Source organism: Populus alba, chromosome 11 (genome assembly GCF_005239225.2).
Source record: "Populus alba chromosome 11, ASM523922v2, whole genome shotgun sequence".
Classification (NCBI taxonomy): domain Eukaryota; kingdom Viridiplantae; phylum Streptophyta; class Magnoliopsida; order Malpighiales; family Salicaceae; genus Populus; species Populus alba.
Genome location: NC_133294.1, coordinates 11625203 through 11697129, shown reverse-complemented (window position 1 = coordinate 11697129; position 71927 = coordinate 11625203). Strand labels below are relative to the sequence as shown.

Genomic DNA, 71927 nt, shown 5'->3' with positions numbered 1-71927 from the left:
AACAAGTAAAGGATAAAGGAAAGAAATGACACTTATCGAGACTTTGATAAGTTAAGGATTTGGGACCCTTTTATTGGCTTTATCCCTTCAAAATCTCCACTAGTTCAGTAGCTATACCCAAGGCTATTGGATCTGGCTGGGCCCCCAAACCCAATGCTATTGGGTCTGGCATTGCCTCCAGATCCAAGGCTATTGGGTTTGGCTTCACAGCCAAACCCAAGACACTCAAAATATTTGCTATACTTTTCATATATATTTTTTAAAATTTAAATTTAAAATTGTTATTGACCCGCTGTAGAGCTTGAGCTAATATGCTATTATATTTGATTTGTTGTATACTACCTGCCTTTTCCATAGTAAATACTGCACCTGAGTTGTTGAGGACCACGAGACATAATATTCCAAGGATACTGGTTATTGCTTTTATTGACCATTGTTGAGGCGTGTATTCTCTGCTCTGGAGGTGCCAGTCTTTCCAAAGCTTCCACCATGATTAATCTCTGACTACCTGTATGCTTGAAGCATCTAGTTCAAACATTGTGATTGAATTAAAGTATTTGTTCTTTGGTTTGGTAATTCTCAATGTTAATCTAGCTGAAGTTGCCATTTGGAATTTCATGAACGAATAAATAGGAGAAAAAAAATGCTGCATTTCCTTGTTGGGTTTCACTTTCTTTCAACCTCCGTTACTTTGTTGAAGTTTCAATTAATCATGGGGGATCTCAAATGATAATCTTGCGAACTTTTTTTTATCGCAATTCCTTCATGTTTCATCCCTATGATGGCTCATTCTTGTTTCTTCCAGGGCCTTGTGGTTCCAGTTATCCGTAATGCTGAAAAGATGAACTTTGCTGAGATAGAGAAGGAAATCAACACTCTTGCAAAGAAGGCAAATGATGGAACTATTTCAATTGATGAAATGGCTGGAGGTTCATTTACAATATCCAATGGAGGTGTTTATGGAAGCCTTTTGAGTACACCCATTATCAACCCCCCTCAGGTTTGGCATTCTAGTTTGATAAAAATTTAAATGACCTTCCATATATTTTCACATACACTCGTCTTTACTGATCGAGACACAAGGCACAAATTTACTAGTTGGCTGAACTTGCAAACTCGTCTATTTAAAATTAATGAGGGTGTGCATCACTTTTGGGGTCTGTGGTTCTCCAACTTGATGTTCTAGGTCATGATTATCAGAAACGGACTGGCCTTTTGGATCTGAATACTGTTGAACCAGCCACTAAGCTGGTTTGGTTTTAATCTGGACCATTTAAGCAAAGAAAATCAGAAAGACCTGTTTTAACAGGTGTTTTTAGGGAATCTCTCGGGTTTTCCCTTGTTAAATGTGGGCTGACTGGCTCTCAAAGCATAAGAAATTTAGAAATATATGTGCTCATTGCTAATCCAATCTGGCAATGATTCGAGTTTAGACAAACGAGACCTAGCTCTGCCTGAACGTGACTTGGTGATCTGGCTTACTACTTTGGTCACTGCCTGGTCTGGTCCTGATTGTGCAGATATGGGCAGCAACGCATTTTCTTGGATAAATGACTGCTGTGTTTTTTTTTTTTTTTTTAAATTTTTTTTATCGTTCTCATAACCAATAATTTTTTGGCAGTCGGCTATTTTGGGCATGCACTCGATTGTGAGTCGCCCAATGGTTGTTGGAGGCAACGTTGTTCCGAGGCCAATGATGTACATTGCTCTGACATACGACCATAGGCTAATTGATGGTAGAGAGGCTGTTTTTTTCTTGCGTCGAATCAAAGATGTTGTGGAGGATCCTCGCAGGCTGCTTCTGGATGTATAAAAATGGCATTAAATTTAATGAGTTTTCTGCCACACTGCCATTGAACATACTTTTATTTGACTTGAATAAATACTTTGAGATTGAAATTTTGTTGGGTTTGGATTGTTAATTCACCTTTATGAGTTTCACTTGCGGCTTGCCATCATTTAATCTAAAATGAGGGATAGTCTACATGTTCTTTATATTTCAAAATGTTCATCAAACCCCTCTTTATTTATGTATGTAGAGATTTCAGATTCTGGTAGATGGCATGTATATAGTTTTAAATTTCTTTGGTCCTCGTTAGATTTATGGGCGTGGATTATCTTATTATTGCCACTTGATTTATGTTTTACTAATTAAGTTATTGCCCGCCCTGCCGGTGGGATTAATTTATTTTTATTGTTACAAAAGAAAAAACAAATCTAAGGTCATGGGGAATTATTTTTTAGTTTAACGTGGGTGTCCGGGCCAGCTTGCGCACACCTCGACTAATTCCATGGGCCCTGAAGTTAACGACCATGAAATCCTCCAGTGGTTATTATATGAGCAGTCTAGAGTCATGAGGAATTTTTTAGTATTATTAAATATGGTTTAGTGGCTTAAATTTGAAAACTTTTGACTTGGTTTTTGTTATCCTATAGATTTCAAAGATTTCTCTTAATATGATCTAGTTAATTTGTGAAGAATAAAAACAATTTAAATGATTGGAGATAAAAATATAAAGATAATATTTTTAAAAAATATTAAGATAATGATTTATTGTATCAACTTAAGTTTTGTAATATAATATATTAAATTTGTGACTTGGATTATAGATTTTATAGTGTTTAATAGGTTTTTGTAAACAATCTTTTTATTTAATTATGTGATAATAAAAATACAAATTTGTAAAATTAAACACCAACCAAATGATAAATGTTTTTTTTTTAGACTATAATAAATTATGAAGACAAATTAAATATGAAATGAAAAAAAAAACAAATAAACAAAGGACACAAAAAAACCTAGTTGCACGGGTTCGGGCGACCCAACATGTTCGGATCTTTTCAAAAAACCAAGTGCGTGGACTTGAAGTAGACCCACATGCTTGGGCCTTGTTTATTTTTTTTAAAGGGTGTATAACATGTTGGTTGTCCTTTTTGTTTTTTGAAAAAGAAGAGAAAGCATGCATCATTGCTCCACCTAGAATCCAAACGTCATTATGGTGGTTGAAAAATCTTGGCCTAAAAATCCATTTATCAATCCGTTTTCACCTATAAACAACTAAAAAATCACCATTAAAACCCAAAAAATCCCAATTTAACAACACAAAACCCTCAAAACGATCAAAAAATATAGAATTAAATTGAGCAAATTGTTTCTCTAGACTCTAATTTACTTTTTTAGACAAGATCAAGGTTTTAAACTATCATTTTTGAACCATCGTTGAATGAAACCTGCTAACACCATCAAAAGGTGGCCAAACCAATGATTTTCTCTTCATTTGCAGTTTTAAGTGACATTTTCTCTCAGCTCTCAAAACAAGGGATCAAAACGTAAAAAAAGAAACTTTTGTACCAAAACAAATTGTCAGGAATTTGAGATTAACCTCGTATTTTCACCATGTTTTACATTTCAGTCCTATTTATTTTAATTTTATAGTTGTACTCTAAAACTTTTCAAAGGAAGATAAAATTATTCACATATTGGAATGTAGCTGGCCTGGACTTAGATAGTAGTATCTGGAAACTTCTCTAGCAAACCCTTGGAGAGGGAAGGAATGCCAATTCCATACATATACATGAAGGTGGTGGTTTCAAAATGACCCTAGGTCTATTGGCTGATACGCTTGATTGGGTCGGGCATTTGAATCGTATACTCTTTATTGATGGTGAGCCATATATTTTATGTCCTCATCACATATGCTTTTGGGGAAGTCGTTCTCTAAAGCCCGAGACAACCTCATTCTCTCTTGAGGATTTGTAACAGTAGTAGGAGAAGAATTCCTACGAGGAGAGCTACTTGACCCCTATTAGAGGTGGATGCCAATGTACCACCCCTTTTTGTTATTTAACCTAGTCTGATGGACCCTTATTCCCTACTGCTTCTTTCAGGCTCTGGTTGAAACTTGAACTCCTTTTCAAACAAAGCAACACCTTTTTTTTTCATAGACAAATCTTATTTTTCCAAGATCCATTTTTTTAAAAAAGGAAAGAGAAAAAGGTGATGGTAAAAGGAATGCTTGAAGTGGGGTTTTTCTCCTCTTGGAATGGAGCAAATTTAGTTTAGGGTCTTTTCAATGAAGCAGTTTTTCAAAAACAATAAAAAGTGAAAGTAAAAAGTTAGAAGTAAGAATGACTAGGGTTATAATGAAAAAAATCTTTTCATTCTTATTATCAAATGAAAAACTTTTTATGTCATCACAGATCACAAAAAGTCCACACAATTATTGCATTGAAAGACAATCATCGTTTTGTTTCCCAAACATCTCCTCCTAGTAAAGATCAGTCACTTGGTCTTGGTAATCCCAACAATTCTATGTGGGGTGCATAAAATCTTATTGAGAAGATAAAAAAACTTTCATTCACTATTGATAAAAACTTTCAAAATCTTTGTTTATTGAATATGCAAAGATTTGGGGAGATACTAATGTATCAACATGTTTTGTTTTTACCTGGATCCTCTTTTCTAAAATAATCAATGATAAGATGATAACCCAATGCCAACGAGCTAGAGATATACGTTGGTCTGGTGAGCTGTCAAACCTACAATCTTTAGGCTTTGTCAAGTACTAAGCCCAAAACATACATGAGCTTGGCAAACTGTCAAACTCACCATCCCTAGGCTCAACCAAGCATTGAATCTAGGCTTCTTTTGACCTCGGGGATCTTAGGTTCCATATATAGACCATTAGTCATAAATATTTTATCCTCTGACGAGTCATAGATATTTTTTTTCTTATACTTTAGCCTTTTCTCTTCAAAAAAAGACAAGCCACATGGGCTATAAGAAGGACCATGAAATCTTTCAAAAGGGTTATGTAATTTCTCCATTCTTTAATAAATATATCTATTTTCAATTTTTCTCTAAAATATGATTGTTTTTTTTTTTTTTTTTCTAAAATGATATTTATATTCATCAAATAAGATTTTTTTTCAGGTATGAGGCATTAACTAGCTACTAGCCATTTTGACAAGAAAAAATATATTAGATTGTCAAAATCAAAAAATTAACCGATTATTCAAGATATAAGCTATGTCTTCAAGCTAAATGGGTTTTTTTGACATCGTATTACTCTTGGCAAATTATACATGAGGTCTGGTGAAAGATTCCTCTCTAGTGTTAAACGTGTGCAAGTTGATACCCCGAAGTAAAGATATTCTATTCTATATATGATTTCCAGGGTCATGGAAAGAATTATTCTTTAGCTAAACTGTAAGTCTTGAAAAGAATATACAAGTTCGTACGAAACTGCACAATATACTAAAGTCAGTCTCGCCTTTTATCTCTCTCTCTCTCTCTATATATCCTGAAGCTAGCTAAGTTCTCCTTCATTCCACCATAAAAAGAACCTTTTATAAACATGATCAATCTTTTGTTCACCGTAGTATTCACCGAAATGGCTTTGATCCTGATCCTTTTGTTTAGGACCCCTCTAAGGAAGCTAGTGATCATGGCGATTGACCAGTTGAAGCAGGGGAAGGGTCCGTTGGTGGCGAAAACTGTGGCGACAACCTTGATTGTGGTGTTCACTTCCGTCTTGCACAACGCGCTGCAGATTAGGAAACGTTTGCTAGATGCTGGCGCCGTTAATTCTGCCGACGAGGTTCTTATGGTTGAACGCATCCTCGAAGCATCTCTTCTAGGTAACTTGTGACCTTTCATCTTGATGTGCATTGCTTTAATTTTTGGATTTCTGGAGAATCAAATACTGTCGTGATCTGCAAGCAAATAATTGACCGTTACACTATACAACAACCATTACTTAAAATTCCATAACAACCCCTATATTTTTATCAGATCGACGAATTAGCCCTTCAAAGAACTCTTCAAAATTTACCTCGTGCTTGTAAGAATTAGTCAACCCTATCAAATTGGGCTCAATTGCTTTAAAAGATGGCGAGGGAGGCTGTCGAGGTTTTTATAAGGTTCTATGTATATTTGGCATGCAAAAGAAACAAGATTAATATTATTATAAATGGCAGCTCAGACAGCATTATATATTCCTTGAGTAGATAGAAAGAATCGTAAGAAGTGCATCCATTCTTAATAAGAGGGGGGGGGAATACATATTAAGTTAGGGTTCATCATCACTCTTAGGGTTGCTTTGCAGGATTTTCTCTGTTTCTGGCATTGATGATAGATAGACTACATTGCTATATCAAAGAACTGCTTCTGGTTAGAAATGAATTGAAGAGGTGAAAAGATTAAACTATCTGGATGTTAAAGACAAGAAAAGCAGCAGCAGGAGAAGAAGACGTCAGACTCTTGACTCCAGAACTTGAAATTAAGGCAAACTATAGGAAGCAAAGGCTCCGAAAAGAATCTAACATGATCTGTACATATATACAAGGATGTGATCACCCCCCCCCTCTCTCTCTAACATTAAATCTATCAATAATATATAATAATGCTACACAATTTATACCAGTTATGACTTGCATCTATTGCTTTGATTCATTATAAATTTGTGTTTCCTTTGTAGATAAAATTTCTATTATATAAATCACGCGAGGTAATTTAAATGAATATAACAAAAGAATATATCCGGTATGTATAATGAATCGTGAAAAAAACTATCAAGTAATTATCACTGGATATATAGTGGTATATATAGTTAAGACAAAAGAAGAAGAAAGCAATACTGATCTTTCTTAATAATTTTATATTGAATTTTGATATTATTAATTATATAAGGTTGACCATCATTCTAACATTCTAATTATATAATAAATTTCTTTTTCTTTTTCTTTTTCATGGTGAATGTAATGTTTATAGAGTTTTGAAGTAGGTCCAAGCATGGACAATTACCTATTTTTAAGAGTTTAACAACATTCGATCAACTCTAGACCACTATTAATTCACATAGGAGAGAATTAATTTAAAGACGTTCCCTTTCATGACTTTCCTTTTTGAAGGCATGTTCAGACCTTGGAAGTGTTAGTTTATACTTGTCGTGTCGGTTAATGCTTTTTATTGTTATCCTCTTCCTCGTCCTTAAAATCCACCATGTCATTTGCCTCTCCTTGGAGATGATCCTGTAGGAGTGGTGGCCTTTAAAGCTTGCTCCTCCTCAACATGTCTTGTCATCCTCTGCTTATGGACCAGTAATTAACAAAAACCTAAAAGCATCATGAAAACACTGTAGCACAAGAAACAAAATACCATGCAGTGGAACAATGTTTTAGTGTTGTTGCTTTTCTAAAAGAAAACTAATAACCTTGTTGACAAGACAAAATAATCTTTTTCATATGATCCATTAGTTATTACCAAGTTGATTTGAACAAATTAGTCTTTTCATATTTTTAGCACAATTTAATTACTTAATTACATCTAAAAGTAAAAAAAAGAAAAGAAAAAAGAAAATTAAACTAGCATCCATGGATTTATTTGTCTTTCCTTTATTTAAAAACATTGAAATGACAATCTTGCTCTTAAAATGTGCATGGTTTTTTTTTTTTTTTTGTGTTTTTAATTTGGTTTTCTAGTTATAATCAATTTAAATGAGGGCTAATTCAGTCTTTTAACAAATCAAAATATAATTAAAAAAATTAAAATGGTTAGCGCATGTTGCGTATGTACCAACATAGAGGAGGCGCCTGGGTTCTTTGAGAGACGCATATGACACTTCGCATTGGTCAAACTTTGCTATCCATAAAGGCATTGGAAGTGTCGCACCATCCTCTTCATGGTGATTAGGTGCTTGTACATGACGAAGCAACGGTTGACTCCGCTAGACTTTTTTCTTTCTTTTCTTTTCCTCCTTATTTTCTCTCTTATAGTCTTAGATATAGTTTTGAAGCCCGGCCCAACCCGGCGGTTCGACCTGGGACCCGGCTGACCCGAGGCTGGAACCGGGCTGGGTTGAAGAAAAAACGGGGGAAGGAAAAACCTGGTGTGACTTGATTGACCGGGCAAGACCTAGCTGCAAACCCGTTGACTTTTATTTATTTATTTTTTTTTTTAACTAAAATGACATCATTTGATTTTTTTAAAAAAAATTACCCTGTCCAACTCGGTGACTCAGCCGACCCGGTAAAAACCCGGAACCCAAGTCTTGGGCCAGGTCTTCAAACTACGGTCTCAGACTTCATGGTAGACCTTTTAAAAATCAAATATATTTTGTCACTTTGTATTTGTATCAATTTTGATCTTTATTCTTTTGATTGCTATTTGTTTTGTTTTTAATGCTTTTTAAAGTTGATTTTTTTTTTTAAAAAAAATTCATCTCTCAACAATTTATTTCACTTAAGTTTTGTATTTAATTTAACTCTCATTCTTTTGATTTTTTTTTTTATCATTTTCTTGATTTTGTTTTTCAATTTCATTCATCAACATTTTATTTCATTTAATTTTTATATCTATATTTTTCACTCATTCTTTTGATTGCTATTTATTTTTGTTTTATCCTTTTCTTAATTTATTTTATTTTTTCAATTTAGTCCCTCTTGATTTTCTTCAATCTAGTTTTTATACCAGATTTAATCCTCGTTGTTTTGTTTTTTTTATAAGTGTGGATGATTAGGAATTTTGTTTTGTGAATTTTTTTATTATTATCTTCTATAAGGTAATCCTAACCTCATAACCTATGTTTGTAGGTTTTAAAGATTAGCCAAATTTAACTTTGATCTTTTTAGGACCGTTTAAAAATAAAATTGATTTTTTTAAAATTTCACCATTTGTCATTAGGTTGTCGAGCCTTGAGCTTCGTGATTTTCTTCATTTTTCTTGTTATGGGGTTATCTCGATCAATCTCATATTTAGGTCACAAACTAATCGAGTTAACTTAAGTTGGCTTGAGTTATTTATTTTGATTTTTTTAAAAAAATATTTCCTTTAATTAGTTAGTTTGTTTAAGAGTTGACCTCCATTGTTTTATTCAATTTCTTCTATATGTTGTTATTCTGGTCTTTTGACTAGACTATGAATTTGACATGATGACTCGTGTTGGTACCCAATTTTTGACCCATGTTTTTGATATATTTTCAAAAAATTCAAAAATAGAGAGAAAAACAAAGAAAATCCAAAAAATATGTTTTTTTAATATATTTTCGTCATTTTAGCATTTTCAACGTCGTCTAAAAAAGAATTTAAATTGTTAAAAGATTTTCAAACGCGTTCGACTTTTCACGTGTCATTTTTAAATCATTGATTTTTCGCATTTGAGTCGACATTGATATTGCTCGTTTTCAAAAAATACAAAAAAATAAGAGAAATCAAAATTTACAAAAAAGAAAGAAGTTGAGGGACCAAGTTGAAAAACCTAGCAACATTTTTTCCTATAAATACTGGTCTTTAACTCAAACAAAGTGGGGGGGGGCTAATTTTGGAAACACCCGAAAATACAACAAAAAAAAACCCTAAAAATCCAAACACAGCCGCCCCCCCTTGGTTGGAATTTTTTGGTTTCTTACAGCCGCCAGCCACAAACACAAGCCAAACGGCAGCCCCTCCCCGGTTTGAATGATTCTCCCTCAACCGGCCAAAACAGCAGCCCCAGTTTGAAATTTTTTCTTCCCCCACAACCGCCGTCCGAAACAACCACACCACCACCAAAACTCCCCCCTTTTTTCCTGGTGATTATTTTTGCCGCGGTTGGATTTTTCTCTAAAAACCAGCCGGAGCAGCCACTCCGTCCCCCCAAATCACAGATCTTCACCATTTCCCCCTCACCTTGTTGTTCCCCAGCCGAAACAAAAAGCCAGCCAACAAAGAAGGTTGCTGTCCCCATCTCCTTGTTCCCCGTTTCTCTTCGCCCTCAGCACCAGCGTCTGCTCTCACCGCCGAACACGGCGACACGGCCACCGCCAGATCTGTCCGCTCCTCAGCCATCAACAGCGACGCCCACTGACCCCGATCGGTCCATCCCTCCGCCTGAACATCGACAGCAAGCCCATCTCCGCTGCGGCTTCAGCCGCCGGACGGACGACAGCAGCAACGACCACAGCTGCGATCCCCTTTGCAACCACCAGATCGGCTGCCTGAAGCAGAGGAGAAGAAGAAGATGAAACCCAGCGCCCGCCGCGGCTCAACCCGCTAGTCGCCTCACCGTCTTCACCGTCAGCCGTAGCAGCTCCATCCACGATAGATCTTCCTTCCCCTTTGCAACAGAATCATCGCCGGAGAAGAAGAAAGGAACCATGGACAGAAAACAAAAAAATTAAAAGCAGATCTGTAACGGAAAGAAAAATTAAAACCGACTGCTTGTTGTGTGTTGTTGTTTTTGTTGCAGGCGACGATGACCCTCACCGCCGGTGGAGGAAGACAGGGGAGAAGAAGGCGCTCCCGATCCACTGGTTTTCAGCCTTCATCGGCGGCGCGTGAACCCACGCGCCGCCAGTGGCGAGTGGGAAGACGCGCCGCCACTGTTTTCTGCCCCCAGAAGCCTTCCTCAGCACTGCATGCGGTTCCAAAAAGCTTCCCCGGCACTGTTATTGGATTTTTGTGGAGGGGGGTTTTTATTTTGTAATTTTTGAATTGTTTAATGTATTGTTTTTTATTTATTTTGAATTTTGTTGATTTGTAAGATGTTAATGGTATGTAATTGTGTATATATGTAAAAGAAAAGAAAAGAAAAGAAAAAAAGAAAAAGAAAAGAAAAGAAACAAAAAATAGTGAAAGTGTACCTGTGTGCTTTTTTGTATTTGTTTTATGAATGTTTTATTTATTTTCTTATTTATGATAAAATTGCAGAGATTAAAGAAGAATTTAATATTTTGATCGGATCACGGTTAAGAATTATTAACTTATACGTAAGTGATATTTCTAATTTCCGATGAAAAGATAGTTATTAAAACTTCTTTAACACATCAAATTCACGAAGCAGCTTACCCTAGGTAGGGTGCGTTAGGGGTGCTAATACCTTCCCTAACCACAACCAGTCCCTTACCCGCGATCTCTGACAAGACCAGTACATCAGGTTTCCTAGTAGCCCTCAATGAATTACTAGGTGGCGACTCCGACGTACGAATTCAAAGCAAACACAACAACGAGACTTAAATCGCCAGCCGATGCCGATCTTCTGGATTTTTTTGGGGTGCGACAGAATGGCGACTCCACTGGGGAAGGTACTGTTTCTGACATTATTGGACTAAGCTTTGTATATTTGATGTGTTTAAGTTTTTGCATTTTTATCTTTTTGTTAATATTTATTTCCATGCATTTGATAGAATTGTCTCATGCATCACCTGTATTTATTTTTGAAAGCACACACAAGCTTATAGGTTAGGTGGGGAACTAGCGATCTGCCCTAAGACTATTGGTCAGGGTTCAGATGCGTGAAACACCCAACTCATATCTGAGTGCCTGCTTGGTAATGGTTGGTATACGTGCCTTAACCATTCTTTGCAACGCCCCCATACTGTCTTTACGAAGAACGTCACTGGGCAGATATGAGACCCTTTTGAGACCAGATAGAAAACCTACCCATGTTCACATAATGAATAGAACTTGTCCTTAGGTTGTATGTGCTATCGTTTTTTGCATAAGGGCAAACCCTTCTTGAAGCATCTTGAACTCAAGACTTGTGGGTGACACATTGGTCGTTGCTCCGAAAATTTTCATTGTAGAGTTTGGGCAAAAATCACAATTCTTGTCCATCATACAAGAGTTACGACCATATTGTCACCTCTCGAAGGTTGAGTTGATCATATAGATTACATGTTCATACATTTATCATGCATGTACCGGGTTGAAAGGTAGGTCCCCCGTGCAAGCGGTGATGCACGTGATGGAGGTGAAGAAATGTGTCAGATAGAGGCTCATTATCAGATTAAGGTTGAGAGCGTTAAATGTGAAGTAGCTAGACTCAGATCTGCTCGAACAAGTGTTGAGCATCAAATGGAAAGAGAATGTTTGCATAGTCTTCTGTGGGAACACTGCTGGTTCACATCTAATTGAAGCTGTATCTCTCCTTTTCCGTCATGAACAATAGCAACAATGCCTTCAGTCATCAACTAATGACAACTCTGGTTTTTGCCCAGTTGCACTGTTAAATGTTCATTGCCTCCACATCATCTAATGGAACCAAACGACTACTAGCCTCCTGTTCATGGTGCATCAGTCTGTTTGAAGTTACCCCAATTATGAGCTCAATTCCAGTTCAGCAGCACAAGATGGTCCGAAAAAACCATGATCAGACGCTGAACTTCTACGCGGTAGAGCTCTCTCTGTAGAGATTTATTTGGTGGATCTGCCAATGAGAAATGCAAAAGGGGGATGTATTAATTTCATACGCTTTGAAACTTTTTCCCACCAGTGGCACAAGCAAAACATTGTAGTAGGCAGAGGAGTTAGGCCTAGTCTGAAAATATGAGCAGTCGTCGAACTTCAACATGGCAGAGCTCTTTCTACAAAAATCTGTTTATGATGCTGCAAGTTGAGAGTGCAAGAGGGGATTTACTAATTGCATATACTACAAATATTTCTCTCATCAGTTTCAGTACGAAGAAACTATAGCAGGTTGAAGAGCCAGACTTGGTTTGAAAAAATGAGCAGGCATCAAACTTCAACGTAGCAGAGCTCTCCTGACAGGAATCTGTTTGTGGATCCGCAAGTGGGAAATCCAAGAAGGAATACATTAGTTTCAGATCATTTATGATTTTTCTCCAACAATGTCAGTATTAGAACGCAAAAGTAGAGAGAAGAGACATGCCTAGACTGAAAAACATGAAGAATACTGAAACTTCAACAGAGCAGGATTTCCTCTATAGGTGTTTGTTTGTCGCACTTTCAATGAGCAATCAAAGAGGAAATAAAGGAGCTTCAGATTTATCGAGCTCTCTTCTAGTTTTGACAATGTGTGATTCCACATGCTTTTGTTTTCATGCGCTGCCAAGATTACCAAGCTGTTAGAAAGTTTTCTAACAATCCTCAACCAACCATAGCAACATTGGAAGATTGAAATAATGTTGTGAGGATTGGCCGAAGAATTGAACAAGCTATGAAGAGAAGAAAGATTGGAAGATCTGCCATGGATTCTAGAACAAGGATGAGAAGTGGATCAGGAGATGACTTTGACGGTGTGAACCCTTAATTATGTGGTATAGCCAGGTCTCACGGTAGAATCAATTGCTCAAATGTATTTGCCAAAGATAGACATTTCTTTGCCATGTGGGTTTATTTACTAGCACTGCCAGATTCCATACTCAGTGTCCCAGACTTCGACAAATTGCATGCAACCACCGTGGTATAATTCAAACCAGATGTGAATATCATGGAGGGTTCCCAGGCTATTTCAGTTGAACAGACACAAGAGTTTCAAGAATCAAGCTGAGTTTGCGAAAGATGATGTTGAATCATTTTCAAAATGACAAGTGATCGGAAGTGCTTGGTAAAACACAAATATTGCCAGAAAAGCTGATTCAAGAATGGTGATGAACAGTCAATCATATTGTTTTGGAATTCTGCATTTTATTTTGATATCACATCTCATCCTTGAACGAAACATGTCTTTTTTTTTTTGGCTTCTTGTTGTTTTGAAATCAAGAGATACTTCTTTCAAAGGGTATTTTGACAAAATATTTTGATCAAACTCCAACATGCGATAAAGGTTAATCAATCCGGAAGATTAAAAGTGTTTTGATTACAGAAATGACTTGATGCTTGAAAATGATATGAGGTGACTGAACAATTTTGAACTCATACCTCCTGAAACTGAACCACACATCATATAGCTAAGTTTTAACAGTATGCATAATGACATGTAGTGGATTCAGTAGTTATGGACTTGTGAATCATGATTCTTACAAGTCCCAATCATTACACTGGATGAGGACAAAATTTATCGGTTCTAACCGACCTTGCTTGAAATGAGAAAAGGCCATCTTTGATATCCCTTCACTTTCTAAAGATTATATCCCTTGCAGTCCCATTTTGAGCCTGATAAAATATTTTCTTTCAAAAAAGAAACCCTGACTAGGATCACACCCCACACTGGGGGCAAATGAGAGATATTTTGGAGACACTGATAAAATCAATGGATCAAAGAAAAGCTTAGAACAAAAGTCCAATGTTTGAGAAAGGGCTAGCAGAAGAAAATCCATAGATTGAGGGCCATCCAAGAAAAAACTTTGAGGAAGGCTATGAAAAAAAGAGAACGAAAAAAAAAAAAGAAGTTGAAATTCCCCTCACTTAAATACAAGTCAAAGATAAAGGAAGGAGAACGCCTATCAAGTCTATGAAGAGCAAAAGAAATTTCAATCAAGGAAATGCACAACAAAAGTCAATACCAGAAAAGACTAAGCTATAAACGTGACTTTTGGTGTCCATTATAAAGCTTTTGATGTTATCAGATGATTAAAGTTGGTTATTCATCAAGGAAAGGTGGATTTGCATTATAACTTATGTTAAGAAAAGTCTGAACTTTGAGGTTAACAAGGTTATATGTCGTTTCCTCTACAAAGACAACAATATAAAAGAGTTGATGAATAGTTGATGTTGATCCTAGGTCTTTGAAACCCTCAAACACCTTTTGAGCCTTTGAAATTCCTTTCTTTCATAGCCATGAACCATAGCCTGCATTACGTGCTTTTAAAAGCCCTTTTTAATCAAACAAGCAATTTGAACCGATAAATGGCGCTCTCAAAATTTGAAGAGTTTTTCCATAAGGGTCGTGACTTCATGAATTAAGCTATTGGTTATTATGCATGCTGATAAAACAAGTTATAAGAAGAGAAACAACCTTTCTTGATAAAGCCGGAGTTTTGACTTGAGCATTTTTGTTTTTTTTGAAATTCATGCGAAGGTCACCTCATCATAGACTATCAAATGATATACCCAACATCAAGGATTCAAATTGATACAAAGAACCATGGAAAAAGCCATTTTTAATCCTACATTGGGTCAATTTCTGTTTTCAAAATGCATGACAATCAGAGGACTATATATTTCGAATAAAATGTGTTGGGCCTTTGATCAAAAAGCTTGATTTTCAAAAGATTTTCAAAAAAAGACATCTCTGATTTCATTTCAACAAACTAGACTTTGAATAGACATGATCTTTGAAATATGAGAGTTGATTCCAGAACAAGGAAGATTATCAAACACAGAAGAACATTGATTGAGTATGCAAAATCGTTGATAGAAATGACATTGAAGTCCTCGACATTCTTTGAAAAGTTGAGCAGCTGGGGGCAATACAGTAGACCTTGAAAAGGAAAAACAAACAGTGTCCAGATCAGCTGGGGGCAAAGAAAGAATCACATGATGAGTCATCAAAGTCCATCAAAGTCATTCCTGGCATTCACAAAAGCCATTTGGTTGTAAACAGAAGAATGAGCAGGTTCAGATCAACTAGGGGCAATGTCGTTCAAAGACAATCCATGATTTAGTGAACTTCAGCAACAATTGATGAGCAACGCTGTACTTGAAGGATATTTTCATATCTTCATCTTGGGTCACCCTCTGAAACATGGCTATGGCTCCTGACAGATGTTATCGGGTGAGTGCATTTGAATGAACATCGAACATATGCACACCACCAAGACTGACTGTGGAACAATGCTGCACTTAAAGGACAATCTCATATTGTCATCCTTTGCAACATGGTTGTGGGACAACTTGTTCTGAAGCCAGATGAGCGCTTCACCGCATGAGTATGGGGGATAAAAAAAAAAGCAGCATCATTGATGAGGCTGAGACATTTCTTTTCACAAATCTGATTAGAAGAGTTTGAAGGGAATCTATTGAGAAGAACACTGAGCATACAACCATGAGCCTTTGTACTGCAAGTTATGAGATGCATGTCTGGATGACTGGATGAGTTCCAAGAAGGCTGATGATAACATGTGCTTGAAGAATACTGTTTCAACTAGAGGCAAGTTCATGACTGATTAACAATCTTGATGGGTATTGACATGATGCACACAATCAATCAGAAGATAATTCTCAGAGGAAGCTAGGAGAGAAAATCCTTCAGGATGAATCAAGCAGCACCACACTTGGGGGCAGGGTCAAGCTTGATGAACGATGCGAGCAGTAATTGTCAAAGACAACCCGATATGGGCACTGCATTTACAGCTGAGTGGATGGCTAGCACATGAATAAGTCAATACATCGAAAGAACAAGGAAGGCTGTGGGATACAAACAAGGGCACCCTATGACGATGGAGCATCAAAGAGGGGGGACCTATATTTCAAATCAGGTAAGGATGCATGCATATCATCTAACCTAAAAAAAAAAAACCATTTGCACATATTTTTGAATTATTACAGGAAAATCCTTAATGAGGTCCAGCAAGATGGTGGAAAAAGAAAGAAGCATAGTGGTGATGATAATAAAGAATCGGTTTTGATCATGGAATAAAAGGACGATGGGATGAACCTTGCCATTAGGAAAATCCCAAAGAAATGGAAAGATCAACCTTGCAATCGGGAAGCCTCGAGTTTTCAACCCTTGCAGTCAGGAAACACCGAGTTTTCAAACCCTATGATCGGGAATTATCAGGAAGCACCAAGTTTTCCAGCCCTTCTTCTGTCATCCCCTCACGACTTCGCCAGGTAAGTCCTATTTTTCACACTTCATCATATTTTTTCCATTTGGGTAGGTCACCCATTATAATGAGACCGCACATCACATTCTCTCTATTTGGGTAGGTCGCCCATCACAACGAGACCACCTTTTCATATTCTTTCCACGTGGGTAGGTCACCCATTACAATGAGACCACACTTCTTCACATTTTTTCTATTTTTGGGTCGGTCACCCATACAATGAGACCATCATTTTTCTAGGGTTCGTCACCCGTACAATGAGACCAACATTTTTCTAGGGTTCGTCACCCGTACAATGAGACCAGCACTAGGGTTCGTCACCCGTACAATGAGACCAGCATTTTTCTAGGGTTCGTCACCCGTACAATGAGACCAGCATTTTTCTAGGGTTAGTCACCCGTACAATGAGACCAGAATGAGGTCGCCAGATGGGATCTCATGTAGCTTTGGTTAAAGGGAATCGCCAGATGGGATTTCAGGTTAACCGAGTTACATATATTTTCGTTCCATTGAATGAGGTCGCCAGATGGGATCTCATGTAGCTTTGGTTAAAGGGAATCGTCAGATGGGATTTCAGGTTAACCGAGTTACACACAGTTAGTTCCAATTGAATAAGGTCGCCAGATGGGATCTCATGTAGCTTTGGTTAAAGGGAATCGCCAGATGGGATTTCAGGTTAACCGAGTTACACACAGTTTAGTTCCAGTCGAATGAGGTCGCCATATGGGATCTCATGTAGCTTTGGTTAAAGGGAATCGCCAGATGGGATTTCAGGTTAACCGAGTTACGCATATTTTCGTTCCAGTTGAATGAGGTCGCCGGATGGGATCTCAGGTAAACCCAATGTGTGGGCAGGTCGCCCGTGAAAATAGACTATTGGGAGAGTGTGGGTCGGTCGCCCGTGAAAATAGACTAGGGTGAGTATGTGTGGGCAGGTCGCCCGTGAAAATAGACCAGAGTGAGTATGCGTGGGCAGGTCGCCCGTGAAAACAGATCAGTGTGAGTGTGTGGGCAGGTTGCCCAAGATAATAAAATCATTTTCCTTTTGTTTTCTTTACAAAGCTTACTATGCAAAATTTTGAGGAGTTTTGCTTCGTAAGCATTGTAAAGAGGGGGCATCTGTTGGTACCCAATTTTTGACCCATGTTTTTGATATATTTTCAAAAAATTCAAAAATAGAGAAAAACAAAGAAAATCCAAAAAATATGTTTTTTAATATATTTTCGTCATTTTAGCATTTTCAACGTCGTCTAAAAAAGAATTTAAATTGTTAAAAGATTTTCAAACGCGTTCGACTTTTCACGTGTCATTTTTAAATCATTGATTTTTCGCATTTGAGTCGACATTGATATTGCTCGTTTTCAAAAAATACAAAAAAATAAGAGAAATCAAAATTTACAAAAAAGAAAGAAGTTGAGGGACCAAGTTGAAAAACCTAGCAACATTTTTTCCTATAAATACTGGTCTTTAACTCAAACAAAGTGGGGGGGGCTAATTTTGGAAACACCCGAAAATACAACAAAAAAAAACCCTAAAAATCCAAACACAGCCGCCCCCCCTTGGTTGGAATTTTTTGGTTTCTTACAGCCGCCAGCCACAAACACAAGCCAAACGGCAGCCCCTCCCTGGTTTGAATGATTCTCCCTCAACCGGCCAAAACAGCAGCCCCAGTTTGAAATTGTTTCTTCCCCCACAACCGCCGTCCGAAACAACCACACCACCACCAAAACTCCCCCCTTTTTTCCTGGTGATTATTTTTGCCGCGGTTGGATTTTTCTCTAAAAACCAGCCGGAGCAGCCACTCCGTCCCCCCAAATCACAGATCTTCACCATTTCCCCCTCACCTTGTTGTTCCCCAGCCGAAACAAAAAGCCAGCCAACAAAGAAGGTTGCTGTCCCCATCTCCTTGTTCCCCGTTTCTCTTCGCCCTCAGCACCAACGTCTGCTCTCACCGCCGAACACGGCGACACGGCCACCGCCAGATCTGTCCGCTCCTCAGCCATCAACAGCGACGCCCACTGACCCCGATCGGTCCATCCCTCCGCCTGAACATCGACAGCAAGCCCATCTCCGCTGCGGCTTCAGCCGCCGGACGGACGACAGCAGCAACGACCACAGCTGCGATCCCCTTTGCAACCACCAGATCGGCTGCCTGAAGCAGAGGAGAAGAAGAAGATGAAACCCAGCGCCCGCCGCGGCTCAACCCGCTAGTCGCCTCACCGTCTTCACCGTCAGCCGTAGCAGCTCCATCCACGATAGATCTTCCTTCCCCTTTGCAACAGAATCATCGCCGGAGAAGAAGAAAGGAACCATGGACAGAAAACAAAAAAATTAAAAGCAGATCTGTAACGGAAAGAAAAATTAAAACCGACTGCTTGTTGTGTGTTGTTGTTTTTGTTGCAGGCGACGATGACCCTCACCGCCGGTGGAGGAAGACAGGGGAGAAGAAGGCGCTCCCGATCCACTGGTTTTCGGCCTTCATCGGCGGCGCGTGAACCCACGCGCCGCCAGTGGCGAGTGGGAAGACGCGCCACCACTGTTTTCTGCCCCCAGAAGCCTTCCTCAGCACTGCATGCGGTTCCAAAAAGCTTCCCCGGCACTGTTATTGGATTTTTGTGGAGGGGGGTTTTTATTTTGTAATTTTTGAATTGTTTAATGTATTGTTTTTTATTTATTTTGAATTTTGTTGATTTGTAAGATGTTAATGGTATGTAATTGTGTATATATGTAAAAGAAAAGAAAAGAAAAGAAAAAAAGAAAAAGAAAAGAAAAGAAACAAAAAATAGTGAAAGTGTACCTGTGTGCTTTTTTGTATTTGTTTTATGAATGTTTTATTTATTTTCTTATTTATGATAAAATTGCAGAGATTAAAGAAGAATTTAATATTTTGATCGGATCACGGTTAAGAATTATTAACTTATACGTAAGTGATATTTCTAATTTCTGATGAAAAGATAGTTATTAAAACTTCTTTAACACATCAAATTCACGAAGCAGCTTACCCTAGGTAGGGTGCGTTAGGGGTGCTAATACCTTCCCTAACCACAACCAGTCCCTTACCCGCGATCTCTGACAAGACCAGTACATCAGGTTTCCTAGTAGCCCTCAATGAATTACTAGGTGGCGACTCCGACGTACGAATTCAAAGCAAACACAACAACGAGACTTAAATCGCCAGCCGATGCCGCGCTTCTGGATTTTTTTGGGGTGCGACAACTCGAGTCAGGTTTTTTTTTTTATCATTTTTTAAAATTGATTTTTTAGTTCATCCTTCAACATTTGCTTTGCTAATAATTGAGTTTTGGATTTGTTTTGTTATTCTATGTACAAGGTTATCACATTATTATTCATTTTTTTTTCAAATAAGGTCATTGAGACCTTTTATAAATATTTATAGGATATCTTTTTATAATTTTGACAGGTTTTCATTTGTTTTTATTAATTATTTGCTTTTTTGGAGATTGTTTTTTTCATTATTATTATTGTTGGTGGTTTTTTTTTGTAAGTGTCATAACCCATTTTTGGGTTATTCCCCAATTCACATATTTTATTGCTTCAAAAAAAAAATACAAAAAAAAATATTATAAAAAAAATATAACAATGAAAAGAGGATGCTAGAACACTAAAAAAAAATGGTTAAAAATTGGTTGAGGAGATTTAAAAATACAAAAATTAAAATTTGGCAATATTTTATTGACTGATGATAGCCCTATTGACAAAAAAAATTCAATTTGAGGAAAGAAAAATCCAAAATCAGATGTTTATTGACTCAATTAAATTTTATTGAAGGTTTAATTGAATTTATGGAGGTTTTGATTGCAAGAAAAATTAATTTTAGAGTTAATTTGGGCTTTAATTGGAAGAAATTAAATTCTAGAGTCAAATTATAATTTTTAAAAGTTAATTTGGTCAAATCAAGGGCTTAATTGCATAAATATTGAAGTTTGATGGCCAATTAGGGACTTAATTGAAGAAATCCGAAACCAAGGACCAAATTAAAAAAGGCTTGTAAATAGAGGAGCTGTAATTAAAACCAGATTAGGGGCCAAATTAAAGAAATTAGAAGTTTATTGCTCAATTGAGGGTCAAATTGCACTAATTCAAGACCAAGGACTAAAATGAAAAAGACGGCCAACTTCAGGGCCGCTGTTTGATTTTTGGCAAGGATGCAATTGCATTGTTTTTTAAATCAAAATTGCAATTAAGGACTTGCTTGAACAAATCACAAATTGAGGACCATTGTGAACTCTGACATGTTTTTGTCGTCTTTTCCTTTTAAATGAAATGACATCGTTTCATGCATTGTTCATAAAAAGAAAAAAAAATCCAAAACAGTGTCGTTTTGAAGGCACTGCAAGTCTTCTTTTTTCCCTGGACGTGTGAAGCAGGGAAAGAAGAAGACTTTTCTTCCCTGTTTCTCATCGCCTTCTCTTCCCCCGAGGACTAAAAAAGACAACCACATAACCCACTTGCTTGCCACGTGGTGGAAGAATAGAAGGGACGTACCCCTTGGGCGGTTTGGGGCTGCAGCATAGTGGATGCCCCTACCTCTCTCTCCCCTCTGTTTTTACCTATAAATATTGAGGGGGAGAACATAACACAAAAAAAAGAGAGAGACAAAACGAGAGAGAGAGAACACAACAGAGGGGAGAGGGAAGTGAGAAGAGAAGAGAGAAGAAAAGAAAAGAAAAAACAGAAAGAAAAAAGACAGAGAATAGAACGAAAAAAAAACAGAGAAAGAAGGGGGAGAAAACCGCTGGCCACCGTGCCTCCGCTGCCAACAGCATCGCCTCAACACCACCGCAGGTAACCTCTTATTGCCTCGTCTCTTTCTCCCTTTGCTCAGCTGCTATCTGCATTTTCATGCAGAATGTGAATTAATTCACGTTCTGCAGCAAATGAAGGGCTAGTTACTATGCTTAGACATTGTAACCAACCTATTTGGTTTTAGGCCGGGTCTAGCCCAGCCCACTGATATGAGCCGGGTCTGGTTCATTTCAAAAACATTTAAGATTTTGTTTTATTTTTTGTTCAGAATTTTATAATTTTCCAGCACAGTTTCTTTTATCCATTTTGGTCAATATCGGTCTGTATTTTACGTTGTGAAAATACAAATCCAGTATTAAAATATCCGATTTTCATCAAAAATTTCCAAAAATACAAAAAATTTGAAAAAAAATTGTTTTTGTGCATACGGCCAAGTGTCTCAAAGCTAAAAAATCATATTGTGTTTTTCATACACCAAAAAATATATATTTTAGCATGCATTTGGCTTTAATAGCCAAGAGAACATTGACCAAAATGTCAAAAACAACAAAAAATTTATTTTGTTTCTCTTAGTATCCAGGGTACTATATTACAAGTAATATGTATTTCGGATATTAAATTTTTTTTTTCGAACATTAGAATAGTTAGGTTCTATCCCATTAAGTTAAGAATCTTCTTAGTAAGGAGAGCTTTTCTTGAACCTTAGACAGGCTAACAATCAGAAAACACAACAAGACCTTAGATTTTATCAGACATTAAAACAATGCAGCCTATCTTAGGTAAGACATAGTTGGGGTGCTAATACCTTTCCTTTATGCAACTAGTCTTCGTACCCAATCTCTGAGATTAGTTAGGGTTTTTAGTGACCAGAATACTAGGTGACGACTTCCAATCCATATTTTACTGATAGGAAACAATAATTCCTTGTCTCATCATATTTGTGCCAGATAAACCATATTTTATTTTTCTTTAAGGATGAATAATCGCCACCACGCTACACACATGTGACAATAATTATACTATTAAATTAACTAAGATTATTTAACTCATTCAAATCAATTTACCCAAATTCTAGATTATTTTTTGTTCTTTAAAAAATCATCACCATCTTCGATATTTTTTTAAATTAAAAAAAAAATATTAACCTAACATGCTCCATAATACAAGCCAGGTATCTAGTTAGCTGTATAGCTCATCAATTGGCAGGTTGTCAAGATCTCTAGATCCTTCAATGGAGAGAACACTGCGTAGTCAAATTTAGGAGTCATTGAGCGAAGGATTTTCTCAATCACAGTGACATCACTCATCCTCTCGCCATGAATCGCGTCTAGTTTGCCGTTGTCAATGGTTTTGTAAAGTATTTTCTCTGGTCTTCTATGACTCTCGTTTGTGCATCATTCAAGATCCCATTCTCTAGTGGTTCAAAATACCACTCTTCATCAGACTTGATTACTCTTCATTATCATGCTCCGGTGATCGTAATGACCATTAAAGCGCTTTGATTGGTTTTTTTTTCTCTACTGCTATTATTTTTGTAAGGCTCTTCCGATACCGGAATCCAGCAAGAAACTAAATTGCGTCGGTATGAAGAGATGGCTTAAATAGCCTTTTACAAAAGAACAAACCGAATTAAAAAGCTGCAGCTAGGGAATCTCACTGATAAATTGTCATTAGTTGGGCAGTTTCCCTGTTTTAAGCTTTTTCTGTTACGTTGAATAATTCCTCCTTGTCTTGAGGAACAAGATTGTTTTTCCGTTACAGTAGCACGATTATAGGACTTTAAATCGTGGGCAGTTATCCTTTTCTTCTTCCAGTGTAAGGCTATTTAATGGCCACATCAGTTGCTTAATAAATTAATCAATTCTTCCATCTCTCGCATAATCAAGCCTGTCAAAGCTCTTTGTTTTATTTATTTCACAATTGGTATCAGAGCCTCCTCACGAGGTTTGATCAAATTTTTCTTTTCAGGTATTAAAGTAAAGAGTCAGAGACATGGCATCCGAAAATAGTTTCGTGCAACCTGCCATTCCAAGGTTTGATGGTCACTATGACCATTGGAGTATGCTGATGGAGAATTTTTTGCGTTCCAAAGAATATTGGAACTTGATAGAAACAGGAATCACTGCTGCAGTAGAGGGATCAAGTCTCAGTGAGATACAACAGAAGACGTATGACGATCAAAAGCTGAAAGATCTCAAGGCCAAGAACTATTTGTTCCAAGCCATTGATCGATCGATATTGGAAACAATCTTGAAGAAAGATACAGCTAAAGAAATATGGGATTCATTGAAGCAAAAATATCAAGGGACAACACGTGTCAAGCGCGCTCAATTGCAAGCTCTTCGTAAAGAGTTTGAAGTGTTGCATATGAAGAATGCAGAATCTGTTAATGATTATTTTGGCAGAACACTCACCATTGCAAACAAAATGCGCATCCATGGAGAACAAATGGATGATGTGGTTATCATTGAAAAGATTTTGAGGTCTATGACTTCAAAATATGATTATGTTGTTTGCTCCATTGAGGAATCAAATGATCTGGACACAATGTCTATAGATGAGCTTCAAAGCAGCCTCTTGGTGCATGAACAACGGATCAGCAGACATGTGAACGATGAACAAGCACTTCAGATCACTCATGGATTCCAGCAAGGAGGAAGAGGTGGAGGTAGAGGCACTTATCAAGGACGAGGAAGAGGAAGGGGTAGGTTTGGATTCAATAAATCCATCCTAGAGTGTTATTATTGTCATGCATTGGGGCATTTTCAATGGGAATGTCCTAAACGAGACAAGGAACAGAGGGTGAATTATGCTGAAACAAAGGATGAGATGTTGCTAATGGCGTTTGTAGATTCCAACGAGTCTGACATGGAGCACATTTGGTTTCTTGATTCTGGGTGCAGTAATCACATGTGTGGGAAACATAACATGTTTTTTGATCTTGACAAAAGCTTTCGAGAAACCGTGAAGCTTGGCAATGACTCCAGTCTTACTGTACAAGGAAAAGGAAACATTCGAATGGAAGTAAATGGGTGTGTGCATGTCATCACAGAAGTTTTCTACGTGCCAGACCTAAAGAATAATCTGTTGAGTATTGGCCAATTGCAAGAGAAGGGGCTGACAGTTCTCATTCAACGTGGAATTTGCAAAATATTTCACAAAGAGAAAGGTTTGATCATGGAAACAGAAATGACACACAACAGAATGTTCACTGTGCATGCTCGTTATCCACCTAAGGAATCAAAATGTTTCTCCACACTGATCGCAGATCAAGCAGACCTTTGGCACTGTCGGTATGGACATCTCAGCTGGAATGGGCTCAAAGTACTACAACAAAAGAAAATGGTGAAAGGATTACCTCTGTTTAAAGCCTCCCAAAAGATTTGTGAGGATTGCCTGGTGGGAAGACAACATCGTGATCCATTTCCTAGAGCAAGCATGTGGAGAGCCAACAACATTCTACAGTTGGTACATGCTGACATATGTGGACCAATTAATCCAGTTTCAAATGGCAATAAAAGGTATCTTATTACATTCATCGATGATTACAGCAGGAAAACTTGGGTGTTCTTCTTGATGGCGAAATCAGAAGCCTATTCCACATTTAAATCTTTTAAAGCCAGAGTTGAGAAGGAAATAGGTTCTTACATACGTAGTCTTAGAACAGACCGTGGAGGAGAATTTACATCACAAGATTTCACTGACTTCTGCAATGAGCATGGCATTCAAAGGCAGCTGACGACCGCTTATTCACCTCAGCAGAACGGTGTAGCAGAAAGGAAGAACCGCACCATTATGAATATAGTGCGCAACATGTTGACAGCAAAGCAAATTCCCAAGACATTCTGGCCTGAAGCAGTGAACTGGACGGTGCATATTCTAAATCGATGTCCAACTCTAGCTGTGAAGAACAAAACACCAGCAGAAATGTGGAATGGGCACAAGCCATCAGTTGACTACTTTCGAGTTTTTGGTTGCATTTCTCACGTGCATGTACCTGACAGCAAACGAATAAAGCTTGATGCCAGAAGTGTAAAATGCATTTTACTGGGGGTAAGTGATGAATCTAAGGCTTATAAATTGTTTGATCCAATCTCAAATAAAATCATTATAAGCCGAGATGTAGTATTTGAAGAAGATAAGCAATGGACCTGGGATGATGATCACAAACAGGCCATATACACTGAGCTTGAGTGGGACAACGACACAGAAGGAGCTGTTGAAACAGAAGGAGCAGTTGAAAATGCGGGAGGTGACTCTGAAGAATTTATTTTCAGAGAAGAAACTGGAGACAGTGAACCCGATGGAGGTAATATTGAAACAGATGGAGGAAATATTGAAGCTGATGGAGATAACATTAATATCTCACATGAAGAACAACCATCATCTCCTGCGACACGAACACGAAGACCACCAGTGTGGATAAGCGACTATGAAACCGGACAAGGGCTCTCAGATGAAGAAACTGTCAACCTAACACAGTTAGCTTTGTTCACTGATGGAGATCCTATTACATTTGCTGAAGCTGTGAAGTCTGAGAAATGGAGAAAAGCCATGGATCAAGAGATGCAAGCTATAGAAAAGAATGACACATGGGATTTAACAGTGCTGCCATCGGGAGGAAAAACTATAGGAGTAAAATGGGTGTTCAAAACAAAATTCAATGAACATGGAGAAGTGGACAAGCACAAGGCTCGACTGGTTTCTAAGGGGTACTGTCAACAACATGGAATTGATTGCGCTGAGGTCTTCGCACCAGTAGCTCGCCTGGACACTATACGCATTGTTATATCCATTGCTGCACAGAAATCTTGGGTAATCTACCAGCTTGATGTCAAGTCGGCTTTCCTGCATGGAGAAATTACTGAAGAAGTCTTCGTTGAGCAGCCACCAGGATATGAACAAAAGGGGCATGAAGCTAAGGTTTATCGACTGAAGAAGGCATTATATGGCCTTAAACAGGCTCCTCGCGCCTGGTATAGTCGCATTGAAACATATTTCAGCAATGAAGGCTTCATCAAATGTCCTTATGAGCATACATTATTTATTAAGACTGCAGGTGGAGGTAAAATTCTGATTCTGTGTCTTTACGTTGACAATCTTATCTTTACTGGCAATGATAATGCCATGTTCGAAGAATTTAAACAGTCCATGAAAACTGAGTTTGACATGACTGATCTTGGGCAAATGAAGTACTTCCTTGGCATTGAAGTATTACAAAAGGCAGATGGTATCTTCATTACTCAACGAAAGTATGCTCAAGAGATTTTGGAAAGGTTTAACATGGCTCAATGTAACTCAGTACATAACCCCGTGGTTCCTGGTTTTAAACTCACGAAAGATGAAGAGGGAGTAGCAGTTGATAGCACCGTTTACAAACAAATGGTGGGAAGCCTAATGTATTTGACTGCAACACGTCCTGACTTAATGTTTAGTGTCAGTTTGATCAGCAGGTATATGGAGCGTCCTACTGATTCTCACTTACAGGCAGCTAAAAGGATTTTGAGGTATATAAAGGGCACAATTGTTTTCGGGATATTCTACAAGAAGGGAGGCAGAGCAGAACTTGTAGGATATTCGGATAGTGACTATGCTGGCGATCAAAATAACAGGAAAAGCACGTCAGGATATGCTTTTCTCATGAATTCAGGAGCTGTTTCTTGGTCTTCAAAGAAGCAACCGGTGGTTACTCTCTCTACCACTGAAGCTGAATTTGTTGCTGCAGCATCAAGCGCATGCCAGGTCGTGTGGTTGAGAAGAATTCTGACAGTCCTAAATCAAGAGCAGAGTAATCCAACTGTGGTGTTTTGTGATAATATTTCAACAATTAAACTTTCAAAGAATCCTGTGATGCATGGTCGTAGTAAACACATAGATGTAAGATTCCATTTTCTCCGTGATCTTGTTAAAGATGGGATTCTGGAGCTAATTCACTGTTCTACACAGCAACAAGTTGCAGATATCCTAACCAAACCGTTGAAGCTTGATACCTTTCTGAAAATGCGAAATCTGCTGGGAGTGCATGAATATCCAGGTATAAACTGAATGATAATGGCATTCAGTTTAAGGGAGGATGATAAATTGTCATTAGTTGGGCAGTTTCCCTGTTTTAAGCTTTTTCTGTTACGTTGAATAATTCCTCCTTGTCTTGAGGAACAAGATTGTTTTTCCGTTACAGTAGCACGATTATAGGACTTTAAATCGTGGGCAGTTATCCTTTTCTTCTTCCAGTGTAAGGCTATTTAATGGCCACATCAGTTGCTTAATAAATTAATCAATTCTTCCATCTCTCGCATAATCAAGCCTGTCAAAGCTCTTTGTTTTATTTATTTCACACTCACATCTAACAAATCTTTGAACAATTGGGCACACAAGCAATTAAGCAACCATTTCTCTGGGCACATAAGCAGCCCTCTGTAGCCTCTTCTCTACCTTTTCTCAAAAGACAGTTTGTGAGAGTTGGCGAAGGGTAAGGATCCATTGACTTGGTTTTCATGTAGAGACGATGATCATTTGGAAGAAAACGTTCCTATTGATGGAAACGCAATGTGCAATCTTTCCTCTACTTGTATTCTATAAAACCCTTACCTTCATTGATGGATACAGCCACATTCAAAAGTTGGAATTATTCGAGGGATAGGATTTTATTTATTTATTAATATATCATAATATTGGATTACTTTGTACATATTTCAATTAATTTTAGAAATTTTTAAAATTAATAATTATATAAGTATCTGATAACTCTGAAATTTATAAAACTCAAACTAATAACTTTTAAAAAATAAATTTAAAATCTAATTAGTTTAACTATACTTCTCAAAATTAATCTATAAATTTCTTATATCCATGGATGAGTGTTTTGTATTTTGATTCTAGTCTAATCTTTTGTATTACAATCCATGTTTTAAAAAATTTTGAATTTTTTTTTAATTTTAAATTATTATTTTTTAAATATTTTAAAATCATTTTAATAAGTTATTAAAAAAATAAATTGTTAAAAGTAAAATAAATTATTTTAATTTAAAAAAACATTTTAAAAAATAATTTTTATTTGACCTCAAACAGATAATAATTATATTTTATCTTACAGAGCAAAAGAAAAAAGGTGTCGGCAAACTTCAAAAAGTAATCTAAATTGTGTCCTTAATTTATATCTTCATTTCAATTAGATCTCCATTATATCACTGAATTATCAATCAGATGTTTCTGTTGGTTTTAGTTAACAAAACTAATACTCACTTAATTTCTATATCTTTATTTAAAAATCTTCTCACATCATGTGTAAAACTGATTATATATAAAAACGAAGAACTTTAATTTTTTTTTAATATAATATTAGTCTATCCAATAAAATTTAATACTAGGATCTTAAGTAGTTTTTTTTATATATATAAAAAGATAAAAAAAAAAAAAAAGAGAAATCACGTGTGTGCTATTTAATAATTTTATTAAATGAAAATGAAGGGAAGGATTCGATAAAAAAAAATATTGATAAGTTAGTAATGTAATTGTGAGGGAATATAGATAAAGGATTTGTTATAGAAGATGAGGTTTTTCATTTGTATTTTAAAAATAATTAAAATTTTATTTTATTTTAAATTAATTTTTTAAATATTTTTTATAATGTATTAATAGCAAAAAAAATATTTCAATATATTTTAAATTAAAAAATAACCGCTGCGGTTGCCCGAAAGAAAACCTGCCGCTACCCTAGAACCCCTTCAGTCTCCAGCGCGTTAAGAATCAACTTTTCTTCCCCTCCACGCATTTCTCTTGCTATTTCTCTTCTCCGCTTCTTAATCCTCCCTTTTATACTCTCATTTTTATTTTTATTTGCCTCCTTGTAATAATTTCTCATACCCGTCCCTGTAATCAACCAACCATGTTAATGACCAGGATGTTGTCACGCCTTTCGAGGAGCGTGGGCCAACGCTCTCTGCATCTATGCTCTCCGTCCCAGAATCACCACCTGTTGCTGATTCCCTCTAATCAGTTTCATGAATATCCTAACAAGGTGCTGCGTTCGTTTATCACCCAATGGCTCTTAGATTCTTAGTTTCAAATTCTCGCGCAGGGTTTTACTAGGGTTTGACTCGAGTTTTTTTTTTTTTGTATCTGTTCTTTTCGTGTCTGATTTCGTTGAAGGTTTTGCTAGGGTTTTGAGGATTTTTTCTTTCTTTCTTGAATTGTTATTTTTGTGTCTGGTTTCATAGCAGGGGTTTAAGAATCTTGAAAATTTTATGATCATTTAAGTGCGAGTGTTTGGGGCATCATTTAGTTTTGAAATCATTATATGACTAATTTTCTATGTTAGATTGCATTTATGTGTCCTTTGCTTGAAATATGGCAATTCTAATAGGTTACAGAGAGAGAGCGAGCAATTCAAAAGCAGTGACTTGAATGAATGGATTGCTTTTCTATCATCATTTTGGGGTTTCAAATTAAGAGTAATAATAATGGCTTTCCATTTATGCTGTTTAATTAACCTGTATTCCTTTGAATTAAAACATTTGATCACATGTCCATGGCATGCAAAATAAGCTAGATGTGTTTATTGTATTGGTGCCATTTGAAGGTTTTTGGGTTCAGCTTATGTGGAGGGGAAGTCAAGTTTGTGTTTCCTTTTCTATGTCAAAATTATGGTTCCTTTTTGTTATTGTTGTTTTATGATTTCCAAGTAGCATGCACAAGTATGTTAGCTCCTCTTATCTATTTTAGTGCCCACGCCACCAATATTTATTCCATAGTACAAATCCTTGGATTTGACTTCTATTCATTTCAAATACTTGAATGGGTTTTTAATATTTGATCTCTTCTTGACAAGTTTGGGTTCCCCTTTTGAATTTTTCTTTCAGTGTATTACACGTAAGGTTTGTCTGTTTCATCATTCAGTCCTCAATTCCTCCCTTTTTCAAAATTTTGGGTTCACTTCATCTGCATCTCCTGAGCCTGGCGAAAAGGAGCAGGGGAGTGCTGTAGAAAACAATGGTGCTCCCACTGATGCGAAGTCAGAAGAAACAAATGGAAGTGCAAAGCTTTCTGATCCGACAAAAGTTTCAGTTTCGCGAGAGACTGAAGAGTCAGGTTTTAACTCAGAATCCCATCAAACCATTTTCCAATCTGTTCAAAGAAGGAGGAGAGGTATTAAACGAACTGCATTTTCTGATTCAGATGCTGAGGCTGTGAGCGATCTGTCAATGGATGATCTGGTGAAGCTTGTGATGGAGAAGGAGGAGCTCTTGAAGGAAAAGCACAAGGAGATTGAGACGATGCAAGATAAAGTTCTCCGCACATATGCAGAAATGGAAAATGTCAAGGAAAGAACAAAACGTGAAGCAGAGAACTCTAAAAAGTTTGCTATCCAGGTCAGCTTCGCCAAATGACAGCATGTTTTTCTTTCTTTCTTTCCTTTAGGAAATGTGGATTCGTTAATTACTTGGTTATTCTTTGTTTCTGGAATTTTAACTGAATGCGCTCTCAAAACATGTACCTCAGAATTTTGCAAAGAGCCTACTTGATGTGGCAGACAATTTGGGAAGAGCTTCTTCAGTTGTCAAAGGAAATTTCTCAAAAATCAATGTGTCAAATGATGCTGCTGATGTAGTACCACTCCTTAAAACACTTTTGGAAGGAGTTGAAATGACTGAGAAACAGCTTGGAGAGGTAGCATTTCTTGTTAATTGCCAGCAATCACCTCAGCCTCACACCCTTCTCTTTATTCGTACATTTTGCATCTGGTATTTAAGCTACAGAGTAGAGAAAAAAAAATCATTGCTCAAACAACCTTATGATTTTTTGGATCTCAGGTATTTAAGAAGTATGGAGTAGAAAAATTTGATCCAATAAATGAGCCATTTGATCCGCACAGGCATAATGCAATATTCGAAGTACCAGATGCTCTTAAGCCTCCGGGGATAGTAGCTGCTGTTCTCAAGGTTATAATTTAATAAAATCAAGCTCTTTGCTCTTTATTGAATAACCATTTCGCACACCATCACAAACCGTTAACCTGAAATTACTGTTGACATGGTTTCATTTTTTTCATCAACTGGGAAAACACTATTTAGTTATTGATGTGATTATGATTTCCATTGTTTCTTTTTGTTATTGTTCCATTGTGGCAATTATAATTGTTTCTTGGAGAATGCTAGCAGTACTCGCATTGACAGCTGCTAGCAACTTTTGCCCTTGAGAGAAAACCATGTTGTAAGCAGAGTTAGAAAAGAACATAAGCAACTGGTTACCCTTGTTGCATCAACTTTATTTTTTTTAATTGACAAAAATACTCTCATAACTCTCTCTTTTTCCATCCTTTCACTCATTTTATCAAAACTAGGAAATGTTGAAACCATGTGTGAATTATGTCGAGACAAACATGAAGCATAAATAGCATTGTGAAACAGATCCTTCTCTTTGTATTTTCAGTTTCTTTCTTGCATCTGGCTGATCTGTTATAATATCCCTGCTAATTGCTCTTGACTATAATTTGATTTAAAGTGTCAATTGAAAAAGCTTACTACATACTGAACTGTTACTTCTGTTCTATATTACAGGCAGGATATATGCTACATGAAAGAGTCATTCGGCCAGCTGAAGTTGGCGTTACTCGAGCAGTTGAGAAGGATCTGTAGCAAATAGTGAGTAGGAAGGCACTGATGCTCGGAGATATGTCATGCAGGAGATTCTAAAATTTTGTTTCTTTCAAGAAGACTGAGATGTGATATTCAGTTTCTTCTTTGTTTCTTCGTCTTCTTCATCATCTTCTTCTTCTTCTTCTGCTCCTCCTCTCGTTCTCCATCCTTGATTTCATTTCTTGTAATCCATAAAAATGTTGCAATGAGCGGGCTTTTGCTCTAAATATTCTTTATGCTTTAGATACAGTTTTGAGCTAGATTGAGGATGGCTATTTGTTTAGACTTAGGACATCAATGGAAGGTGGGGTCACCCCTTTCATCTTATTTTGTGATCGTGGCCTGAGAGGACTGCTTTATCACGTGCTATAAAGAGAAAAGCTCATTGGCCCGAGTTACCCTCGTGGTTGGATTAAATCTTTTTTTTGAACACGAAATATATTCAAGTTATAAAAAATTATTTGCTAGAATTATTAAATCTGATTTAATGAGTTAATTATAATATTTTGTATCTTTATTAACCCAGTTTGAACTTAACTTGTTGGAGAATTGTTTTATTATTATTTTTTTAATTCAAGATGGTTTTTAAAAAAAATATATATTGAAATGACAATAGATTTGTTATTTTATTGGATTTATTAATTTTATATATTTAACTACTTTTTATGAAATGTTACAATAATAAAAATAAATTTTTATAAAATTGAGTGAATGTTTATTTTTTATTATGATAATTTTATAGAAAATAAATTAAAATAAATTATAAAGATCAAATTAAAATTAATTATATATTGATTAAACTGGAAAAAAATGACTAAAAACTATTCAATTATAAAAAAAATTTAAAAGATATAATTAAAAAAAAAATTAAAAGATAAAAATTAAAAGGTTATAATTAACATGTCAAAATTAAAATTTCTTAACTTTAACTCCTTGCTTAACCTGAATATAAAATTAACTTGCATAAAAGTTACTTTGATGTGACTCAGCCGACTCATAAACGTAATCCGAATAATCAGTAAAATAGCATGGTTTGACTTAAAAAAAAATTCAAGATGATGTTTTTTTTTTTTTAATATTTAGACAATGATAAATTTAATTGACTTGAGTTTCATTGCTTAGCCTACTAAACATTCAATTCGAATCATGAACTCTACTAGTTTTAACAATTTTTTTTTAATAAAAAAATATTTTTTAATTAATAATATGATAAAAAAAATAAATACTCATAAAATTAAGATATTTATTTGAGATTATATAACTTTATAGAAAATAAACTGAAATAAATTATGAAAATTAATTCAAAATTAACATAATATTAAAAGATGAAAATTTTAAAAAAAATTAATTGAAAAAAAAAAAGATTTTTTTTTTTTTTAAAAAAGGGCCGCTCCTTCACTGTTCACAGTGAAGAAGCTGGGGAGCTAGGAGGTAATGAGGGTATCATGGTAGCAAATGTTTGCATGTGCTTGCTAGCTGTGGGAGGAGATCCAATCAAAATATTCAGATAATTTTGGAATCCGAACATACTTCACCTGCGGAATCTAACGTCCTTCCGATCATAACTTCAAGAGTATTTCTGCATTTCAAAAAAGTCATGATCTAGATGGCTCCCCATGGTTCAACACCTGATCCGCGTACCTGGAGAAGAAGCCTTTCAGATCCAAAATTATAGTTGCACATTGGAGGAAAAACAGATAGGCATGCGTAACGGGCCCTGTGAACCCTAACATGCATGCAATTTGATTTGAAGATCAGATAGTGGCAGGTGCCAGCCCACGCACGATGTTTGGCAGTGTAGTGGTGGGTGGAAGGAGGTGTCTCCTAGGAGGACCAAACCTCAGGCGGCAAAATATGCTTAGGGTTAGGGTAAATCCATGGGGACAAGAGGAGCGTCAAACTTCTAGGGGAGAGCACTGAGAAAATCGCAAATGTTGATGGCCCCTCTCCTAATGGAGGGGTGGAAATTTGATCAGGAGAGCACATGACTTTCTTTCCTTCCCTTGGGCAGGATTGAGCCTTGCAATTCTGATCATGAGATCTTTAATAAGACAACAGACCCATAAGTTCAGGATTGAGCCTTGCAATTCTGATACTGTATGCAACAGAGTCGCAGTAATGACACTGCAAACAAACCCATAAGTTCAGGACTGGGCAGATAGCTATGAGGGTTAAAAATACGTACATATTGCAGAAACTAGTACAAAGAACATTCATCTATGAACTAGAAAAGATGCCTACAATTAATTACAATGTGAAGCAATGTTGCACAATCTAATTCAAAAGAGCTACACAGGTATTGCAATGAGAAAACAATTCAGACTTTCATGCCAGAGCACAGCTTATAGGTTTCTGTTTCTTGGGTCATCCAATTGCCCACAAACCACCTGAGCTTGCTCTCTTCACTTGATCCTCTTTGCTCTGGCCAACAGAATCAAGGTCACTGTTGCGGCCTTTTAAGCACAAACCCAAATCCAAATGGCTCAGGTTTGAATCCTGCAGGAGAAGTGGATTCTTGCTTGACACCAGTATCACAGAGATAACATTCCAACGAATTGAAGCTTAGACACTAAAACAAAATGCCTATCTGTGAGTATGGAAACAACCAAGAACAACACATTTCATGATCATTGGATGGCATGCATTCTTGGGACGTGGTGATGTGCCAACCTAAATGTGAGGCGGCGCTGATCAAGTCTTTGACATCTTTATACCATGAATTCTTTTGCATGTAGCAGCAAATAGAAGTTCAAACTCCATTAATTTTACCCCAGGAAGTCCTGAAAAGTCTGATCTGTTTGCCTAATGGAAATAAGAAGTAAAGATTCGCATATCCAAATATATATGAGCAAATAATTTAAAATAACTCTTGATTCAGTTACAAGTCAAAAAGTTTCATGTGAAATTTTATAGTCATTTGCCGCTAGTTACTAACAAGAGAAACCTACTTAGCATAAAAGAAGAAATGTCACCCTGTGGATGCCAAACCAATTCTTACTGTCCAATATGGAATTCATATATAAAATATATTTGTGCGTTTCACCTGAGCTAAAATCATTTATTTTGCTGCCATGAATCAAACTCTTTTTGAGGCTCTTGGCCAACCCAGGATGATATGACCACGAGACTATCAGGCATCTGAACATTTTTCAGAATAGTTCACCCGGAGAGTGGAACTCTAAACATCATAATAGCAATTTGAACCACCATCTTAAGTCCTAACAAAAGCTAAAAAAATAATAATAATCGTAGAACATGAAAAGACTTGCACTTTTGTAGATCCGCAAGTATGAATTTGCCCTTTTCATTTCCTAAATGATGACAGACTCCTAGTTATTTATTGGACCAAGAAGTTAAGCACAAAGCAAGAATATTATTATCAATTCAGGGTAACAAATGTTAATAAGTGGGTGAGACCTGAGTTTCACTCTTGAAATCATCTTCATCATTTTGTTCATCATTCTTAGCAGTTTGCCACGCTACCAACTGCTTCTCAACTTCTTGTTCAGCCTTCTTTTCTGCCTTGCTGCGTTCCTTTAGTACAGCAATCTACAACATAAAATAAAATAAAATATTATCAAATTTCCAAACCTTATCACTTCACTTCATTCCATCTCTTCTCATACAAAACCCAAAGAGCGACAAGTGGAAAACCAAAGAAAAATTAAACAAAATTTACTGACAAAAGCCCATGCCATGTTGTGTTTTACTCACTGGGGTATATCGGAATTTGCGTTTAGGTGGATCCTCGGTGGTTGTGCTGGTGGAGGCCGCGGGGAAGAGTGGGGTCCACCGACAGAGGAGGAGGCGAGACCCGTTGTTGTTTTGGTCGTTATGGCCGTTGGAATGGTTATTGTTGCGGTAATTGAGGGTGGGAGAAGGGGACACGTGGACCCACTTCCTCTTCCACTTCCTCACCGAGCCATTGAAAACAGTGGCCGTCGCTGATAGGCCGTACCGAGACGAAGTCCGGCCCATCCGAGACCCCACTCCTTCCATTATTTTCTCACCCTGAAATCTCGGCTCCTTTTTCGGGTTCGTTTGGGTGCCAACTAGGTATTTCAGTAGAGTAGAAGACGAGTGACGAGTCGACGCTTCCGAACTTTCCTTAAAACCATGAGCTAGAGATGCCGTTTCTTTCAGAAAATAACCAGAAGAGACTCAAAAGTTCAAAAAAATAAAAACTAACTTTTTAAATATTTTACTTTAAAAGCATGCTTATTGATCAAGTTAAAACGTTAATTCACTGTACTTGGACTGTTCATCATATCACTTTAACATGTTTCACAACTATTCATGGTCTTTTTTTACTTTGAAATCTCTGAAAATTTTCAATTCAGTCATTGAATTTAATTTATTTTTAATTTAATCCTTTTGAGTTTTATTGACATTGTTTTATATGTTATGATTCGTTTCACTTTTCATGCTTTGTGGAATGCTTGTGAATATTTTGATATTAAATTAAAAATTATTATTGTAAAATAGAATTTTAAGATATAATTAAAAAAACTGAATTAATAGGGACCAAAATTAAAAAAAAACCCTTTTCAGTTCCATTATTAAAAAGGCTTGGAAAACTTCAATTTGCTCCTTCAAGTTTCAAATTAGTCATATTTGATCCCTGTTATTTAAAGATTTTATGTTTTAGTTTTAAACTTTATTTTTGTCATAATTTAGTCCTAAAATATGGAGAGATGAAAGAAAAAGTCAACGGATAAATAGGGGAGTAGAGAGAGAGGTTTGGTCTGTTATATTCCAAAAAAAAAAAAAATCTTGGTGTTAATAAGTTTGTCTTAGAAAAGAAGTTCAATGGTCATGATTTTTCATTTCAAATATGCTAGAAAAAGTAAATGGGGATCCTTGATTTTTTTTTTTTCTTAAGTTAGACTTGATTTTTGGTTTTTACATTGGTTACAGGTTGTTTTAGGATTACAAATGTGTTTATTGAAGTTTTAGGATGTTTTAAAGGTATTTTTAGGTGAAAATAAATTAAAAACTAAGTTTTTAAGGTCTCAATACGTAGTTCCTAATTTTTTGATCATATGAGGTGATTGAAACTTTACTAGTGAACGAGATGTCATGTGCCCCAAGTAGGGGTGATAAAAAATCAAGAAACTAAAAGACCAGAGGAAACTAAAAAAAATTAATTCAAAAACTAAACTGAGGAAAAAGACATGAAAATTTGATTAAAATATTCAAATTTTTTTTATTTAGTTCAATTTTGATTATAAAAATCTAAAACCAACTGTATTAAACTATTTTGGTTTTAAACCCTGCTCCTAACTCAATATAAATTGAAATTTTTTAAAACCATCATCTAAATTAGCCACCCTTACTTACCTGCTCTCTCAAGTCTTAATCTCTCCATTCCCACAATGCACTCTCCCTCTCTATCTCTAGTCTCTACTCTCTTAAACTCTTATGTAATATGATGAAAATCAGCAAGCATCACCCAATGATACATTTGAGGTGCCTATTGGGCTTATTACTAAGTCAAGATCAAGAAGGTTAAAAAGGTATTTAATAGACTAATTCAAAATGTCTGGGCAAGTCAAGCATCAAAATGAGTTCAAGATATGATCAGACTTTAATTAATATAATCCACACAATAGAAGGAATTGAGAAAGCCTGGTAGCGTATGGATTGGGCAAGAAATCATGGTTGCTTGCGGATTGGACAAGGAGAGACAATTTTGGGCTTATTTTTTTTAATGTGCAGTTTTATAGTAACAAGTATAACTTTTAATTCGACCATTGGATCAAAATATTTTTTTTTTCAAGAAGATCTTAAAGGCCTTGTTTTCTATAAAGTTAAACTTCTTAGCAATCAAAGTTCATAAAGACCTTGCGATAAAGCCCAAAATCTACTTCCAGAAATTGCATTATTTTTCTAGTTGGTTTAGGATTATTTTTTCTATTTTATCTAGAACTATTTTGTTATTTTTTAGCCTTGTTTAGAATGTTTTACCTAATATAAATATGGTTATTTAGCTTGTTTTTAGGGTTTTATTGGACATTTCTTAATATTCAAAAATAGTATTGTTGGTGTTATGGTTGCTAATACTTTTCGTTTTTCATTGAACTCTTCAAGACTTTTTATAGATTAATTGTTTTAATGGTATTCATCCTTATACTTCTAGATCTAGATTCTTTATAATAAAAGGGTTGGAGTCTTTCATCCAATTACTTTAGTTCCTTGATTTCAGTAATCATTAGTTCAAGTTTTCTATCAATATGATTTTAGTTTATTTGGGTTGTTTTCTATCTTTATCATGGGTTTTAGGATTTTTACCCTTTAAGTTCGTATTAATTAGTATCAAAGTAAAGCTCTAAAATCATATTTAATCTATCTATTTATCTTTTAATTTTTACATACTTTATTTTGAACTTTATTCTTAATTTTTTGGTAGCCCTATAAAAAAAGACAATTTTTTTGTTATGTTATATCCATTACTAGACAGTAAAAACAGAAAAGAAAAGAAGAAATCACATTAGTTTAGTTTCTACTGAAATAATAGAGATTATATAATTTGAATTTGGATTCTTGGGAAATTGCAATTCATATTAGTTTGTTTTTGATCAGTAGGTATTGTTTGCTTGAAAATTGATTTTGGGTTGATAAAACTATAAAATTTTGATTTTGAGTTTGAAAGAACATTACAAATCAGTGTTTCACAAGTAGGGTTTGTTGTTTTAGAATTTTAATTTTAGGATATTGCATATATGTTGTTTTTGGGTTTCATAGAGTCATTCGTGAATTTCATACTCTTTCTATTTTTATTCCTGTAATCATTTGTTTTTTTTCTTGATTGTCTTGTGTCTTAAAAGCTTTGGTTAAATGTTATGAACTGAATTTTTTATTATTATTTTGATTAGTTTCCTAAAGAACTGAAAAGAAGAGCATAAGAGGTAAAATGAGAAAATATAGGACTATTATTATGAAAAGCCAAGATTTAAGTGAAACATGAGTGAAGTGGTATATTATCAAGTGTAAACATATAAGTAAGTATGTGAGGATATGTTTTGTCACCAACATAAAATTTTAACGACAAGTCATCACTTAAAAAGGAGAAGAGCACACTCTTTTTGTCACAGGATACACAACTGTATGAATGTTGTGTTTAGTGAATCAAAAGCTTAAATTGATAGGAAAATACTATTATTATGAGCTTGTGAGAAAAGTCATCTCGATGGGCTCCTAATGACAGAATGCTAAAAAAAACAGTCTACCACACCTGTGAATGAGTTGGTTGATAAGAATGAAGATGAAGAAGTCAATGAATTTGACCATTTATCATTTGGCAGAGGGAAGATTTTGGTAGCAAAGAAATAATTGTGAATAGAGTTTTGATAAGCTAAGAGTTTTGTCCATAAAGGAGTATGAAGAGATATGGGGTTTCATGATGACTTTAATAAAAATCTAGGAAGCATTAAGATGAGTGTTCTAGTCTTTGATGGGAGGAATGATATCAAAGCTTATTTAGAATAGGAAAAGAAGGTGGATTTGATCTTTGATTGTCACAACTACTTGGAAGAGAGAGAGAAAAAAAGCTTATTGTGGTTGGATTTATTGATTATGTTATTATTTGGTGGGATCAATTTGTTTTGAGTAAGAGAAGAAATCATGAGAGACCTATTAATACATGAGATAAGATAAAGATAATCATGAGAATGAGATTTGTCCTAAGTCACTATTATTGGAATTTATATCATAAATTGAAAATTATAACTCAAGGTTCCAAGAGTGTAAAGGACAATCATAAAAAGATGGAAGTACCTATGATTCAGATGAATACAATGGATGAGACAAAATTACTAAGGCTAGGTTTTTGAATGGTTTGAATCATGAGATGGTGAATATGGTTGTGTTGTAGCACTATAGAGTTAAAAGACATGGTGCATATGACTATAAAGTAGAACAACAACTTAATAGTAAGGGTAGCACATGACAAGTCCTTCCTAAGCCAAACCAATTATAGGGGTTAAAACCAAACCACCTAAGGGCAAGAAAGAAGTATTCACTGATACTAGATATAAATTCTATACTTAAACACCTTGTAATCATGATATTAAATGTTTTTGATTGGAAATCGATCACATAACATCTCAATATCCAAATAAGATAGTTGTAATATCACTTGATCATAGAAGAGATTGAATCTAAAAGTGACAACAATGATGAGGAGATGTCACCATTTGAGGATGTTAGTGATGATGATGTGGAGTATCTGGTTAAGGGTAAATTATTGGTGATTAGGTAAGCATTGGATGTTCACGTCAAAAAGGATGATTTTGAGCAACAAAGAAAGAATATTTTTCATATGATATACCACATCAATAATAAAGTATGTAATATAATTATGCATAATGAGAGTTGTACTAATAGAGTACTATACTTATTAGGAAGTTGAATTTGAATACTACAAGGCATCATAAATCTTATAAACTTATGATAACGGAGTGAAGGTTAATATATAGGTTTTGGTTTTGTTTTTGATTAGGAGAATAATGATTAAGCTTTATGTGATATTATTCCTATGATTGCAAATCATTTGTTATTGGGGAGGTTGTGGTAGTTTAACATGATGGTTATTTATGATGGGTTTACGAATAGGTTTCATTTATAAGATCTGAGTAATTTATCATTTTTGTACCATTGTCACCAAAGCAAGTTTATGAGGACCAATTTAAATAAAAAAAAGAAAGTAAGGCCGAAGGGAGTGAAAATGTATATTTGATTGTGAGCCTCGAGAGTAGAGAAAAGTTAGATTTATATGAGAGGTAAGAGAAAAATCAAGGATAAAAAAAATAAATAGAGAGAAAATAGAGTGTTCAGGGGGAACTATAGAAACAAGAGAATGCGTTTAATTCTCTTAAAGAAATGTTATGTTCAACACCTTTGTTAACATTACCTAACTTTTATAAATCTTGTAAGATTAAGTGAGATGCCTTAGGAATAAATATTTGAATTGTTTTAATATAGGAGAAGTGACTAATTGCCTATTTTAATGAAAACCTTAATGAAGTAGTGTTGAATTACCCAACTTATGACAATGAGCCTAATGTATTGGTGAGGACCTTAGAAACCTGGCAACATTACTTATGGCTGAAAAAATTTGTTATCTATTTGGACCATGAGTCACTAAAGCACTTGAAAGGACAAGGTAAGTAGAATAATAGTCATGCTAAATAGGTAGGATTCATTAAAACCTTTCCATAAATGATTAAGTACAAGTAAGGTAAGGATACTATAGTGGTTGATGCATTATGTTAAAGATTTGTATGCCAAAGATAGTGATTTTGCTAATGTGTATAATTTTTATGAGAAATCAACCTATGATAAGTTTTATAGACTTGGATGTTATTTGTTTAAAGAGAATAAATTTTGTGTGTCTAATAGTTTTATGCTTGAATTACTTGTATGTGAAGCTCATGAGGGTAGTTTAGTAGGATACTTTGGTGTTAGGAAAACCTTAGAAGTTTTGTATGAATATTTTTATTAGTCTAAAATAAAACATGATGTACAAAAGGTATTTCATAAATGGATCATATGTAAGCAAGCTAAATCTAAGGTCTTATCTTATGAGTTATAAAATCTTTTACCTGTACCTAAGAGCATTATTTTTGATTGTGATGTTAAATTTCTTTACTATTTTTGAAAGGTTTTATGGGAAAAGTTAGGAACTAAATTATTGTTTTGAGCTATTTGCCATCCATAAATGGATGGTTAAACATAAATAGTAAATAGAACTTTAATTACTCTATTCTACACTGTCATTCAAGAGAATCTAAAACAATTGAGAGGATAGTTTGTTGTTCATTGAATTTGCATATAATAGGAGTGTGCATTCTACTACTGATCATTCACCATTTGAAATTAAGCCCTTTAGATTTGATTAATTTACTTGTTGATAAAATGATTAGTCTTGATAGTAGTGGAAAAACACAGGTGGTGAATGCACTCCATAAAAGTTTTCAATGATCTATAGAAAAAATAAATGAATAATATATATCTAAAGCTAACAAAGATTGTTGGTTTATTTATATTTAAAGCTAACAAAGATCGTTGATGTATTATATTTAAACCAGGTGATTAGATTTGGGTGCATATGAGAAATGACATAAGAGATCTAAATTGAAACATATAGGAGATGGTCCAATCCAAGTTCTTGAATAAGTCAATGACAATGCATATAAAGTTGATCTTCCAAGTGAGTATAACATTAATGCTACTTTTAATATTTCTAATCTTTTACTGTTTGATGCAGGTGACAATTCAAGGTTCAAGAAGAGTAGAAATGATGAGAATCAATAAGCATCACTAAATGATTTATTAGAGGTACCAATTAAGCCTATTATAAGTTCAAGAGCTAAGAAGGTTAGAGAGACATTTAATAGGCCAATTCAAAATATCTAGGCCAAGTCAAATATCAATATGAGTTTAAGAGATGATCAAGCTTGAATTAATACAATACACATAAGAGGAGGAGTTAGGAAAGCCTAATAGCTTGCGAATTGGGTAAGAAATCTTGGTAGCTCGCAAATTGGAGAAGAATAGGTGGTTTTGGATTTATTTTTTCTAATGTATAGTTTTATGCTAACAAACATAACTTTAGATCTGACCATTGGATAAGGTTAAAATTATGCTAGACAATTTTTAAAGTCTTTATATATATATATATATGATTAAATTTTTATAGAAATCAAAGTTTGGTAAAGCCTTGCAATAAAGTCCAAAAACTACTGTATAAGAATTACATTATTTTCTTAGTTAGATTAGGATTATTATTATTTTATTTATAACTCTTTTTTTTTTTTTCAACCTTGTTTAGGATATTTTAACTAGTATAAATAGGTTATTTAGCTTGTATTTAGTGTTTTTTTTTTTTTTTTAGATTTCTTATTATTTAAAAATAAAGGGAAATTTTTTTCATCTATTCTTGAATAATATTGATTGTGAAATCCTTATGAAATGTGGAATAATACTTGAAAATAGTTTTCAAATATTATTTAAACAATCAATTACTACAATATTGAAAATAAATATGATTTTACAAAGCAAACACAATGATGAATTGAAAAAAGAGATTTTTTTACTGGTTTTACCTTCTATTTATATGAAAAGATATATGCTCAAATGTTCAAATTAAAAAATTCTTGATAAAGGGATAATAATTACATAAAAAAATTGATAACTGAAAAGTTAAATCAAATCACATATGCGTTTTTTAATATTTGAAAAACCATGATATGTTGTTAGACGATGCAATTGATCTTTAAATATAAATAAATAAATTGTTGAATTGATAATAAATTAAATTATTTACTTTATTTAATTCTATTTTACTTAGGAATATGATTTATAATTGGCCAACATCTTAAGAATCTAATGAGTTACACACATTAATATCTTGTTTGTTCATGAAAAATAGTTTTATGGAAACTATGTTCCAAACTTTTTTTATATTTGGTGAGGTTTAGAAAAGCTTATTAAAGAAAAGTGGTTTCCAATCAACCTAAGAAAATATACCTTTTTGTTAGAAAAGCATTTTCCTCTTCTTAGCAAAGGAATAAACTTTTCTTTCCCACTCTTCTTCGTTTACTTACGTTAAATAAAAATAACTATCTTTTTCTAACAAAACAACTTTCTCCATAGCCAAATTAAACTATAGGTAATTCTCTTTATATATTTCTTTTATTTAGGGTTTTATTTTTCAATTTTAAATATCACTTATCATAGTCAATTAAGACTTGCCTTTTCCAATTCTCCCTTACTAAGTAGTCAATTAGGCCTTGCTTTTTGCAATTCTCCCCTACTAAATAGTCTATCTAGGTTAGATGTAACCATTAATATTATTGTTTTGAGGAATAGATTATCCATTTTCATACTTTTATAGATTATCCATTTTCATACTTTTATCCCAAAAGTAAACATGACTAGCTTCTAGTCACTTTTGAATCTAGTTTCTAAAGACAACATAATTGTTAGTGTCATGTTTCCATGAGTAATGCAATTTACAATACTTCTTCTTTTTAATTTAATCATATCAGTGGGGATGGTATGATTACCAATGAGTTTAATTATCCCCTCATGTATCAACTAGTTGAATATTCAATCGGTTCTTTTAATGTTAAAGAATATTCCTTGTTTTCTTTAATCAATTTGGTAGCCTTTATCTCTTTATTACTAGGTTTAATAGCATTTTTATACTTTCTTGATATCTCGATCAAATGGTCTCCCTTATTTTATTTTTTCTACTAATATGATTTGTTGTTATACTTCTTCAAACTCCTTATCTAATTCTGAATCACTTAGTGAATGGATTTTCAAGACATTGTCTAAATAGCCAGCTGTTTATATTCCCCAAAATAGCTTCTTTTTTGCTCATTTTGCCAACATCTTTTCATAAGAAGTAGTATCATTTATTAGGGTGAAGGTGTTTAAGATTTGGCTTTTACAAGTCACTTTCTTATATTCCACAATATGTTTTTAAAAATGAGTTTAATGAACTTCTAATCTAATATAGTTATAGTGCGCTTAGTTTTTAATGTACTAAACTATAAGGCATAACTCATAATTGACTCCCCTAGAGGCTAAGTCATCCAATGTCATAAATAATTATGTTATGTAGAAGTGCTCATGGAAACGAGCCTTAATCTATTCCTAATTATTGATGGAGTTAGGAGGCAATGTAAAAAACTATTGGAAGACTATTTTAGTTAGTAATAAACCAAACAACCTATAAGCTTTATGAAGGGGCTTGCTACACTATTTTCATATTGGTTTGTGATCTTGGTGACGTGTTCCCTCGTAAATTGTTTATCTTTTCTAGAGAATTGTTTGAAGTTTACAATCTTTATTTCTTTGGGATTTGGGTGCAACTTATCACTCTATTTAAGATATGAAAAATTATATGGAGGTCTGGTTGTTCGTCTAATTTCTAACCTCATATTCCTTAGGAGTTGGGCTAATTCAATCCTATTTATCCTTCCCTTTACTTGTTGATAGATAACATGAGCTTGTTATACAAAATAAATTAAGGTTCCCTTGTCATAAAACATGTGAGGTGTTAAAATGCATAGTAATAAGTTATTGCACAAGATAATAAGGTTGTAGGTTCATATAATCAGTTAATGGTGGCTTGTGTATTTGTGGGGGCAATTAGTGTATCGGGGTTTATCATATCCAGGTTGAGCTATTGTTGTTGTTATGTCTTCAACGTTGGAATATGTCCCACATATGAGACATTATGTTTTCAAACACCCCTACAAGAGTGCTTATGGCTGTAAAAGTTTCTAAGACTTACCTCGTAGGTGTATAAGCCCATGAAACTCCTTGCCTACTTTGCTATAGTTCATTCTAGATCTAATCTGGTTGATCAAATATGGCTTACATAATTCTATTGAATAGTATAATATTATTGTCATAAGTTGTGTTTATTGTATTTTTTTTGTTAACTGTGGGTGTTTGAGCTAGCTTACGTGTACCTCGACTAATCCCCCGAGGCCTTGAAGTTAACGTCCATGTAATCCTCTAGTGGCCCTGAGGTTTGTGGCACTCGAATTGGTAACCTCTAGAGAGCAAACCCAAGGCGTGACCAGTTGAGTTACACCTCTCAGGGTTGTGTTTTCTCTATATAGATGACCCTATTATTAGCATATGAAAGATTTAAAGGTTGATAGAAAAATGTTCCTTCAAGAGCAGTCATAATTGGTTGGCTCATACTTGTCATAGATGGTTATGAACACCTTACAACACCATTTGATATGATATATGTCTAATTGTATTTAAGACATAAATACACATATATGTTAATTCGTAGCTGTTTGTGATAATATCATTGAAAAAGGAAAAACCATGAGCAAGTATATAGAAACAATAAGGCTATGTCCAAATATAAATTTACATTATAGAGGTGAGTTAGATAATGAAGATCTTCTAATGCCACGTCGCATAATCAAGTTTTAGAGTGCTAAAATCCTGTCCAATAAAAATTTTTGAAAGATGGGCAAAACTAGTTTCAACTTCAATTTTTCATCCCATTGCAAATTTTGCATCCAAAAGAAAGAAAGATATGGCAAAACTGCAAGGCCTGATCTGAATATAAAGTTCACAACAAAATTTTAGGTAGCCCCAACTCCTTTTCCCTTCTTCCTTTATGTCTTCTTCATATAAAACTCTAGCTTTTGGCCTTCCAAGATGTATTTGTAAAGAAAGTTAATTAGTGTTCTTTTGTAATGCCTTCATCTTTAACCATAGAATACATATAGCAACCTAAACAGAGAAGCAAAAGAAAGTAGCATACCCATCAGCACGACCACAATGACCAGGCCATGATGAAATACTTACCATTAAACAACCGCTTCTAAATTTCTCCTCGATGTGTGGGTTGATTAGTACTTAAAAGTGCATTTTATCAAGGTTTTATGTCATCATTTTGCACTTGAAGTATCAATAACTCTTTAACTAAAACATGTTTTATAATAACAAGTTTGATACTATAAGATACCTTAATATATGGTAAATTTTCATCTTAAATGCAGACCTATCACATAAATTAAAGGATTGATTGATGAATTCAACTACTAAAATTGTGAAGATAAAGAGAGGGTGAAGTTTAGAAAAGTGATGCTGGTTTAGTCCGAACTGGAACACTATTCAGTAATTGGGTCATATATAAAGCTGTAGATCTTGGATTTAGGTATGCTTTATATGGATGGAAAGTTAAGACATAGGCCTAAAACTTTCATGTGGAGTCCAAGATTTAAAAATATCGTTTTCAAGTCCAAATTATAGCAACAATGGAGAAGTCCGGATTTGTCCTGCAGCCCAGACACTATTCAGTGTTCAGCCCATATCTCGAGTTCTAGAAGTTCAAATGACCTCAATTTTTTTTCCTGGAAAGCTGAGACAATTTCCTAGAACTTTCATGAGTAAAGGTGGTTCAAATTCTGATGGTAGTAATGATGTTTTGTTTAGATAAGAAGATAAGGATTGTTACCAAGCCAAGATATGGCCACCTACTCAACAATTATTCATCAAATCAATAGTTATAAATTTTGGCCTATAAAAGGAGGCATTTACCATGCATTTAGGCATCTTAGTGTTCAGATCAAGATCATGTTCTTGCTTTTTTTCTTTGTATTTTGTAATGTTTAAGTTTTATTTTATGTTATATTAATCTCTTGTTTGTGCTTTTCATTTCCTTTCCTTTACTTATATAATTATGTTCTTATCTTGTTTATTTATATTTCTTTCTTTCATTATGTTTAGCTAAATCTATTATGTCAAGGTGAAAAGGTTATACTAATGGTGTAAAAATAAGTATATTATAAACTCAACATGGACTTTAATGCTTGATATTAACATGTTTTATATTTATTATCTTGCTCACTTTTAATACCTTGCTTGTTAAATGGTTAATCTAGATTTGTGTTGAACAACCCTTGGTACAACAAATACTTGACACTTTCATAGCCCAATCGTATGATATAACTTATACCTATGCTATAAAAGAAACTTGATTTGTTGTTAATATAAGCTATCACCATGAATACCTGATAATATTTACAAGTATTGGCATTACTCAAATAAGATAATTAATGTAATCATGTTAACAATTTATAATCTGATTGGAACCTTCTTTGTGTGTGGTTTCCAGTTGAGAAATAAGAGTTTACACTATACTTGTTTGAAGTACCATTAGTGGATCCTCTAACCTTGACATTTTTTTTTATCATTATTTAATCCTCACATTAATCTTACATCTCAAGGTCATCTTTATTATTACTACTACTATTATTACTATTATTATTAGTAGTAGTATTAGTATTACTAGTACTATTATTGTTGTTGTTGTTGTTATTGTTATTGTTGTTGTGCTGTTGTTATTTATAATTTATATAGTTAACCTCTTTGTGGTTCGACCCCGATCTTACCGGGTTATTACTTCGACACTCCTGCACTTGGAAAAGGACATCAATCTTTTGGTCGTGTCATGGGTCAAGTTCGCGAGTCTGCTGTCTTTTCTCCAACTTTCTTTGCACATGATTGCTCTTCTTCACCTTCCTATAAATAAATCAATAGAGACATTTATGGACTGATTCCAACATAATTACCATAAGTTTATAGAAAAGAGATAAGCAAGGACTATACCACTAAAAAGGTTTAAACAAATCTTGTTGTGTCCAAGATGTGAGAGGAAAATTCTCACATCAATTAAAATCTATTAATTTAATATCTAAATAATATTTGATACTGTGATATTGATTGTTTTTTAAGTTGACCATGACTCGGCATATGTGAAAACTTAACAAGTAAACAAGAACCTCTCACACGTAACTAACCAAAAGATACAACAACTCAAATTCATACTTTGCCGATGGAACAAAAATTAGTGAGTGACAAAAATTGACATCGCTATAGAAATACTTGATTCTAAGGAGTTTTTTTTATTGCATAATTTTGTTTTTGATTTTTTTTTAATATTTTCATATCAAAAATAAATTTTATAAAATAAAAAGATATTATTTTAATATATTTACAAATGAAAAAAAACATCGGATATCAAATACTGCGAAACTCTACCTAAGTTTTCGATTTTAAACATTGAAGAAAAGCAAATTTAGGATCCATTTAGGAACGCGGTCCAAATCGTGTTTCCTATTAAAATTTTTTTTTTAATGTTTTTAGATTGTTTTGATGTGCACATCTCAAAAATGATTTTTTTTTTTAAAAAAAATCATTTTGATACATTTCTAAGTGAAAAATACTTTGAACCGTAACTACTACCAAAATTCCAAAGACCTTTAATTGTTGCACACATTAGGGTAGAAAATATAACATAAATATTCAAAAACCAGCAAGCAAGTGATCCGCCTAATAGAAGAAAGAATTAAGTAACAATTTTCTACCTCCCCTTCATTTTTTGCAGCAACAATGGTTTTTTTCTTGCGACCAATTTCAACACCATAATGCTGCAGATACCACTACTTGAAAGGTACAACATCAACCTGAACAATGGCACCTTTCACTAAAGTTTGAGAACAAACTAGCTCATCATTAGATGCATTGTACACCACATCAATAATCCTAGTCTTTCTAGTCACTACCTCACTACCCTAAGAATAAATTCCAGTATCAAGTCTCATAGCATGCCACTTCACATTTCCTCCTTGGACCCTAATCCTCCTCACAGTCTTGTTGCTCGACAGTTTAGTGTTAGCAGGCTGCCTTCCGAGCTCATACCTTTAAGAGCGAAAAGACAATGATGTAATTGGGTTTGTAACCAACATCTTAGACACTTTTTTATAGGAAAGATAGGCCAATTTTCACATATAATGAAAGGAAATGGCCTCTTACAACAAGATATATAGACTCACATGAAAAGGAAATTCAGGGTGGATAGGAGGGATCAAGCTTCACTCATCCTGAAGCATATCAATATTGAATCTTAATATTTGTTTAAGGGATGAACACTAACTACAAACAATATTGATTGATCTCAAAGTGTTTTCTTTTTTTATTAATGTTATTAAAAGGCCAGAAAAAAGCACAAATCTTTTCTTATTTTATTAACTAGCCAAACAGAGCAAAACATAAACAAATGAAAGAAGTAGAGAGAAGAATGAGAAGGAGAATCTCTGAAAATATTGGAATGTGTTGTACCATTAGTTTTTACATGTATTCTGTTAAAACATAATGCAATATATATAATAGTCTTTCCATTCTTAACGTTCTAGTGTTTTTTCTCCTAATACACATGACTTCTATTAGCTAATTAATAGTGAAATTGAAATACATTGCATTGGTTGTAATTGCAATGCACAAAATGCACCGTTTTGACCTATTGATTCCCCTAAGTTGAATGCCCCTCCTGAAACCCACTTATTAGTTCCCTCTTTGCAATAATTACCCCTCCTTCAAATGGACCTTGTCCCCAAGGTTTAATTGGAGAAATCGCAGAGCTAATTCATCAACAAATTTCTAAGTGGGTTTTGCAGGTGTTAGGCTCGTCCAATGAATGAGCATTTGGATGGCTACTTGGTTTTTCTTGACCATTCGTTAATCCAATATAGTTTATGGGCAGAGAAGAGGTTCAGTTGGCAAAGCTGGCAATATGGTGTGCACCTCCTTATTCCCCCACCTTTTTCTTTAATAGGGAAACATGGAAGATAAGATGTATGGTTGTAAAGGCGAGCAACTTCAACTTATAGGTCACGATACTAATTCTTTCTAAAACTTCATAAGGACCATAGTATTTTGAGGCTAATTTTTAGGATTGTCTATGGTCTAGTGTTTTCTATCTATATGGTTGCAATTTGATGTAGACTAGATCTCCTATTGCAAATGACCTTTCACTTCTGTGCTTATTTGCTAGTTGAATCATTATGTGTTATGCACCATTTAGATTTTTCTTAATAGTTTGCAACATTAGTTCCCTCTTTGATAAACAATCATCCACGACCTTTACTTGGGAGTCCCTTGGAAAATATAGAATGTGAAGAGGGGTAGGGTAGCCATAAATGATTTAATAGGGAGTGGATTTGTAGCAGTATGGTAATTAGTATTGTACCAACATTTTACAAATGGAAGCCACTTAACCTATTGAGCTGGGAAGGAACCTGCAAAGCAACGTAAGTAATTCTCTAGGCATTTGTTGACCACCTTAGTTTGGTCATCCGATTGTAGATGATAGGCAGTGGAGTAACACAATTTCACTTATTGTTTGGTGAAGAGTTCTTTTTATAAGAGGCTCAGAAAACAACATCCATATCACTCATAATGGTAGCAAATAGGCCATATAGTTTGTAGATGCTATCGAGAAAAAAATCTGGCCACGCAGTTTAAGGTAGTTTAAGGATGGTGAATGGCTATGAAATACGCATATTTATTGAATCTGTTAACGACCACAAATATAACCTCCCTGCCTTCAGACTTAGGCAACCCCTTAATAAAATCCATATTAATATCAATCAATGAGGCTTTAGGTAAGGGAAGTGGTTATAGTAACCTTAGGGTGCATGTGTTTTTTAACTTGTTCTATTAACAAATGGGACATTCCCTGACGTATTGTCTAATATGTTTCTACTACCCCTTCGAATAAAACCTGTTAACCACCCTTTTGGTCATAATAGTAGTCCCTTAGTGGCCCCCTACAGCTTGTCATGATTCAAGGTAATGATCTTAGTCTAAGGAGTCACATTATGGCCAACAATTACCTTACCCTTTTTGTATAGTAATTGATTAACCCATGAGTAGTAGGGATGAGAAGTAGGATTCGTGCTTAATGATTAGTACTTAAAAGTGTATTTTTATCAAGGTTTTATATCATCATTTTGCACTTAAAGTATCAATAACTCCTTAACTAAAGCATGTTTTATAATAACATACCTAATAATATAAGATACCTTTAATGTATGGTAGATGTTCATCTTAAATACAGGCCTATCACATAAGTGAAAAGATTGATTGATGAGTTTAAGTATTGAAATTAAAAGGACAAAAAGAGGGCCAAACTTTGAAAAAAGATGTTGGTGCACTCCAAACTGGAACACTGTTCGGTAATTGGGTCATATCTTGAGTTCTAGATGTCCAAATGATCTCAATTTTTTAGAAAGATTCAGTAAGACATAGGCCTACAACTGTTATGTGGAGTCCAAGATTTAAAAAGGTCATTTTCAAGTCCAAATTATAGCAACAACGGAGAAGTCTGAATCTGTCCTCCAGCCTAGACACTGTTCAGTGTTCAGCCCATATCTCGAGTTCTAGAAGCCAAATGACCTCAATTTTTTTTCTTGGAAAGATAAGACAATTTCCTATAACTTTCATGAGTACAGGTGGTTCCAATTCTGATGCTAGCAATAACGTTTTATTCATACAAGAAGATAAGGATTTTCACCAAGTCAAGAGTTGGCCACCCACTCAACAATTAGTCATCAAATCAATAGTTTCAAATTTTAGCCTATAAAAGGAGGTATTTGTCATGCATTTAGGGGTTTGGTTGTTCAGATCAAGAACTTGCTCCTGCTCTCTCTCTTTATATTTTTTTGTAATTCTTAAGTTTTTCTTTCATTAATATCTTGTTTATGCTTTTCATTTCATTTCCTTTACTTAGTTAACTTGTATCTTTTTTATGTTCTTATTTTGTTTATTTATGTTTCTCTTCTTCGTTATGTTTAGCTAAGTTTATTATGTCAAGGTGAAAAGGTTACACTAATGGTGTAAGAATAAGTATGGTGTAAACTCAACATGGACCTTAATGTTTAATATTAACATGTCTTATCTTTTTATCTTAGTAATTCTTAATACCTTGCTTCTAAAATGGTTAATCTAGATTTGTGTTGTATAACACTTGGTACAACAAATGCTTGGCACTCTCATAGCCCAACCGTATGGTATTACCTACACCTGTGCTAGGAAAGGAACTTGATTTGTTATTAACATAAGTTCACATCCTGAATTCCTGATAATATTTAAAAGTTTGGTGTTATGTAAATAAGATAATTAATATGATCATGTTAACAATTTATAATGAGCTATTAATGACAAATCATCCGAGTGGAACCTCCTTTGTGTGTGGTTTCCAGTCGAGTAATAAAAGTTTATACTATACTTGGTTGAAATACCATTAGTGGATCCTCTAACCTTGACATTTGTTTTTATAATTGTTTAATCCTTACATTAATCTTCCATCTCAAAGTTCTCATTAACTTCTTTATTATTGTTGTTGTTGTTTTTGTTATTGTTATATTATTGTTATTTATAATTTATACAATTAACCTCCATATGGTTCGATCCCGGTCTTGCCGGGTTATTTATTATTTTAACACTCCTGCACTTAGGGGAAAATATAAATATTTTAGTCATGTCACTTTACACCTGAATGAGGGTTTGTACAACCTTATCATTTACCCATGATGCTTTGATGTCTTTCATAAGTGTAGTGGAGATAGTAGAAACTATGGTTAACTTTTCGCAAGACACTCTGGATAGTGCATCCATAACCACATTGTCCTTTACCCTTCTTGAACTCGATTTCATAATCAAAGCCAAGTAGTTTGGCTAACAGCACATGTTGTGATGGCAAGTCACCTTCTATTCCAACAAGTATTTTAGACTAATATAATCAGTGCGGATAATGAAATATTTACCCTATAAGTAATGCCTCTATTTAGTGACAACCAGTAGAATAGTTAGCAGCTCTCTTTCATAAGTGCAGAGTGTCTATTGTTTAGGCCCAAACGACTTACTAAAGAATGCAATTGGGTGGCCTTCTTGTATTAGAACTGCCTTCATGTCTCTATTGCTGACATTTGTCTCCATGATAAATTCTTTATCCAAGTTTAGCAATGTTAGCATTAGGGGGTTAGTCATAATGTTCTTGAGCTGATGAAAGGCTATGATTGCCCCTTCATTCCATATATAAATATCATTCTTCAGTAGATGTGTCAAAGGTTTGCATATAGTGCCATAGCCTTTGACAAATCTCCTACAGTATCCTATGAGGCCAATAAATACCTTTGATTGCTTAATGTTGCTTGGGATAGCCCAATCTAGTACAACCTTGGACTTTGGAATGTGGCAGGAACATTAGTCAAGCCAAAAAGCATGACCAAGAATTCATAGTGCCCATTGTGAGTCTTTAATGCCATCTTATAAACATCCTCAAGATACATTCTGATCTGGTGGTAACTAAATCTTAAGTCTATCTTATAAAAGATAGTGGCACCAATCAACTCCCTCTAGGAGTTTGTATATTAGAGGAATAAGGAATTTATCCCTCACTATAACCTTGTTTAATGCTATGTAGTCAATACATAGCCTCCAGGATCCATCCTTCTTCTTAATTAGGACCATTGGGGAAGCAAAAAGGTTATGACTGTGTTAGATGGTTTCTCGAATCCAGCATCTCTTTAATCATCATCTCCATTACATCCTTTTGTATACTTAAGTGTCTATAAGGCCTGAGGTTGACTAAATTAGATCCCTCCTTTAGAGTTATATTGTGGTCATGGCTGCATGGTAGTGGTAAGCTCCCAAGATCTTTAAATATTTCTTGGTATTTTGCCTGCAGAATTTCCAAGGCAGTATTCTCAATAACATAAGGTCATAACCTAGTGGACATTGGTTGCCCCTCGTGATCTTGATCCCTAATAAGGTGTAGGCTGCATAGATTAATTTCATAAACTAATCTCTTATTGCATAACAAGCCATTAAGTTGCTTAAATCTAACAGTCTCTACTGATATGGGATCATCCCCTTTGATAAAGACTTATTGGCCTTGCCACATAAATGCCATCCACATCTCGTTATAATTCCAGATCATGTCATCGTTTTTAAGTTCTAAGGTAAAAACATCAGTCATGAATTCAACTCCCTATATTAACCATTGGAAGTTTTTGCACACTAAAGTGCAGGACATGGTTCCATCATAGCGAGTTGTATAGTTAAAGCTTTAATACTAGTGAGTTTACAGCGCAACATGTCTACCACTTGGTTGCTGATGAAATTATGTGTGCTCCTAGAGTCCACAAGGATAAACAATGGTTGTTTTCCTACTCTGCCAGTGACTTTAAGAGTATTTAGGCCAATCAATCCTTCTAATGCATTAAGAGATTATGTGGGTTGTGCGTGTCATTTTATACTTCGATCACTCCTTCTCCCTTGCTACTCTTCTTGTCTTTTTCAACAACACATAAAGAGTAAAGCTTCTTGTTCTAGCACATGTGACCAAGTATAAATTTTTCATCACACAAAAAACAAAGGCCCTTAGCTCTTTTCTCATCCAAGTCTTTGTTCCTGATAGGTCTAATGGTTCTATTAGCATTGTTAGGGTTATAAGGTAGGGGAGTTGGTAAGATAACATTGTAGAATGGCTTAGAATTTTTATTAGGAAGTCCTGGTAGGCTTTTGTTGTGGTTGGGTGATGCAACCATATTATTTGATAGTTTTACCCACATTTACCTAGTATTTTGTATATGTTTTATGTATAAAATGTCTTGATATTCTTTGTTTTATGTTTTGAAGGCACTTTTGGATGCAAGATTAAAAAAGAAGTAAATTGGAGATAATTGACATATTTGACCTCCGATCGATGTTTTGTGTAGAGCTTGAGCTCTAAAGGTGAAAAAGAAGTGATTCCAATGGCATTAGAAAGCTAACATCCATACCTTTTTGTATATATATGGAGAGAAAAATAAAAAGAGAAAGAGCAAGGAGATCATAGCCTTCGAATTCAGATCTCATATTCTACTAATGTTGACCTTCAGCCATTCCAACTTGCAAAATCTTGAGCTAAAGATGTCAATTTGATGCAAACTCAATTTTTTTAGATTCCTGACTCGAAGACCTATCATTCTACTAAAGTTCAATAGAAAAAAAGCTCATGTGAGAGAGATGTGATTTTTCTAAGATGACACATGAAGTTTTTCAACATATAGGTTTTGTGAAGAAAGAAGTCCAAATTGCATCCTAAAGCATCCAAACCAACATCGAAGTCTTTATTTTGGCAATTTAGCTCCTCTAAGTCAAAACTCAAAACTTAAAGATTTTATGTAAGGATATTTCCCCCTTTTTATGAAAATAATGATTGAAATACTTAAATGTAAATTGTCTACTTAGAAAAACACTATTTTGTAGAAAAAGGATTAGGGTTTCTTAGGATATAAAAATAAAGAGAGAAGGGAAAGAGGGAACGACCAACCAAGAGAGAAAGAATACACCTTCTTCCAAGAGAAACCGAAATCATGCTTTTTTTTTTAATTAATTATTAAATAGACATGCAAGGCTAAACTTTTTTTCTTGGTTGCAAGGATATAGAAACCTTTGAATTTCAAGAACTGTGAGATTTATTTACCTTTTCTTTTCAATTTATATGATGAATGAATACATTTGTTCTCCTATGCTTATGTCTTATGATTGATTATTTTAATTACTAGAGCGGACTCTAAGTTATTATTGTGAACAATCTATTTCTAAGTTTGCTTTCAAAACTGGAGTTGGGGAATATAAACTTGTGAAGCAACTGATATTAAAATTATGGCGAATCCAGATTAATAATCTTAGGGAGAACATTCGATTGATCAAATCAAACATGGATTGCATATAATTATATTGTCTAGATTAATCAAGTCATCTAGTTCTTAAGGCTGCCATTGAATTAAATTACTAGTGCGGACATTGTGGTTGTTTGATGGTTAAGATTAATTATACAGTAGATCTGTTAACTAATTAACGTAACAAAAGATAAATATTCAGAGTATAAAGTGACGTTTTATTTCCATGATCAGTTCTGATTTCTGTAGGTGGACGTTTACTTGTGACGAAGGTTTGTTTTCTTTATAATTTTCTGGTTTTATTTAATTTTGCTTGATAGTTTTCTATTTTCTTTTCTTTAACTTAGATAACCTCCAACCCCCCAAAAAAAAAAAATTACATATCATCTAGTATAAAAATATGACTTGAACCTTTCTCGTGAGATTGACCCCTTACTTGCTCTATAGCATATTGTGTGTTGTGTTTTAAGCTACGGTAATTAATGTTTGCAACTACGACATTGCTACAAATTTTAGCGTCGTTGCCTGAGAAGTGATTTTAGTTGATTCTTGTGCTGTGATTTTTATTTGTTGTGATTGTTATTTATTTTGTTGGGAAAAAAAAAAGAAACAATTTTTTTTCTTGCAGCGATACTGTATAGTACAGTACAATTACAATTCAAAACCAACTTTTTGGTGGAATTAGGTCTTTACCTTATATTTCCTGAAGGGAAACGATGTTTTGAATAGGACCAGTTGCCTTTGGTCACTAGCTTCACCCTATCGAGGCCAAATTCCGCTATTTTTTTAGGGTTTTTAGGTAGTTTTTGATTTCTAGTATAGGATTTTCATTCAATTTACACTACTTTCAATCTCTTATGTGGTTGGTTTCTTTTGAGTTTTCTTGATGATTTATGCTTGTAACCCGTTCTACTAACCAAAGACAAGTACAAGTAGATCACGAAATAGAAAACACTTTACATAGGTTATGAAAGGAAGCTCGTGTCAACATCATGGTTATTGCACGATAATAGACACTCAAGGACCTCGTTTATCTAACATGGAGAATTAACCATTATGCATAAACATGGACAACAATGTCAACTTCGAGCTCAAGTCTAGTTTTATACACTTACTGCCAATATTCAATGGACTTACCGGATAAGATCCTCATACTCATCTCAAGGAGTTCCACGTGATTTGTGTTGGTATGAAACCGAACAGAGTTGACAAATAACAGGTTAAGTTGAAAGTTTTCCCTTTTTCTTTAAAAAGGGTAGCAAAAACATGATTTTTCTCTATTCTCCTATGTTTCATTGGGACTTAGAATGACATGAAAAAGATTTTTCTTGAAAAGTATTTCTCAGTATCTCGAGTTGCCAATATAAGGAAAGAAATATGTGGGATTCGACAATCTAATAAGGAGACACTCTCCGAGTTTTGGGAAAGATTTGAGTAATTGTGCATTCAATGCCCTCATCATTAGATACCCGATTAGCTGCTCATTCAATATTTATATAAAGGACTGATGCCTACTGACTATAGTATCATTGATGCGACAAATGGAGGGGCATTGGTAGATAAGATACCCGAGGTTGCACGCCAATTAATCTCAAATATGGTAGCCAACTCCAAACAATTTGGCACTCGTGGAGACTTCCCAAGCAAATGAGAAAATGAGTTAAGCATTTCTAACCTTGAGAATAAAGTTAATGATCTTACTTCTCTTGTGTGTTTTTTGGCTTGTGGAAATGTACAGTAAGTGAAAGTTGAACAAGCATATGCTTCTTATAAGAACATGATTCGGATATGTGCCCAACAATGTAAGAAGATTACATTGAACAAGCTAATGCAGTTGATGAAGCATTTAATGGGTAACCTCAGCATAAGTATGATCCTTTTTCTAACACTTACAATCCCGGATGGAGAGATCTTCCAAACTTACGCTATGGGAACCCGCCTCAACAAGGAAATCAAAGCCAACAGTTTCATCCCCATGGATTTCAATCCCAACAAAATTATCAAATGAGACATCCACATGCATTCACAACTTCCAATGTTATGGGGTCATCAAGTGATGATCTTTATGAGATGATGAAAAGTTTGACTTCTAACATAGTGACCTTGCAATAAAATGTCATGTCTTTTCAATAAGAAATAAGGTCAAGCATTCACAACTTAAAGAAGCAAATAGGGCAAGTAGCTTCAAGTGTAGGAAAATTAAAAGCACAAATAAATGGAAAGTTGCCCTCCCAAGCATTGAATGTAAAAGAGAATGTTAATGTGATCACGCTGCGAAGTGGGAAAGAACTCAAAGAGTAAAGGTTGAAACAAATTGAGATGGAGGAAAAAAAGGAGATAGAAACCGAATTGAGTATAAAGAAAAAACATCCTCCCCCTTCATAAACTGAAACAACAACCAATACTACAAAGGTAAGTCCTAATTCAATCAATTTCAGTTTTAAGATAATTTCCCCCTTTCTTGTGAGTTCTTCTAGGTCCAAGAAAGAGGACAAAGAAAAAGAGATTTTAGAAGTTTTCATGAAAGTGGAACTCAGCATTCCTTTGATTGATGTTATCAAGCAAATTCCCAAGTATGTCAAATTCTTGAAGGAGTTGTGTACTACCAAAATAGCCTACAAGCTAAAAGGCCATAAAATGGTAAGTATGGGTGAAGTTGTTGCTATTGTTCAAAAGAATATGTCTTTGAAGCAAAAGGTTTAAGTGCATTTACTATCTCATATGTTAATGGTAATGCTAGTTTTAAAAGGGCCTTATGCGATTTGGGTGCATCCATTAGTATTATGCTTATACATGTTTATGATTGTCTTAGTCTGGAGCCTTTGATTAAAACTAGCATTGTAATACAACTTGTGGATCGTAACTTTGTTTATTCACTTGGTGTGATAAAAGATGTCCTAGTCAAGATTGATAATTTGGTTATTCCATACAACTTTTATATTCTTGATATGGAACATAATTCATCAAACAACACTCCTATATTGTTTGGGAGATCATTCTTGAAAACTGCCAATACGAAAATTGATTGTGGTAAGGATACTTTGTTTATAGACGTTGAAGATGAAGAGAATGAATTTATTTTCATAATGCAATGAAATATCCTTACAACAATGTTTATTCTATCACATGCTATGACTAAGTTGATAAGGGTGTGCAACAAATTTTTTATTTTGATTGTAAGAATGGATTGAGCGTGACTTTGAGTTATAGCTATGATTTTACTAAGATAGAAGAGATGGATATGCACATATGTATTCCCCAAAATATGCAAGAATCAGCATTGGCTTTACAAGCTTTGCAAACCATTTCCCATGGTAATGTCTATGTTGATTTAGTTCTTTCACATAAAAAACTTTTGTCATCTATTTTACAGGCCCCTAAGTTAGAGTTGAAACCTTTGCTTGATAATCTGAAGCATATATTCATTGGAGACAACAATACACTTCTTGTTATCATAGCGAAAGGGTTGACAAGTTTGCAAGAGGAAAAACTTGTAAAGTTGTTGTGCAATCACAAAACACCAATTAGATGGACTTTAGCCGATATCAAGTGTATTAGTACTTTAATGTGTATGCATAACATACTATTGGAGGACAATGCGAAATCAACAAGGAAAATACAAAGGAGGTTGAATCCGCCTATGATGGAGGTAGTGAAAGCTGAGATTTTAAAATTATTAGATACAAGTCATTTATCCCATCATAGATAGTAAATTGGTGGCACTTATCCATATAGTGCCTAAAAATACCAGAATCATGCTGGTAAAGAATAAAAAAGATAAACTCATTCCTACTCACATCTCAAGTACACAAAAAATATGTTGATTATACAAAGCTTAATGTTTCTACACGCAAAGATCATTTTTCATTACCATCCATGAACTAAATGCTTAAATATCTGGCAAACAAGTCTTTTTATTGCTTTCTTAATGGATATAGTATATATAATCAGATTGTTATTAATCTTGAAGATCAAGAAAAAACTACATTTACATGTCCATTTCATGTGTGTGTATGTGCGCGCGCATGCGCGAGCGTGCGCATATATATATATAATATATATAGGAGAATGCTCTTTTATCTCTATAATGCACCTGTAACTTTTTAAAGATACATATGAGAATTTTCTCTATAATAATCCTGAATTTTTTATGATTTCTGTACTGAAGAACGTACGACTTCAAATAATGCCTCTAGGCCAAGATGAAATTGCATACCACGCAAGAAATAAATTTCATTGTCCAAGCCTGCAACAAGCTTCAGAAGCTAAAAATACAGATTTACATGATACAATGTCGCCATACCAACAATCTAAACATAATCAATCTGCTTCGGGTTTTATCAGGAAACAGCAGGAAAATTTCCACTCTTGGGCTTCCGCAGGGACTTGCAGAAAAAGGAGAAGGCCCTTTTTAGTTCATCTGGAAGAGGGACTGCAAGATGGAGAGCTACGGGACAGGTTACATTGTGATAGTCACGTTTGTTCCTTGAAGAAAATGAGTGAGCCAGCGCTGGTTGCTGCTTGTTTAGCCCTTCAATTATGAATGAGAATGCTCCAAATGTAAGGCAACTCTGCAGAAGTGCCTGAGGTGCGCCTGCAAATCCAGAAGAGAAACTTATAAGACTCTAAATAGACATCTACATGATTTTTATTTTTTCTTGTCTTTTTTTTTTTATAATAAAAAAAAAAAGGGAAAAATCAGAGGTACCAAAATGCCGTCCATCACGTGCATCATATTCAATTAGAGAAGAACTCGTTAACGTTCGTTAACATTTCCATGCAACTCCTTTTGGTTCACAGTTACGCATTGAAAATAAGACTAATTTTAATAGTCAGCTTCCTTTTTTAGTTATCTGTAATTTGTTGTCTTCCATTCTGGGTTTATATATATATATATATATATATCCTCGATGGAGATCTTAAAATTCCTCCTACAAAAACATAATTGCAAACCAAACCCATAAAATTCAGAATATGACCTCTTTTAAAATAGACTTCTTTTTTTCTTTTCTGAACAAACATCAGAGTACATCCCATGGAAGTACCGATTAGAGTTGGAAGAAGAAACTACTTATTGTGGTCATGTGTGAATTCATTGCTAATTTACTTTGACAAGAAAAATAAATTACTTTTTTATTGTAAATAAGAAGTGAAAACATTTTATTATTGTAGAATAGTAAGGAAAAATATAAATAACAGTGGATGAGAGAGAGCTCTACAACTCTAAATACAAACTGCAATAGAGAAATAATTTCTAAAGGCCAAACCAGAAAGCAGTCTTCTCAAAGGAAAAAAAAAAAAATTACAGCAAAAGTAGAAAACATAAATTACAGCAAAATAATGGCTAAATTTAAAGTACAATTGAGATTTGGAACTAGCTAATAGAGTTTAGAGTTCATAAGAAACCTCCAGAATCTGAATAAATTGATAAAAAAAACCTCAGTAGCTTATTAGCATTAGTTAACGCCTAAATCCATACAGGAAAAGGATTCCTAGTCTTGGTCTCCAAAGTAAAGCTACTTAATCTCTAAGGAAATGCTTTAACAACTCACATGCCAATCATATGACCTTCGAATTAATTAATCCTAATATCCTATATATAATATAAGGAATCTAAAGAAAGCTGCTAGCATCATTCTCCTCAAGTTGGAAGAAACTAGTTCTCGAGGTGGAAACCATTCTTGCCTTGATTTTGTGGGTGTTCATTCAAGACTTGTCAACCTCTTCCTTTTTTTTGCTTTAGGTGCATAACAATTTTAGATATCGGCTTTAGCTTTTCCATGATCAGTTTTGCATAAGGAACATCAATTGACAATTTATTTATGTTTTATTGACTTCTTGAGTAATGAAGTGCAAATCTTAAACTTACTTCATCAACATGTGTTCTATCCAAATAAAATTTGCACAATTCTTCAACCTTTGGGATAATATCATAGTTGTAATCAATAGAGGTTAAACATAGTGTAAATCAGCAAATTTCCTTTGTTGAGCAACTCCCATGATCTCTTTGCAAACTTCTACCTTTTCAATTGATAACATCATCATTGCTATTATTGTCAACATTGATTGCTCTATTATCATCATAATCATCATTGAAATAAATGTTATAGATTGGTGGAGAACACCAACCTATTTAAATATTATCATCAAAATCATCTTTTAGAACTTGTTGCTCTTTAACTCTCTTCCTCTATAGAAATTCAATTTTTTTCTTCATCCATACAACCACCACCACCTTCTACTATGTCTAAAGAGTCATGGCCGCCTTGAATCTCCACTATAGCTCCCACTAATTCTTGTTGCTGCAAAGCATCAATAATGAGGAACAAACATTCAATTAACTACTTATCTCAACCATAATTGTTTTCCTATCTTGATTTCTCCATCTACAAACTCCAACACATCCTTCCATGGTTAAAGGATTGAAACCCTAACACACTCTTGGGGATCTTTTTGGTTCACTGCCAACTTGACATAGTGTGGGATGAGGAAAATGGTAGAGAACAGAAATTACAGCAGAATAATGGCTAATTAGGATAGCATTGAGATTGTAACAATGTAATAGAGTTTAAGATTCACAACAAACCTCCTGAATCTAAATATATCAATAAATTAACAAAGAACAAATATAAAATAACCCTAGTAGCCTATTTATATTATTTGTGAAAAGGATTCCTAGTTTAAGTCCCCAAGTAAAACAACTTAACCTCTAATGAAATGCTATAAAAAGTCACATGCAAATCATGACCCTAGATAAATTAAATAACCCTAATATCTCTGAATTGTAAAGAAAGCTACTGCATCAATACAAGCAATGGAGTTTGTTGGAATTGATGACTTCAAATAAACATTAAGAATTGAAACAAAGGAAAATTGCATGGAGCCAAAAGGTAACTCAAGTAGTAATCTGATTAATTATACTTATAAGCTGATTCTTGTTCTACTTGACTGCATATAAATGCGCAACGGTGTGAAGCTATGATGCTTGGACCCTTTGGTTTTGCCTAAGCACTAGCATTGAAACAACCTGACGTGAGTACAATTATGAAATAGGAGTCCAACCTCCCACCTAAATTTTGGAATTGAATCTATCAATATAAGAAATTCTTATGCAAATAGATGATGGGAGTAAGAAGATGAAGAAAGAAGTCGTAACGGTGAGAGAAAAGAAGACAAATGCAGTTATCATGTCTACAAGCATTTTATTCGAGAAGTGATTTGGTTACAAGTAATGTTATCAAAGGCAAAGGCACCAAGCCTGTAAAATGACTGAGATGCTAGGTGCACAACCAAGCGCTTGCCCGAATGAACCAAGACAATATGCTACAGGTTAAAAAAATATATTATATTATATAAATCTAAAATATATATATCTTTCCAATTAAGATTAGATCATTAGAAAATCAAAATAAAATATAAAATACCATAACATAGTTGTATAAAGTTATATTTTTCACAAGATAATTTAAAATAGCAAGTAGCCAAATAGATTAAAAAGCAAGCTTAAATATCATCATCATTATTGAATAATCTTCAAAAACATCTTCATATATGCGTTCTTGTTATGTACTTGTGTTGTTCTTTGACTCTGTTCAATGTAAAGTGTGGTAGTGGTTCTCTTCAAGTGTCATTCCTTGACTGTATGCCTCCCATTTTAATGATTTTTTTATTTTTTTTTACCCTAATCTTTGTTTTTTACAAAAAACACCCAAGTTGTTTCTTGTGGTAAATTAAAAAATGGTCAAAACATAAATTAGTTGAAAAAAAAAAAGAAATATTCAGCACCAAAGGAAGTATTTCAATTAGGCACTCGCTTTAATGCCCGACGCCCACTCATGAGGAGCTCGCCTAGGCAGCATTTCATTGAAATTTATCGTTCACCTCGCCTAGAGTGCCTTAACGAGCGTCTTAACACCTCTTGACAACACTAGTTACAAGTGGGTGATAATATAACATGGAGACATGATTTGATAGGATTTTTCCACGTATTAAGGTGTTACAACTAAGAAGTTATTTTCTTTTAGCTTGCTTTGAAGAAAATCATATATTTCTAATAAAACCAATTTTTAAAATAGTTCAAAGTACTCTTAACCATATTAACTCATCAATCAAACCTCTATGTCTTCCCGATTTTCAATTATTCGTTATATGTTTACTTGCACATGTGTACCCATACTCGTATCCAATTTTTGGACACATCTTTGTTGGGTCTACATATCCTAGTTTTGGGAGATTTCACTTGTCAATCACTTGGACACATGCCTATCTGACACCCATACACAAGTTCAAGCAACACGGGTATTTTTATGTTTTGTTTTGGGTAGCAAATCCAGCAAACATGCTTTTTACATTTCCATGAAACAAATGACAATGATGAACAATGAGAAACAAAGATTGATGTTGAAGAGTTGATCAACTGAGAAAAATAGTAATTAAAGAAAGAAGTTGAAAAAAATAAGGAAAATCAAAGTTAAAAAAGTAGAGGAAGCTAAATAGAGATAGGCGAGAGCGAACCTATCACCACTAAGGAGCATTGACCAATTAAGGAAGCCAAACTTTAACTAGTCTCCCCTCTATGAAAATATCCAGTAGCTAACAACATTTTCCATTTTTAAGAACTTGAAACCAATCATGAGTTACACATAGAACTTGTTCTTTGTGCAGACATTGTGTAGTTATTAGTTATGCCAATACTGAATTTGGAAATGATAATATCATGATTGAAATTTTGGAAGCTCGGTAGTTTCAAGTATTTGGATTATTGCAAAATATTTCTTTAGGGATGAATTTTGATGTAGAAAAATAAAGTTTCAACAAAAAGACAGAAAGGGCTTAGATTTTCAAAATAGGTGAGTACCCAAATGTTTGGGAGTTCTCAGCAAATAAAAGATAGGAGAAGGGTCCAAATTTTGGCATCAAATGGAAAATAAGATGATATACTTACAAGAAAATGATAGATGATAAAAGATTTGAGAAATGTGTCAAAAAATTGAAAAAAGTATTGAGAACAAAAGTCACTAGCATCGTAGGCACAAAGTATTGCTTGCTATGGAACTGTAAAACCACCTCCACAAAAAAAAAAAAAAAAAAAAAAAGATATGCTAGCAAGTAACAAGGCATACCTAAAAACAATCTAGCGAGGATAACTTTTTTTTTCCAAAATGCCAAAAACATTGAGCATACAAGGAGACGTGCGTGCACATCAAGGGAAAATATGCTTGGATGATTGCCAATGATGGATGTGCACATGATCATAAGACTTAAGCTTCAGAGATACAATGAAAATGAATGGCTAATATATTTTTTTTTTTTAATTCAGACATAATTCATGTCTTATTGAAACTTAATGTGTTACATAAGACATTGAATACCTGGAAAACTCAAAGCAAGACCAGTACAGCATCCAGCTACTCCAGCATTGATAACTGCAAAGAAAGAAGCATGAATAAAATAAAATAAAATATAAACAAGTAATGTGAAAGAACCAGTTTAACTATTGACATGTCATACCATCATCCTTCCCTCGCAGCCTCTTCAAAAAGCAGACTACTAAACTGTGTACTCCGGATAGAACTGCAAATGTCTAATACAAGAAACAGATAAGAAGAGCGAGAACCAAAAAAAAAAAAAGATTTTATCAGCTGAAGATCTGAAGATACAGTGTGGGCATAAATTTCTCCTGCGCAAATTATAATTGAAAGCAAATAAATTCACCACTGCATTATAACAAAAAATAAAAATAATAAAAAAAAAAAACATAAGCATGTCTTATAACCATCATGCATATGTACATATGCTATAGATGAAAATTAATTCATATCTCACACCTTGGCACAAGATCCTGCTTCCCCAAAGGATCCTTTGAAACCTTTCCTCTTAATCAAACCAGAACCTGAAAGGCTTCTATGTGAGGCATCCTCCAAAAATAGTTAATCCTCAAAAGTCAAAACAGTCCACATAAAACAATGAAAAGCTGGCACAACAATGCCCGATTAATGCGTGCAACAGGAAATTAGTAAACTTCCTCAGCACACTAGAATGATCATAGCGTATGAACAACTGATATCTACATACAGCAATGTGGGCTACACTTTAATAAAATAAAAAAAAAAAGATGATTGATACCAATAAAAAAGCAGAATCCATATAGGCATATCACAGCCAATGCCTTAGTAACACCCATTTGACAGCAAACTAAAGACAGGAACTATCACTACTGGCTTACTTTGGAGCTGGCTAATGAATCAAGACAAAAAGTAAAAATTCCTATAAAGCGTTCCATGAGCTGACACCAACCAACTTGTGAGCGCAATTGGAACAAAGAACTGCATACAAATGATTAAAAAGTAGAAACCACTAAAGTTTTATGCCTTATCACTCTTTCAAGTAATTAACCTCAAGAAAAGAACACATACATACAGCTCTACCCGTTAAAATAAAACTTGAAACAACATCACGTTGTGTGTGAATCAAAAGCCTCCTTCATTTGAACCCAAATGTTTTTCTTTTATTTAAAAAAAAAAAGAGCAATAAGAAATTCAGGGTCTCAATTATCGCCATTGATTCCAAAACCACTAGACAACACAATTGAGAAAAATCCCAAAATGTCAAGTCATGAAAAACAGCAGTATTATAGTAGATATATGTATCTATAGAGAGAGGACCGTAGCCGAAGATGGAGCCCATAAAGGCCCCAGCAGCGGAGTCACCAGCGAAGCGGAGGAGGCAGACGGAAGGGGAACTGGACTCAGCAGAAGATATAAGAAATCCATTGTTTTTATTAATTGAAAGATTAGGGTTAGGGCTTGTGTCTTCGACATCAGAATCAGTATTGTTGTTGTTGCTGGCATCTGGAGAATTCGCCGTCGCCATTTCTCTTTCACTCTTTCTATGTATGAAAAAAATCCTCTCAAGCGATAATAGCTAACTGCATTTAATAAGCTTACTGGCTATGTTACCGCTACGTGACAACAAGGATCAAATATTTTTATTTTTTTATAAGAATTTATTTATATAAATTTTTTTTAATGTATTTTAGTAATTTTTAAAATATAACAAATTAAAAAATTTATGCATATATATAATCAAATAAATTAAAAATTATATGTGTTAATAAATTAATAAAAAATAATTAATAACATATAAAAAAAAATTGAAAAACTAAGAGATAAATATAGATCAAAATATTGATTTTTAAAAAATATAACATTAAATTGATATGTAAGACTATATATATTAAGAATATCATCTAAAAATAAATATTTTTTATTTTTAAAAATATAATTATCTATATAAAAAAATAAATCATAGATGAACCAGAAAAACTACTTCAAAAATTAAACACATAACAAAAAAATCAATATTTTTTTAAATGAGGCCACTAAATAAAATAAAAGATATGAGGTTTTATCCTCTCTTTTTTTAGTTTTTTAACTGGTTACATCACTTTATTTCTTTTTAAATTGTATTCTTTAAAGTTATATTTTCATGGCAACCATAGTTATCAAACTCGGCCTGAGGGTTGACCTAGCCAAAGGATCAGGTCCCAAGTTACACGAGTTAACTCGAGTCAACCCCGAAAAAAATATTTGAGGTTTTAATATTTTATATGAAAAAAATTAAGAAACAGTCTATGTGGATATAGACTATACATATGGTAAACAATTAAGTTTAAAATATTATTTCAAAATGTTTTTTTTTTATCTTACATTGAAAAAACATAACTTTTTTCTTGTGAACATAGAGTATATATACTAAAGGCCTTCAAATCTCACATTAAAAAAATAAAGCATCATTCTCATATTTATATAGTAAACTTTGAAATGAGTTAGTAACCAACTAAAAAATATCAAAAAATAGAGGTCTCTCAGTAGGAGAAAAAAAAACATCTGAAAAAAGGGTCTTTATCTGGCTAGTCGACCGGTTTACTCTGGGCCAATTGCATGACCAAATTTTAAATAAAACAGACTCAGCCAAGGCATGTGGATATAAGCTATATATGTTGTAAACAATTAAGTTTAAAAAAATTATTTCAAAAGATTTTTTATTCCATATTGAAAAAATATAACATTTTTCTTGTGAACATAGAATATATATATATATATTAGTTGGTTACTAACTTAGTTTAAAGTTCACTATATAAATACTAGAAGAATACTTTATTATTATATATATATATATTATATATATATATATATATATATATATATATAAGGTCTCTGGGTAGGAGAAAAAAAACACATTTAAAAAAAAAGGTCCCTATTGAGTTTTTATCGAGTCACCCGAGTTCCAAGTTGACTTCGATAGGTCAACCAATTTACTTCAGGCCAATTGCAAGTTTGGATTTTAAATGAAATAGACTTGGCCAAGGCCCCGGATCACCCGAAAAAATTTAAAAAAATATTTGATATTTTAATATTTTATATGAAAAAATTAAGAAACAATCCATGTGGATATAGGTTATACATGTTGTAAATAATTAAGTTTAAAAGATTATTTCAAAAGGTTTTTTTATCCCACATTGGAAAGATATTATTTTATTTTTCTAAGTTGAAGTATTTAAATCAAAAGGATTTTTTTTATCCCACATTGAAAAAATATAACTTTTTTTCTTGTAAACATAAAGTATATATATTAAAGGGCTTCAAATCTCACATTAAAAAAATAAACATTCTTCTAGTATTTATATAGTGAACTTTGAAATGAATTAGTAACCAACTAAAATTAAGAAAAAACAAGGGTATCTAGGTAAGGGAAAAGACACATTTTGAAAAAAAAAAAAAAAAAAGACTTTTAACCCGGCAAGTCGACCGGTTTACTACGGGCAAATTGCAAGCCTGGATTTTAAATGAAATGGACCCAGCCAAAGCCCCGGGTCACCAGGAAAAATTTTAAAAAATATATTTGATGTTTAATATTTTATATGAAAAAATTAAGAAACAATCAATTTGGATATACGGTATACATGTCATGTTGTTTAAACACCCAACATTAAAAAAAAAGAAGAAAAAAAAAGAAGCAAAGCCAGAAATGACTCCATTGTCGCTACTGATTTCTAAATCGGCAACGACATAATTTTTGTAGTCGATTTTTGAATCAGAAACTCCATAATTTTTTGTTGTTGATTTCTAAATCGGAAGCGACACTATAAAATCTAACAAAAATTAGTATTGGACTAGCCTATCCTAAAGGAGAATTAGAATAGAAACCAATCTAAGACAAACCAAAAGAGAGATACAGACAACCCTTCTCCAGCACCCAAAAACCTTACCTCATTTAAGATGGGGTATAAAATACAAGGCTAGAGAGAGAGAGAGAGGGCGACTCTTCCTCTTCCCAAGACCAGTTGCAACAACTGTATGTGTCCAGCTATATGGTCTTGCCCCTTTTTCTCCTTCCTAAAAAGAGTTGAACAAACCCCTGTTATATGTGCCTTCCTTAGGCATGAGAGAGAGAAAGGAGAGCTTGAGAGGAGGTTGAATAACTACAAACATGGATGGAGTAGAGGTCTAGAACCGATGGGGAGAAACCAACAAAATAAGGAGAAACCAAGAGAAGAAGAAAAAAAAAAGGAAAAATCAAAAGAAGAAGAAAAGATATACTATCAAACTTTCCCCAAATGTACTTAAATTCATAAGGTATGGGTTTTGTAACCTCCTCCCTCTTGTTCTTGTGACCTTGGAACTGAAAGGATAAAGAAAAATCATGAGGGAATGCCCAGAATTTTTACACCAGCTGTGAAGGAAACCTAAACTAAAAAGAGGGATGAAAATAGGGCTAAATGGAGACTTAATTCCAGAACATTTAACAAAGAAAAAAAAAAGATTGAATGGACAAAACTGAACAAATTGTATGCTAGAACAAGAATGCATATAGATGTTCATGCTTGAAATTGTATGATTCTGTTGGATTATGCGAACAAATTGTATGCTGGAACTGAGATGCATATAGATGTTCATGCTTGAAATTTTATCATTCTGTTGGATTCTAAGAACAAATTATATGTTGGAACTAAAATGCATGTAGATGTTCATGCTTGAAATTGTATCATTCTGTTGGATTCTAAGAACAAATTATATGTTGGAACCGAAATGCATGTAGATGTTCATACTTGAAATTGTGGGCTGAAACCAAAATGATATTAATGCCTTTGCTTGAATTTTGAGATGGAAATAGGTTGCAACATGATTTTGTGACTATCCATGTGATAAAAATGAAATAAAATCATTATGTGTTGTAGAATTGTTATCGCTTGTGTGTGATGTTTGTGTTGTTTGATGATGAATGATGAATGATGAATAGAGTATGATTCGGTGAGTTCTATGTCCACCTTGGGTGAGAAACATTAGTAAACGAAAGCCTAGTATAAGCCTTGCAATTGGCCAAAAAGAATAAATGAACAGAAACGATTCCATCACCATCGTTGGATTCTAAATCGACAGCGACATGGGTTGCGTTGATGATTTCTAAGTCGGCAGCGACTCAGTTTTCATCAATAATTTTGGTGTCAACAATGAATCAATTTTTGCTACTGAATTGTAATGTCAACAACGAATTAGTGTTCGCTATCAGATTATGTGTCAGTTTTCCCTATCAAATTATGGTATCAGCAGCAAATTAGTTTTCACTACCAAATTATGGTGACAATTCTGAGTTCCGGTGAACCATTAGCAAACTAGTTTCACTAACGATTTCGTGTTCTAGCGAATCAGTTCGTTGATGAATCTGCTTCACTAGCGAACCATTTTTTGCTAACTTATTTCTGCAATAGATTTATGTATCTGAATTGGTCTAGTGATTAAAATGATTGCATTGTGTGATTTTGTAATATGTGGAACGCTTGAATGTGAACATGTGGATTCTTGAAATATGTATGGTGATGAGTCATGTGATTTTAGAATGAAAATGTGTTGATTTGCGACCATTAATGTGTTAGGTGGTGCAACCAGGATTGGACCTTCAACTAGGCAAGGACACCCCACAGGAGGAACAGGTACTGGTTTCCACCTTTTTCTTGTATAACGTTAATATTCTGAAATAACTTGTTTGAGGATGATATATTATTATGTTGTGATGAATGTTAAATCAACTATGAAATGTTGATTGAGTTGTTAATGAATTTGAGTTGATGACGAATATCAAATCGATTATGAAATATTGATGGAGTTGTTGACAAAATTGAGTTGTTGACGAATATTAAACCGATTATGAAATGTTGATTGAGCTGTTGATGAATGTTAAACTGATTATGAAATGTTGATTGAGTTGTTGATGAATATTAAACCAATTATGAATGTTGATTGAGTTGTTGATGGATATTAAACCAATTATGAATGTTGATTAAGTTGTTGACAAATGTTAAATCAACTATGGAATGCTGATTTTATTGTTGACGAATATTAAAATGATTATGAAATGTTGATTGAGTTATTGATTAGCTTCGGCTAATGGCATCTGAGATGGATGGCCGGGTTGTGATTGATAATTAGCTCCAGCTAATGGCATCCGATATGGGTGATCGAGTTGTGTTTAATAATTAGCTTTCGCTAATGGTTGAGATGGATGACTAAGTTATGATTGATGATTAGCTTCAGCTAATAACATCTGAAATGGATGACCGAGTTGTGAATCTTCGGCTAATGACATGCGAGATGGATGGTCGAGTTTATATTGATGATTGGTTTCGGCTAATGGTATCCAAGATGGATGATCGGGTTATGTTTGATGATTATCTTTGGCTTATGGAATCTGAGATGGATGACTGTATTGATTATAATGATTGGCTTTGGCTAATGGTATTTGTAGAAATGACAGGTTTGATTTCATGATTAGTTTTGTTTAATGGCATTCGAGATGGATGAGCGAGTTTAAATGTTATGATTAGCTACAACTAAAAGTATCCAAGATAGATGACCTGGTTAAGGTGCAGTAATTAACCTCGACCGATGTTAAACTTTGGCCCCACAACTCCTATGAAGAGGTTAAG

General features: G+C 34.3%; 5 protein-coding genes and 1 pseudogene across 10 annotated transcripts in view; 3 read left to right on the top strand and 3 right to left on the bottom strand.

Annotated features, from left to right (window-relative positions):
- The window catches only part of LOC118035338 (dihydrolipoyllysine-residue succinyltransferase component of 2-oxoglutarate dehydrogenase complex 2, mitochondrial), a 9013-nt gene extending 7072 nt beyond the window's left edge, over positions 1-1941 (top strand). For both annotated transcript variants that reach the window (XM_035040860.2, XM_073412672.1), the window contains 2 exons: positions 806-1000; positions 1622-1941. In XM_035040860.2, coding sequence (XP_034896751.1) covers positions 806-1000; positions 1622-1813 — 387 coding nt within the window. In that variant the 3' untranslated portion in view covers positions 1814-1941. The remainder of the gene's footprint in view (positions 1-805; positions 1001-1621) is intronic.
- A 3260-nt stretch (positions 1942-5201) lies between these two features.
- Positions 5202-6424, top strand: LOC118035342 (uncharacterized). The gene is made up of 2 exons (XM_035040865.2): positions 5202-5640; positions 6108-6424. The coding sequence occupies exons 1-2, from the start codon at positions 5358-5360 to the stop codon at positions 6194-6196; spliced, it is 372 nt and encodes a 123-aa protein (XP_034896756.1). The 5' UTR covers positions 5202-5357; the 3' UTR covers positions 6197-6424.
- A 22520-nt stretch (positions 6425-28944) lies between these two features.
- LOC118035368 (grpE protein homolog 1, mitochondrial) lies at positions 28945-32146 on the top strand. Its single transcript, XM_035040917.2, has 6 exons — positions 28945-29269; positions 30111-30339; positions 30427-30620; positions 30751-30918; positions 31062-31190; positions 31809-32146. The coding sequence occupies exons 1-6, from the start codon at positions 29138-29140 to the stop codon at positions 31884-31886; spliced, it is 930 nt and encodes a 309-aa protein (XP_034896808.1). The 5' UTR covers positions 28945-29137; the 3' UTR covers positions 31887-32146.
- A 1132-nt stretch (positions 32147-33278) lies between these two features.
- Positions 33279-36057, bottom strand: LOC118035370 (uncharacterized). 5 transcript variants are annotated; one of them, XR_004685181.2, is made up of 4 exons: positions 35601-36055; positions 35304-35435; positions 34557-34680; positions 34162-34382 (listed from the first exon to the last, which is right to left on the bottom strand). XR_004685181.2 is itself a non-coding variant. In XM_035040922.2 (4 exons), the coding sequence occupies exons 1-3, from the start codon at positions 35883-35885 to the stop codon at positions 34578-34580; spliced, it is 528 nt and encodes a 175-aa protein (XP_034896813.1). In that variant the 5' UTR covers positions 35886-36057; the 3' UTR covers positions 34162-34382; positions 34557-34577. The 5 variants fall into 5 exon arrangements, 4 of the variants coding, with proteins under 4 accessions (XP_034896814.1, XP_034896810.1, XP_034896815.1 ...); XM_035040922.2 differs by having other exon boundaries at positions 34557-34688; positions 35601-36057; XM_035040923.2 differs by lacking the exons at positions 34162-34382; positions 34557-34680 and adding an exon at positions 33279-34010 and having other exon boundaries at positions 35601-36056.
- Positions 36058-46009: 9952 nt separating this feature from the next.
- Positions 46010-53539, bottom strand: LOC118035383 (small ribosomal subunit protein eS8y-like; annotated as a pseudogene).
- A 6581-nt stretch (positions 53540-60120) lies between these two features.
- LOC118035369 (chloroplastic import inner membrane translocase subunit TIM22-2) lies at positions 60121-66864 on the bottom strand. The gene is made up of 5 exons (XM_035040918.2): positions 66607-66864; positions 65770-65834; positions 65453-65525; positions 65314-65367; positions 60121-60536 (listed from the first exon to the last, which is right to left on the bottom strand). The coding sequence occupies exons 1-5, from the start codon at positions 66812-66814 to the stop codon at positions 60283-60285; spliced, it is 654 nt and encodes a 217-aa protein (XP_034896809.1). The 5' UTR covers positions 66815-66864; the 3' UTR covers positions 60121-60282.
- Positions 66865-71927: the final 5063 nt, after the last annotated feature.

What these genes read in the sequence shown, in the direction of transcription:
- LOC118035342 (XM_035040865.2), top strand. Translation starts at nt 5,358, where the DNA reads ATGATCAATCTTTTGTTCACCGTAGTATTCACCGAAATGGCTTTGATC. An exon ending in CCTCGAAGCATCTCTTCTAG is followed by an intron (nt 5,641 to 6,107) that starts GTAACTTGTGAC and finishes GTTGCTTTGCAG; the next exon opens with GATTTTCTCTGTTTCTGGCA.
- LOC118035369 (XM_035040918.2), bottom strand. Translation starts at nt 66,814, where the DNA reads ATGGCGACGGCGAATTCTCCAGATGCCAGCAACAACAACAATACTGAT. An exon ending in AAGCAGGATCTTGTGCCAAG is followed by an intron (nt 65,526 to 65,769) that starts GTGTGAGATATG and finishes TTCTTGTATTAG; the next exon opens with ACATTTGCAGTTCTATCCGG. An exon ending in TCTTGCTTTGAGTTTTCCAG is followed by an intron (nt 60,537 to 65,313) that starts GTATTCAATGTC and finishes CTGGATTTGCAG; the next exon opens with GCGCACCTCAGGCACTTCTG.
- LOC118035370 (XM_035040919.2), bottom strand. Translation starts at nt 35,885, where the DNA reads ATGGAAGGAGTGGGGTCTCGGATGGGCCGGACTTCGTCTCGGTACGGC. An exon ending in GCAAATTCCGATATACCCCA is followed by an intron (nt 35,436 to 35,600) that starts GTGAGTAAAACA and finishes TTTATGTTGTAG; the next exon opens with ATTGCTGTACTAAAGGAACG. An exon ending in ATTTCAAGAGTGAAACTCAG is followed by an intron (nt 34,383 to 35,303) that starts GTCTCACCCACT and finishes CTTCTCCTGCAG; the next exon opens with GATTCAAACCTGAGCCATTT.
- LOC118035368 (XM_035040917.2), top strand. Translation starts at nt 29,138, where the DNA reads ATGTTAATGACCAGGATGTTGTCACGCCTTTCGAGGAGCGTGGGCCAA. An exon ending in TTCATGAATATCCTAACAAG is followed by an intron (nt 29,270 to 30,110) that starts GTGCTGCGTTCG and finishes TTTTTCTTTCAG; the next exon opens with TGTATTACACGTAAGGTTTG. An exon ending in GCGAGAGACTGAAGAGTCAG is followed by an intron (nt 30,340 to 30,426) that starts GTTTTAACTCAG and finishes TTTCTGATTCAG; the next exon opens with ATGCTGAGGCTGTGAGCGAT.